The sequence below is a fragment of the Petromyzon marinus genome, chromosome 79 (genome assembly GCF_048934315.1).
Source record: "Petromyzon marinus isolate PM22_M1 ecotype Great Lakes invasive population chromosome 79, UKy_Petmar_22M1.pri1.0, whole genome shotgun sequence".
Lineage (NCBI taxonomy): Eukaryota > Metazoa > Chordata > Hyperoartia > Petromyzontiformes > Petromyzontidae > Petromyzon > Petromyzon marinus.
The window spans coordinates 3,486,961-3,559,049 of NC_133745.1; positions in this window are offsets into that span (position 1 = coordinate 3,486,961).

Consider the following 72,089-nt stretch of genomic DNA (forward strand, 5'->3'; position numbering starts at 1 on the left):
AGACGGGGAGAATTCAATCACATTTATTCGATGCGACGTTTCTTATGGGATTTAATGAGCGACAACATTTTGACCCCAAACCGAGAGGATTCTGGGATGTTTGTGGTTTTTTTGTAATAACTCTGGAAGCAAACGTCGCAGACCCATCAAGGTGGTACTCCTACTGCTCGCCTTATCGAGAGGAATCCAAAGATATGAGTGGTTAAGCTATGGGATATGAAATGGACGAGCGATCAATTAAACAACATGTATTATTGGGTTGAATGCTTTTTGCTATTCACAAAATAAAACAAAAGCAGTCATGCAAATATCTTATTTAACACAGCACAGCAAAATCAGTTGCACCATTCAATCCCGCTCGTCCAGACGGGGAGAATTCAATCACATTTATTCGATGAGACGTTTCTTATGGGATTTAATGAGCGACAACATTTTGACCCCAAACCGAGAGGATTTTGTGATGTTTGTGTTTTTTTTGTAATAACTCTGGAAGGAAACGTCGCAGACCCATCAAGGTGGTACTCGTACTGCTCGCCTCATCGAGAGGAATCCAAAGATATGAGTGGTTAAGCTATGGGATATAAAATGGACTCTCGACCAATAAAACAACATGTATTATGGGGTTGAATGCTTTTTGCTATTCACACAATTAAAAAAAAAGCAGTAAAGCAAATATCTTATTTAACACAGCACAGCAAAATCAGTTGCACCATTCAATCCCGCTCGTCCAGACGGAGAGAATTCAATCACATTTATTCGATGCGAAGTTTCTTATGGGATTTAATGAGCGACAACATTTTGACCCCAAACCGAGAGGATTCTGGGATGTTTGTGGTTTTTTTGTAATAACTCTGGAAGGAAACGTCGCAGACCCATCAAGGTGGTACTCGTACTGCTCGCCTCATCGAGAGGAATCCAAAGGTATGAGTGTTTAAGCTATGGGATATGAAATAGACGAGCGACCAATAAAACAACATGTATTATTGGGTTGAATGCTTTTTGCTATTCACAAACTAGAACAAAAGCAGTAAAGCAAATATCTCAATTAACACAGCACAGCAAAATCAGTTCCACCATTCAATCCCGCTCGTCCAGACGGGGATAATTCAATCACATTTATTCGATGAGACGTTTCTTATGGGATTTAATGAGCGACAACACTTTGACCCCAAACCGAGAGGATTCTGGGATGTTTGTGGTTTTTTTGTAATAACTCTGGAAGGAAACGTCTCAGACCCATCAAGGTGGTACTCGTACTGCTCGACTCATCGAGAGGAATCCAAAGATATGAGTAGTTAAGCTATGGGATATAAAATGGACGCTCGACCAATAAAACAACATGTATTATGGGGTATTTAACACAGCACAGCAAAATCAGTTGCACCATTCAATCCCGCTCGTCCAGACGGGGAGAATTCAATCACATTTATTCGATGCGACGTTTCTTATGGGATTTAATGAGCGACAACATTTTGACCCCAAACCGAGAGGATTCTGGGATGTTTGTGGTTTTTTTGTAATAACTCTGGAAGCAAACGTCGCAGACCCATCAAGGTGGTACTCGTACTGCTCGCCTCATCGAGAGGAATCCAAAGGTATGAGTGTTCAAGCTATGGGATATGAAATAGACGAGCGACCAATAAAACAACATGTATTATTGGGTTGAATGCTTTTTGCTATTCACAAACTAGAACAAAAGCAGTAAAGCAAATATCTCAATTAACACAGCACAGCAAAATCAGTTCCACCATTCAATCCCGCTCGTCCAGACGGGGATAATTCAATCACATTTATTCGATGAGACGTTTCTTATGGGATTTAATGAGCGACAACACTTTGACCCCAAACCGAGAGGATTCTGGGATGTTTGTGGTTTTTTTGTAATAACTCTGGAAGGAAACGTCTCAGACCCATCAAGGTGGTACTCGTACTGCTCGACTCATCGAGAGGAATCCAAAGATATGAGTAGTTAAGTTATGGGATATAAAATGGACGCTCGACCAATAAAACAACATGTATTATGGGGTATTTAACACAGCACAGCAAAATCAGTTGCACCATTCAATCCCGCTCGTCCAGACGGGGAGAATTCAATCACATTTATTCGATGCGACGTTTCTTATGGGATTTAATGAGCGACAACATTTTGACCCCAAACCGAGAGGATTCTGGGATGTTTGTGGTTTTTTTGTAATAACTCTGGAAGCAAACGTCGCAGACCCATCAAGGTGGTACTTCTACTGCTCGCCTTATCGAGAGGAATCCAAAGATATGAGTGGTTAAGCTATGGGATATGAAATGGACGAGCGACCAATTAAACAACATGTATTATTGGGTTGAATGCTTTTTGCTATTCACAAAATAAAACAAAAGCAGTCATGCAAATATCTTATTTAACACAGCACAGCAAAATCAGTTGCACCATTCAATCCCGCTCGTCCAGACGGGGAGAATTCAATCACGTTTGTTGGATGCGACGTTTCTTATGGGATTTATTGAGCGACAACATTTTGACCCCAAACCGAGAGGATTCTGGGATGTTTGTGTTTTTTTTTGTAATAACTCTGGAAGGAAACGTCGCAGACCCATCAAGGTGGTACTCGTACTGCTCGCCTCATCGAGAGGAATCCAAAGATATGAGTGGTTAAGCTATGGGATATGAAATGGACGAGCGACCAATAAAACAACATGTATTATGGGGTTGAATGCTTTTTGCTATTCACAAAATAAAACAAAAGCAGTCATGCAAATATCTTATTTAACACAGCACAGCAAAATCAGTTGCACCATTCAATCCCGCTCGTCCAGACGGGGAGAATTCAATCACGTTTGTTGGATGCGACGTTTCTTATGGGATTTATTGAGCGACAACATTTTGACCCCAAACCGAGAGGATTCTGGGATGTTTGTGTTTTTTTTTGTAATAACTCTGGAAGGAAACGTCGGAGACCCATCAAGGTGGTTCTCCTACTGCTTGCCTCATCGAGAGGAATCCAAAGATATGAGTGGTTAAGCTATGGGATAAGAAATGGACGAGCGACCAATAAAACAACATGCATTATGGGGATGAATGCTTTTTGCTATTCACAAAATAAAACAAAAGCAGTCATGCAAATATCTTATTTAACACAGCACAGCAAAATCAGTTGCACCATTCAATTCCTCTCGTCCAGACGGGGAGAATTCAATCACAATTATTCTATGCGACGTTTCTTATGGGATTTATTGAGCGACAACATTTTGACCCCAAATCGAGAGGATTCTGGGATGTTTGTGGTTTTTTTGTAATAACTCTGGAAGGAAACGTCGCAGACCCATCAAGATGGTACTCGTACTTCTCGCCTCATCGAGAGGAATCCAAAGATATGAGTAGTTAAGCTATGGGATATGAAATGGACGAGCGACCAATAAAACAACATGTATTATGGGGTTGAATGCTTTTTGCTATTCACAAAATAAAACAAAAGCAGTAAAGCAAATATCTTATTTAACACAGCACAGCAAAATCAGTTGCACCATTCAATTCCTCTCGTCCAGACGGGGAGAATTCAATCACATTTATTCTATGCGAGGTTTCTTATGGGATTTATTGAGCGACAACATTTTGACCCCAAATCGAGAGGATTCTGGGATGTTTGTGGGTTTTTTTGTAATAACTCTGGAAGGAAACGTCGCAGACCCATCAAGGTGGTACTCGTACTGCTCGCCTCATCGAGAGGAATCCAAAAATTTGAGTAGTTAAGCTATGGGATATGAAATGGACGAGCGACCAATAAAAAACATGTATTATTGGGTTGAATGCTTTTTGCTATTCACAAAATAAAACAAAAGCAGTCATGCAAATATCTTATTTAACACAGCACAGCAAAATCAGTTGCACCATTCAATCCCGCTCGTCCAGACGGGGAGAATTCAATCATATTTATTCGATGAGACGTTTCTTATGGGATTTAATGAGCGACAACATTTTGACCCCAAACCGAGAGGATTCTGGGATGTTTGTGGTTTTTTTGTAATAACTCTGGAAGGAAACGTCGCAGACCCATCAAGGTGGTACTCGTACTGCTCGCCTCATCGAGAGGAATCCAAAGATATGAGTGGTTAAGCTATGGGATATGAAATGGACGAGCGACCAATAAAACAACATGTATTATGGGGTTGAATGTTTTTTGCTATTCACAAAATAAATAAAAAAGCAGTCATGCAAATATCTTATTTAACACAGCACAGCAAAATCAGTTGCACCATTCAATTCCTCTCGTCCAGACGGGGAGAATTCAATCACATTCATTCGATGCGACGTTTCTTATGGGATTTATTGAGCGACAACAATTTGACCCCAAACCGAGAGGATTATGGGATGTTTGTGGTTTTTTTGTAATAACTCTGGAAGGAAACGTCGCAGACCCATCAAGGTAGTACTCGTACTGCTCGACTCATCGAGAGGAATCCAAAGATATGAGTAGTTAAGCTATGGGATATAAAATGGACGCTCGACCAATAAAACAATATGTATTATGGGGTATTTAACACAGCACAGCAAAATCAGTTGCACCATTCAATCCCGCTCGTCCAGACGGGGAGAATTCAATCGCATTTATTCGATGCGACGTTTCTTATGGGATTTAATGAGCGACAACATTTTGACCCCAAACCGAAAGGATTCTGGGATGTTTGTGGTTTTTTTGTAATAACTCTGGAAAGAAACGTCGCAGACCCATCAAGGTGGTACTCGTACTGCTCGCCTCATCGAGAGGAATCCAAAGGTATGAGTGGTTAAGCTATGGGATATGAAATGGACGAGCGACCAATAAAACAACATGTATTATTGGGTTGAATGCTTTTTGCTATTCACAAACTAGAACAAAAGCAGTAAAGCAAATATCTCAATTAACACAGCACAGCAAAATCAGTTCCACCATTCAATCCCGCTCGTCCAGACGGGGATAATTCAATCACATTTATTCGATGAGACGTTTCTTATGGGATTTAATGAGCGACAACACTTTGACCCCAAACCGAGAGGATTCTGGAATGTTTGTGGTTTTTTTGTAATAACTCTGGAAGGAAACGTCTCAGACCCATCAAGGTGGTACTCGTACTGCTCGACTCATCGAGAGGAATCCAAAGATATGAGTAGTTAAGCTATGGGATATAAAATGGACGCTCGACCAATAAAACAACATGTATTATGGGGTATTTAACACAGCACAGCAAAATCAGTTGCACCATTCAATCGCGCTCGTCCGGACGGGGAGAATTCAATCACATTTATTCGATGCGACGTTTCTTATGGGATTTAATGAGCGACAACATTTTGACCCCAAACCGAGAGGATTCTGGGATGTTTGTGGTTTTTTTGTAACAACTCTGGAAGCAAACGTCGCAGACCCATCAAGGTGGTACTCCTACTGCTCGCCTTATCGAGAGGAATCCAAAGATATGAGTGGTTAAGCTATGGGATATGAAATGGACGAGCGACCAATTAAACAACATGTATTATTGGGTTGAATGCTTTTTGCTATTCACAAAATAAAACAAAAGCAGTCATGCAAATATCTTATTTAACACAGCACAGCAAAATCAGTTGCATCATTCAATCCCGCTCGTCCAGACGGGGAGAATTCAATCACATTTATTCGATGAGACGTTTCTTATGGGATTTAATGAGCGACAACATTTTGACCCCAAACCGAGAGGATTCTGGGATGTTTGTGGTTTTTTTGTAATAACTCTGGAAGGAAACGTCGCAGACCCATCAAGGTGGTACTCGTACTGCTCGCCTCATCGAGAGGAATCCAAAGATATGAGTGGTTAAGCTATGGGATATGAAATGGACGAGCGACCAATAAAACAACATGTATTATGGGGTTGAATGCTTTTTGCTATTCACAAAATAAAACAAAAGCAGTCATGCAAATATCTTATTTAACACAGCACAGCAAAATCAGTTGCACCATTCAATCCCGCTCGTCCAGACGGGGAGAATTCAATCACGTTTATTGGATGCGACGTTTCTTATGGGATTTATTGAGCGACAACATTTTGACCCCAAACTGAGAGGATTCTGGGATGTTTGTGTTTTTTTTTGTAATAACTCTGGAAGGAAACGTCGCAGACCCATCAAGGTGGTTCTCCTACTGCTTGCCTCATCGAGAGGAATCCAAAGATATGAGTGGTTAAGCTATGGGATAAGAAATGGACGAGCGACCAATAAAACAACATGCATTATGGGGATGAATGCTTTTTGCTATTCACAAAATAAAACAAAAGCAGTCATGCAAATATCTTATTTAACACAGCACAGCAAAATCAGTTGCACCATTAAATTCCTCTCGTCCAGACGGGGAGAATTCAATCACACTTATTCTATGCGACGTTTCTTATGGGATTTATTGAGCGACACCATTTTGACCCCAAATCGAGAGGATTCTGGGATGTTTGTGGTTTTTTTGTAATAACTCTGGAAGGAAACGTCGCAGACCCATCAAGATGGTACTCGTACTGCTCGCCTCATCGAGAGGAATCCAACGATATGAGTAGTTAAGCTATGGGATATGAAATGGACGAGCGACCAATAAAACAACATGTATTATGGGGTTGAATGCTTTTTGCTATTCACAAAATAAAACAAAAGCAGTAAAGCAAATATCTTATTTAACACAGCACAGCAAAATCAGTTGCACCATTCAATCCCGCTCGTCCAGACGGGGAGAATTCAATCACATTCATTCGATGCGACGTTTCTTATGGGATTTAATGAGCGACAACATTTAGACCCCAAACCTAGAGGATTCTGGGATGTTTGTGGTTTTTTTGTAATAACTCTGGAAGAAAACGTCGCAGACCCATCAAGGTGGTACTCGTACTGCTCGCCTCATCGAGAGGAATCCAAAGATATGAGTGGTTAAGCTATGGGATATGAAATGGACGAGCGACCAATAAAACAACATGCATTATGGGGATGAATGCTTTTTGCTATTCACAAAATAAAACAAAAGCAGTCATGCAAATATCTTATTTAACACAGCACAGCAAAATCAGTTGCACCATTCAATTCCTCTCGTCCAGACGGGGAGAATTCAATCACATTCATTCGATGCGACGTTTCTTATGGGATTTATTGAGCGACAACATTTTGACCCCAAACCGAGAGGATTATGGGATGTTCGTGGTTTTTTTGTAATAACTCTGGAAGCAAACGTCGCAGACCCATCAAGGTGGTACTCCTACTGCTCGCCTCATCGAGAGGAATCCAAAGATATGAGTGGTTAAGCTATGGGATATGAAATGGACGAGCGACCAATTAAACAACATGTATTATGGGGTTGAATGCTTTTTGCTATTCACAAAATAAATAAAAAAGCAGTAAAGCAAATATCATATTTAACACAGCACAGCAAAATAAGTTGCACCATTCAATCCCGCTCGTCCAGACGGGGAGAATTCAATCACGTTTATTGGATGCGACGTTTCTTATGGGATTTAATGAGCGACAACATTTAGACCCCAAACCTAGAGGATTCTGGGATGTTTGTGGTTTTTTTGTAATAACTCTGGAAGAAAACGTCGCAGACCCATCAAGGTGGTACTCGTACTGCTCGCCTCATCGAGAGGAATCCAAAGATATGAGTGGTTAAGCTATGGGATATGAAATGGACGAGCGACCAATAAAACAACATGCATTATGGGGATGAATGCTTTTTGCTATTCACAAAATAAAACAAAAGCAGTCATGCAAATATCTTATTTAACACAGCACAGCAAAATCAGTTGCACCATTCAATTCCTCTCGTCCAGACGGGGAGAATTCAATCACATTCATTCGATGCGACGTTTCTTATGGGATTTATTGAGCGACAACATTTTGACCCCAAACCGAGAGGATTATGGGATGTTCGTGGTTTTTTTGTAATAACTCTGGAAGCAAACGTCGCAGACCCATCAAGGTGGTACTCCTACTGCTCGCCTCATCGAGAGGAATCCAAAGATATGAGTGGTTAAGCTATGGGATATGAAATGGACGAGCGACCAATTAAACAACATGTATTATGGGGTTGAATGCTTTTTGCTATTCACAAAATAAATAAAAAAGCAGTAAAGCAAATATCATATTTAACACAGCACAGCAAAATAAGTTGCACCATTCAATCCCGCTCGTCCAGACGGGGAGAATTCAATCACGTTTATTGGATGCGACGTTTCTTATGGGATTTATTGAGCGACAACATTTTGACCCCAAACCGAGAGGATTCTGGGATGTTTGTGTTTTTTTTGTAATAACTCTGGAAGGAAACGTCGCAGACCCATCAAGGTGGTTCTCCTACTGCTTGCCTCATCGAGAGGAATCCAAAGATATGAGTGGTTAAGCTATGGGATAAGAAATGGACGAGCGACCAATAAAACAACATGCAATATGGGGATGAATGCTTTTTGCTATTCACAAAATAAAACAAAAGCAGTCATGCAAATATCTTATTTAACACAGCACAGCAAAATCAGTTGCACCATTCAATTCCTCTCGTCCAGACGGGGATAATTCAATCACATTCATTCGATGCGACGTTTCTTATGGGATTTATTGAGCGACAACAATTTGACCCCAAACCGAGAGGATTCTGGGATGTTTGTGGTTTTTTTGTAATAACTCTGGAAGGAAACGTCGCAGACCCATCAAGGTGGTTCTCCTACTGCTTGCCTCATCGAGAGGAATCCAAAGATATGAGTGGTTAAGCTATGGGATAAGAAATGGACGAGCGACCAATAAAACAACATGCAATATGGGGATGAATGCTTTTTGCTATTCACAAAATAAAACAAAAGCAGTCATGCAAATATCTTATTTAACACAGCACAGCAAAATCAGTTGCACCATTCAATTCCTCTCGTCCAGACGGGGATAATTCAATCACATTCATTCGATGCGACGTTTCTTATGGGATTTATTGAGCGACAACAATTTGACCCCAAACCGAGAGGATTCTGGGATGTTTGTGGTTTTTTTGTAATAACTCTGGAAGGAAACGTCGCAGACCCATCAAGGTGGTACTCGTACTGCTCGACTCATCGAGAGGAATCCAAAGATATGAGTAGTTAAGCTATGGGATATAAAAGGGACGCTCGACCAATAAAACAACATGTATTATGGGGTATTTAACACAGCACAGCAAAATCAGTTGCACCATTCAATCCTGCTCGTCCAGACGGGGAGAATTCAATCACATTTATTCGATGCGACGTTTCTTATGGGATTTAATAAGCGACAACGTTTTGACCCCAAACCGAGAGGATTCTGGGATGTTTGTGGTTTTTTTGTAATAACTCTGGAAGCAAACGTCGCAGACCCATCAAGGTGGTACTCCTACTGCTCGCCTCATCGAGAGGAATCCAAAGATATGAGTGGTTAAGCTATGGGATATGAAATGGACGAGCGACCAATAAAACAACATGTATTATGGGGTTGAATGCTTTTTGCTATTCACAAAATAAAACAAAAGCAGTCATGCAAATATCTTATTTAACACAGCACAGCAAAATCAGTTGCACCATTCAATCCCGCTCGTCCAGACGGGGAGAATTCAATCACGTTTATTGGATGCGACGTTTCTTATGGGATTTATTGAGCGACAATATTTTGACCCCAAACCGAGAGGATTCTGGGATGTTTGTGTTTTTTTTGTAATAACTCTGGAAGGAAACGTCGCAGACCCATCAAGGTGGTTCTCCTACTGCTTGCCTCATCGAGAGGAATCCAAAGATATGAGTGGTTAAGCTATGGGATAAGAAATGGACGAGCGACCAATAAAACAACATGCAATATGGGGATGAATGCTTTTTGCTATTCACAAAATAAAACAAAAGCAGTCATGCAAATATCTTATTTAACACAGCACAGCAAAATCAGTTGCACCATTCAATTCCTCTCGTCCAGACGGGGATAATTCAATCACATTCATTCGATGCGACGTTTCTTATGGGATTTATTGAGCGACAACAATTTGACCCCAAACCGAGAGGATTCTGGGATGTTTGTGGTTTTTTTGTAATAACTCTGGAAGGAAACGTCGCAGACCCATCAAGGTGGTACTCGTACTGCTCGACTCATCGAGCGGAATCCAAAGATATGAGTAGTTAAGCTATGGGATATAAAAGGGACGCTCGACCAATAAAACAACATGTATTATGGGGTATTTAACACAGCACAGCAAAATCAGTTGCACCATTCAATCCTGCTCGTCCAGACGGGGAGAATTCAATCACATTTATTCGATGCGACGTTTCTTATGGGATTTAATAAGCGACAACGTTTTGACCCCAAACCGAGAGGATTCTGGGATGTTTGTGGTTTTTTTGTAATAACTCTGGAAGCAAACGTCGCAGACCCATCAAGGTGGTACTCCTACTGCTCGCCTCATCGAGAGGAATCCAAAGATATGAGTGGTTAAGCTATGGGATATGAAATGGACGAGCGACCAATTAAACAACATGTATTATTGGGTTGAATGCTTTTTGCTATTCACAAAATAAAACAAAAGCAGTCATGCAAATATCTTATTTAACACAGCACAGCAAAATCAGTTGCACCATTCAATCCCGCTCGTACAGACGGGGAGAATTCAATCACATTTATTCGATGAGACGTTTCTTATGGGATTTAATGAGCGACAACATTTTGACCCCAAACCGAGAGGATTCTGGGATGTTTGTGGTTTTTTTTTGTAATAACTCTGGAAAGAAACGTCGCAGACCAATCAAGGTGGTACTCGTACTGCTCGCCTCATCGAGAGGAATCCAAAAATATGAGTGGTTAAGCTATGGGATATGAAATGGACGAGCGACTAATGAAACAACATGTATTATTTGGTTAAAGGCTTTTTGCTATTCACAAAATAAAACAAAAGCAGTCATGCAAATATCTTATTTAACACAGCACAGCAAAATCAGTTGCACCATTCAATCCCGCTCGTCCAGACGGGGAGAATTCAATCACATTTATTCGATGAGACGTTTCTTATGGGATTTAATGAGCGACAACATTTTGACCCCAAACCGAGAGGATTTTGTGATGTTTGTGTTTTTTTTTTGTAATAACTCTGGAAGGAAACGTCGCAGACCCATCAAGGTGGTACTCGTACTGCTCGCCTCATCGAGAGGAATCCAAAGATATGAGTGGTTAAGCTATGGGATATAAAATGGACGCTCGACCAATAAAACAACATGTATTATGGGGTTGAATGCTTTTTGCTATTCACACAATTAAAAAAAAGCAGTAAAGCAAATATCTTATTTAACACAGCACAGCAAAATCAGTTGCACCATTCAATCCCGCTCGTCCAGACGGGGAGAATTCAATCACATTTATTCGATGCGAAGTTTCTTATGGGATTTAATGAGCGACAACATTTTGACCCCAAACCGAGAGGATTCTGGGATGTTTGTGGTTTTTTTGTAATAACTCTGGAAGGAAACGTCGCAGACCCATCAAGGTGGTACTCGTACTGCTCGCCTCATCGAGAGGAATCCAAAGGTATGAGTGGTTAAGCTATGGGATATGAAATGGACGAGCGACCAATAAAACAACATGTATTATTGGGTTGAATGCTTTTTGCTATTCACAAACTAGAACAAAAGCAGTAAAGCAAATATCTTAATTAACACAGCACAGCAAAATCAGTTCCACCATTCAATCCCGCTCGTCCAGACGGGGATAATTCAATCACATTTATTCGATGAGACGTTTCTTATGGGATTTAATGAGCGACAACACTTTGACCCCAAACCGAGAGGATTCTGGGATGTTTGTGGTTTTTTTGTAATAACTCTGGAAGGAAACGTCGCAGACCCATCAAGGTGGTACTCGTACTGCTCGCCTCATCGAGAGGAATCAAAAGGTATGAGTCGTTAAGCTATGGGATATGAAATGGACGAGCAACCAATAAAACAACATGTATTATTGGGTTGAATGCTTTTTGCTATTCACAAACTAGAACAAAAGCAGTAAAGCAAATATCTTATTTAACACAGCACAGCAAAATCAGTTCCACCATCCAAACCTGCTCGTCCAGACGGGGATAATTCAATCACATTTATTCGATGAGACGTTTCTTATGGGATTTAATGAGCGACAACACTTTGACCCCAAACCGAGAGGATTCTGGGATGTTTGTGGTTTTTTTGTAATAACTCTGGAAGGAAACGTCGCAGACCCATCAAGGTGGTACTCGTACTGCTCGCCTCATCGAGAGGAATCAAAAGGTATGAGTCGTTAAGCTATGGGATATGAAATGGACGAGCGACCAATAAAACAACATGTATTATTGGATTGAATGCTTTTTGCTATTCACAAACTAGAACAAAAGCAGTAAAGCAAATATCTTATTTAACACAGCACAGCAAAATAAGTTCCACCATCCAAACCTGCTCGTCCAGACGGGGATAATTCAATCACATTTATTCGATGAGACGTTTCTTATGGGATTTAATGAGCGACAACACTTTGACCCCAAACCGAGAGGATTCTGGGATGTTTGTGGTTTTTTTGTAATAACTCTGGAAGGAAACGTCTCAGACCCATCAAGGTGGTACTCGTACTGCTCGACTCATCGAGAGGAATCCAAAGATATGAGTAGTTAAGCTATGGGATATAAAATGGACGCTCGACCAATAAAACAACATGTATTATGGGGTATTTAACACAGCACAGCAAAATCAGTTGCACCATTCAATCCCGCTCGTCCAGACGGGGAGAATTCAATCACATTTATTCGATGCGACGTTTCTTATGGGATTTAATGAGCGACAACATTTTGACCCCAAACCGAGAGGATTCTGGGATGTTTGTGGTTTTTTTGTAATAACTCTGGAAGCAAACGTCGCAGACCCATCAAGGTGGTACTCCTACTGCTCGCCTCATCGAGAGGAATCCAAAGATATGAGTGGTTAAGCTATGGGATATGAAATGGACGAGCGACCAATTAAACAACATGTATTATTGGGTTGAATGCTTTTTGCTATTCACAAAATAAAACAAAAGCAGTCATGCAAATATCTTATTTAACACAGCACAGCAAAATCAGTTGCACCATTCAATCCCGCTCGTCCAGACGGGGAGAATTCAATCACATTTATTCGATGAGACGTTTCTTATGGGATTTAATGAGCGACAACATTTTGACCCCAAACCGAGAGGATTTTGTGATGTTTGTGTTTTTTTTGTAATAACTCTGGAAGGAAACGTCGCAGACCCATCAAGGTGGTACTCGTACTGCTCGCCTCATCGAGAGGAATCCAAAGATATGAGTGGTTAAGCTATGGGATATAAAATGGACGCTCGACCAATAAAACAACATGTATTATGGGGTTGAATGCTTTTTGCTATTCACACAATTAAAAAAAAAGCAGTAAAGCAAATATCTCAATTAACACAGCACAGCAAAATCAGTTCCACCATTCAATCCCGGTCGTCCAGACGGGGATAATTCAATCACATTTATTCGATGCGAAGTTTCTTATGGGATTTAATGAGCGACAACATTTTGACCCCAAACCGAGAGGATTCTGGGATGTTTGTGGTTTTTTTGTAATAACTCTGGAAGGAAACGTCGCAGACCCATCAAGGTGGTACTCGTACTGCTCGCCTCATCGAGAGGAATCCAAAGGTATGAGTGGTTAAGCTATGGGATATGAAATAGACGAGCGACCAATAAAACAACATGTATTATTGGGTTGAATGCTTTTTGCTATTCACAAACTAGAACAAAAGCAGTAAAGCAAATATCTCAATTAACACAGCACAGCAAAATCAGTTCCACCATTCAATCCCGCTCGTCCAGACGGGGATAATTTAATCACATTTATTCGATGAGACGTTTCTTATGGGATTTAATGAGCGACAACACTTTGACCCCAAACCGAGAGGATTCTGGGATGTTTGTGGTTTTTTTGTTATAACTCTGGAAGGAAACGTCTCAGACCCATCAAGGTGGTACTCGTACTGCTCGACTCATCGAGAGGAATCCAAAGATATGAGTAGTTAAGCTATGCGATATAAAATGGACGCTCGACCAATAAAACAACATGTATTATGGGGTATTTAACACAGCACAGCAAAATCAGTTGCACCATTCAATCCCGCTCGTCCAGACGGGGAGAATTCAATCACATTTATTCGATGCGACGTTTCTTATGGGATTTAATGAGCGACAACATTTTGACCCCAAACCGAGAGGATTCTGGGATGTTTGTGGTTTTTTTGTAATAACTCTGGAAGCAAACGTCGCAGACCAATCAAGGTGGTACTCCTACTGCTCGCCTTATCGAGAGGAATCCAAAGATATGAGTGGTTAAGCTATGGGATATGAAATGGACGAGCGACCAATTAAACAACATGTATTATTGGGTTGAATGCTTTTTGCTATTCACAAAATAAAACAAAAGCAGTCATGCAAATATCTTATTTAACACAGCACAGGAAAATCAGTTGCACCATTCAATCCCGCTCGTCCAGACGGGGAGAATTCAATCACATTTATTCGATGAGACGTTTCTTATGGGATTTAATGAGCGACAACATTTTGACCCCAAACCGAGAGGATTCTGGGATGTTTGTGGTTTTTTTGTAATAACTCTGGAAGGAAACGTCGCAGACCCATCAAGGTGGTACTCGTACTGCTCGCCTCATCGAGAGGAATCCAAAGATATGAGTGGTTAAGCTATGGGATATGAAATGGACGAGCGACCAATAAAACAACATGTATTATGGGGTTGAATGCTTTTTGCTATTCACAAAATAAAACAAAAGCAGTCATGCAAATATCTTATTTAACACAGCACAGCAAAATCAGTTGCACCATTCAATCCCGCTCGTCCAGACGGGGAGAATTCAATCACGTTTATTGGATGCGACGTTTCTTATGGGATTTATTGAGCGACAACATTTTGACCCCAAACCGAGAGGATTCTGGGATGTTTGTGGTTTTTTTTGTAATAACTCTGGAAGGAAACGTCGCAGACCCATCAAGGTGGTTCTCCTACTGCTTGCCTCATCGAGAGGAATCCAAAGATATGAGTGGTTAAGCTATGGGATAAGAAATGGACGAGCGACCAATAAAACAACATGCATTATGGGGATGAATGCTTTTTGCTATTCACAAAATAAAACAAAAGCAGTCATGCAAATATCTTATTTAACACAGCACAGCAAAATCAGTTGCACCATTCAATTCCTCTCGTCCAGACGGGGAGAATTCAATCACACTTATTCTATGCGACGTTTCTTATGGGATTTATTGAGCGACAACATTTTGACCCCAAATCGAGAGGATTCTGGGATGTTTGTGGTTTTTTTGTAATAACTCTGGAAGGAAACGTCGCAGACCCATCAAGATGGTACTCGTACTTCTCGCCTCATCGAGAGGAATCCAAAGATATGAGTAGTTAAGCTATGGGATATGAAATGGACGAGCGACCAATAAAACAACATGTATTATGGGGTTGAATGCTTTTTGCTATTCACAAAATAAAACAAAAGCAGTAAAGCAAATATCTTATTTAACACAGCACAGCAAAATCAGTTGCACCATTCAATCCCGCTCGTCCAGACGGGGAGAATTCAATCACATTTATTCGATGAGACGTTTCTTATGGGATTTAATGAGCGACAACATTTTGACCCCAAACCGAGAGGATTCTGGGATGTTTGTGGTTTTTTTGTAATAACTCTGGAAGGAAACGTCGCAGACCCATCAAGGTGGTACTCGTACTGCTCGCCTCATCGAGAGGAATCCAAAGATATGAGTGGTTAAGCGATGGGATATGAAATGGACGAGCGACCAATAAAACAACATGTATTATTGGGTTGAATGCTTTTTGCTATTCACAAACTAGAACAAAAGCAGTAAAGCAAATATCTCAATTAACACAGCACAGCAAAATCAGTTCCACCATTCAATCCCGCTCGTCCAGACGGGGATAATTCAATCACATTTATTCTATGAGACGTTTCTTATGGGATTTAATGAGCGACAACACTTTGACTCCAAACCGAGAGGATTCTGGGATGTTTGTGGTTTTTTTGTAATAACTCTGGAAGGAAACGTCTCAGACCCATCAAGGTGGTACTCGTACTGCTCGACTCATCGAGAGGAATCCAAAGATATGAGTAGTTAAGCTATGGGATATAAAATGGACGCTCGACCAATAAAACAACATGTATTATGGGGTATTTAACACAGCACAGCAAAATCAGTTGCACCATTCAATCCCGCTCGTCCAGACGGGGAGAATTCAATCACGTTTATTGGATGCGACGTTTCTTATGGGATTTATTGAGCGACAACATTTTGACCCCAAACCGAGAGGATTCTGGGATGTTTGTGGTTTTTTTTGTAATAACTCTGGAAGGAAACGTCGCAGACCCATCAAGGTGGTTCTCCTACTGCTTGCCTCATCGAGAGGAATCCAAAGATATGAGTGGTTAAGCTATGGGATAAGAAATGGACGAGCGACCAATAAAACAACATGCATTATGGGGATGAATGCTTTTTGCTATTCACAAAATAAAACAAAAGCAGTCATGCAAATATCTTATTTAACACAGCACAGCAAAATCAGTTGCACCATTCAATTCCTCTCGTCCAGACGGGGAGAATTCAATCACACTTATTCTATGCGACGTTTCTTATGGGATTTATTGAGCGACAACATTTTGACCCCAAATCGAGAGGATTCTGGGATGTTTGTGGTTTTTTTGTAATAACTCTGGAAGGAAACGTCGCAGACCCATCAAGATGGTACTCGTACTTCTCGCCTCATCGAGAGGAATCCAAAGATATGAGTAGTTAAGCTATGGGATATGAAATGGACGAGCGACCAATAAAACAACATGTATTATGTGGTTGAATGCTTTTTGCTATTCACAAAATAAAACAAAAGCAGTAAAGCAAATATCTTATTTAACACAGCACAGCAAAATCAGTTGCACCATTCAATCCCGCTCGTCCAGACGGGGAGAATTCAATCACATTTATTCGATGAGACGTTTCTTATGGGATTTAATGAGCGACAACATTTTGACCCCAAACCGAGAGGATTCTGGGATGTTTGTGGTTTTTTTGTAATAACTCTGGAAGGAAACGTCGCAGACCCATCAAGGTGGTACTCGTACTGCTCGCCTCATCGAGAGGAATCCAAAGATATGAGTGGTTAAGCGATGGGATATGAAATGGACGAGCGACCAATAAAACAACATGTATTATTGGGTTGAATGCTTTTTGCTATTCACAAACTAGAACAAAAGCAGTAAAGCAAATATCTCAATTAACACAGCACAGCAAAATCAGTTCCACCATTCAATCCCGCTCGTCCAGACGGGGATAATTCAATCACATTTATTCTATGAGACGTTTCTTATGGGATTTAATGAGCGACAACACTTTGACCCCAAACCGAGAGGATTCTGGGATGTTTGTGGTTTTTTTGTAATAACTCTGGAAGGAAACGTCTCAGACCCATCAAGGTGGTACTCGTACTGCTCGACTCATCGAGAGGAATCAAAAGATATGAGTAGTTAAGCTATGGGATATAAAATGGACGCTCGACCAATAAAACAACATGTATTATGGGGTATTTAACACAGCACAGCAAAATCAGTTGCACCATTCAATCCCGCTCGTCCAGACGGGGAGAATTCAATCACATTTATTCGATGCGACGTTTCTTATGGGATTTAATGAGCGACAACATTTTGACCCCAAACCGAGAGGATTCTGGGATGTTTGTGGTTTTTTTGTAACAACTCTGGAAGCAAACGTCGCAGACCCATCAAGGTGGTACTCCTACTGCTCGCCTTATCGAGAGGAATCCAAAGATATGAGTGGTTAAGCTATGGGATATGAAATGGACGAGCGACCAATAAAACAACATGTATTATGGGGTTGAATTCTTTTTGCTATTCACAAAATAAAACAAAAGCAGTCATGCAAATATCTTATTTAACACAGCACAGCAAAATCAGTTGCACCATTCAATCCCGCTCGTCCAGACGGGGAGAATTCAATCACGTTTATTGGATGCGACGTTTCTTATGGGATTTATTGAGCGACAACATTTTGACCCCAAACCGAGAGGATTCTGGGATGTTTGTGTTTTTTTTTGTAATAACTCTGGAAGGAAACGTCGCAGACCCATCAAGGTGGTTCTCCTACTGCTTGCCTCATCGAGAGGAATCCAAAGATATGAGTGGTTAAGCTATGGGATAAGAAATGGACGAGCGACCAATAAAACAACATGCATTATGGGGATGAATGCTTTTTGCTATTCACAAAATAAAACAAAAGCAGTCATGCAAATATCTTATTTAACACAGCACAGCAAAATCAGTTGCACCATTCAATTCCTCTCGTCCAGACGGGGAGAATTCAATCACACTTATTCTATGCGACGTTTCTTATGGGATTTATTGAGCGACAACATTTTGACCCCAAATCGAGAGGATTCTGGGATGTTTGTGGTTTTTTTGTAATAACTCTGGAAGGAAACGTCGCAGACCCATCAAGATGGTACTCGTACTGCTCGCCTCATCGAGAGGAATCCAAAGATATGAGTAGTTAAGCTATGGGATATGAAATGGACGAGCGACCAATAAAACAACATGTATTATGGGGTTGAATGCTTTTTGCTATTCACAAAATAAAACAAAAGCAGTAAAGCAAATATCTTATTTAACACAGCACAGCAAAATCAGTTGCACCATTCAATTCCTCTCGTCCAGACGGGGAGAATTCAATCACATTTATTCTATGCGAGGTTTCTTATGGGATTTATTGAGCGACAACATTTTGACCCCAAATCGAGAGGATTCTGGGATGTTTGTGTTTTTTTTTGTAATAACTCTGGAAGGAAACGTCGCAGACCCATCAAGGTGGTACTCGTACTGCTCGCCTCATCGAGAGGAATCCAAAAATTTGAGTAGTTAAGCTATGGGATATGAAATGGACGAGCGACCAATAAAAAACATGTATTATTGGGTTGAATGCTTTTTGCTATTCACAAAATAAAACAAAAGCAGTCATGCAAATATCTTATTTAACACAGCACAGCAAAATCAGTTGCACCATTCAATCCCGCTCGTCCAGACGGGGAGAATTCAATCACATTTATTCGATGAGACGTTTCTTATGGGATTTAATGAGCGACAACATTTTGACCCCAAACCGAGAGGATTCTGGGATGTTTGTGTTTTTTTTTGTAATAACTCTGGAAGGAAACGTCGCAGACCCATCAAGGTGGTACTCGTACTGCTCGCCTCATCGAGAGGAATCCAAAGATATGAGTGGTTAAGCTATGGGATATGAAATGGACGAGCGACCAATAAAACAACATGTATTATGGGGTTGAATGCTTTTTGCTATTCACAAAATAAATAAAAAAGCAGTAAAGCAAATATCTTATTTAACACAGCACAGCAAAATAAGTTGCACCATTCAATCCCGCTCGTCCAGACGGGGAGAATTCAATCACATTCATTCGATGCGACGTTTCTTATGGGATTTAATGAGCGACAACATTTAGACCCCAAACCTAGAGGATTCTGGGATGTTTGTGGTTTTTTTGTAATAACTCTGGAAGAAAACGTCGCAGACCCATCAAGGTGGTACTCGTACTGCTCGCCTCATCGAGAGGAATCCAAAGATATGAGTGGTTAAGCTATGGGATATGAAATGGACGAGCGACCAATAAAACAACATGCATTATGGGGATGAATGCTTTTTGCTATTCACAAAATAAAACAAAAGCAGTCATGCAAATATCTTATTTAACACAGCACAGCAAAATCAGTTGCACCATTCAATTCCTCTCGTCCAGACGGGGAGAATTCAATCACATTCATTCGATGCGACGTTTCTTATGGGATTTATTGAGCGACAACAATTTGACCCCAAACCGAGAGGATTCTGGGATGTTTGTGGTTTTTTTGTAATAACTCTGGAAGGAAACGTCGCAGACCCATCAAGGTAGTACTCGTACTGCTCGACTCATCGAGAGGAATCCAAAGATATGAGTAGTTAAGCTATGGGATATAAAATGGACGCTCGACCAATAAAACAATATGTATTATGGGGTATTTAACACAGCACAGCAAAATCAGTTGCACCATTCAATCCCGCTCGTCCAGACGGGGAGAATTCAATCACATTTATTCGATGCGACGTTTCTTATGGGATTTAATGAGCGACAACATTTTGACCCCAAACCGAGAGGATTCTGGGATGTTTGTGGTTTTTTTGTAATAACTCTGGAAGCAAACGTCGCAGACCCATCACGGTGGTACTCGTACTGCTCGCCTCATCGAGAGGAATCCAAAGATATGAGTGGTTAAGCTATGGGATATGAAATGGACGAGCGACCAATAAAACAACATGTATTATGGGGTTGAATGCTTTTTGCTATTCACAAAATAAAACAAAAGCAGTCATGCAAATATCTTATTTAACACAGCACAGCAAAATCAGTTGCACCATTCAATCCCGCTCGTCCAGACGGGGAGAATTCAATCACGTTTATTGGATGCGACGTTTCTTATGGGATTTATTGAGCGACAACATTTTGACCCCAAACCGAGAGGATTCTGGGATGTTTGTGTTTTTTTTTTGTAATAACTCTGGAAGGAAACGTCGCAGACCCATCAAGGTGGTTCTCCTACTGCTTGCCTCATCGAGAGGAATCCAAAGATATGAGTGGTTAAGCTATGGGATAAGGAATGGACGAGCGACCAATAAAACAACATGCAATATGGGGATGAATGCTTTTTGCTATTCACAAAATAAAACAAAAGCAGTCATGCAAATATCTTATTTAACACAGCACAGCAAAATCAGTTGCACCATTCAATTCCTCTCGTCCAGACGGGGATAATTCAATCACATTCATTCGATGCGACGTTTCTTATGGGATTTATTGAGCGACAACAATTTGACCCCAAACCGAGAGGATTCTGGGATGTTTGTGTTTTTTTTTGTAATAACTCTGGAAGGAAACGTCGCAGACCCATCAAGGTGGTTCTCCTACTGCTTGCCTCATCGAGAGGAATCCAAAGATATGAGTGGTTAAGCTATGGGATAAGAAATGGACGAGCGACCAATAAAACAACATGCATTATGGGGATGAATGCTTTTTGCTATTCACAAAATAAAACAAAAGCAGTCATGCAAATATCTTATTTAACACAGCACAGCAAAATCAGTTGCACCATTCAATTCCTCTCGTCCAGACGGGGAGAATTCAATCACACTTATTCTATGCGACGTTTCTTATGGGATTTATTGAGCGACAACATTTTGACCGCAAATCGAGAGGATTCTGGGATGTTTGTGGTTTTTTTGTAATAACTCTGGAAGGCAACGTCGCAGACCCATCAAGATGGTACTCGTACTGCTCGCCTCATCGAGAGGAATCCAAAGATATGAGTAGTTAAGCTATGGGATATGAAATGGACGAGCGACCAATAAAACAACATGTATTATGGGGTTGAATGCTTTTTGCTATTCACAAAATAAAACAAAAGCAGTAAAGCAAATATCTTATTTAACACAGCACAGCAAAATCAGTTGCACCATTCAATTCATCTCGTCCAGACGGGGAGAATTCAATCACATTTATTCTATGCGAGGTTTCTTATGGGATTTATTGAGCGACAACATTTTGACCCCAAATCGAGAGGATTCTGGGATGTTTGTGTTTTTTTTTGTAATAACTCTGGAAGGAAACGTCGCAGACCCATCAAGGTGGTACTCGTACTGCTCGCCTCATCGAGAGGAATCCAAAAATTTGAGTAGTTAAGCTATGGGATATGAAATGGACGAGCGACCAATAAAAAACATGTATTATTGGGTTGAATGCTTTTTGCTATTCACAAAATAAAACAAAAGCAGTCATGCAAATATCTTATTTAACACAGCACAGCAAAATCAGTTGCACCATTCAATCCCGCTCGTCCAGACGGGGAGAATTCAATCACATTTATTCGATGAGACGTTTCTTATGGGATTTAATGAGCGACAACATTTTGACCCCAAACCGAGAGGATTCTGGGATGTTTGTGGTTTTTTTTGTAATAACTCTGGAAGGAAACGTCGCAGACCCATCAAGGTGGTACTCGTACTGCTCGCCTCATCGAGAGGAATCCAAAGATATGAGGGGTTAAGCTATGGGATATGAAATGGACGAGCGACCAATAAAACAACATGTATTATGGGGTTGAATGCTTTTTGCTATTCACAAAATAAATAAAAAAGCAGTAAAGCAAATATCTTATTTAACACAGCACAGCAAAATAAGTTGCACCATTCAATCCCGCTCGTCCAGACGGGGAGAATTCAATCACATTCATTCGATGCGACGTTTCTTATGGGATTTAATGAGCGACAACATTTAGACCCCAAACCTAGAGGATTCTGGGATGTTTGTGGTTTTTTTGTAATAACTCTGGAAGAAAACGTCGCAGACCCATCAAGGTGGTACTCGTACTGCTCGCCTCATCGAGAGGAATCCAAAGATATGAGTGGTTAAGCTATGGGATATGAAATGGACGAGCGACCAATAAAACAACATGCATTATGGGGATGAATGCTTTTTGCTATTCACAAAATAAAACAAAAGCAGTCATGCAAATATCTTATTTAACACAGCACAGCAAAATCAGTTGCACCATTCAATTCCTCTCGTCCAGACGGGGAGAATTCAATCACATTCATTCGATGCGACGTTTCTTATGGGATTTATTGAGCGACAACAATTTGACCCCAAACCGAGAGGATTCTGGGATGTTTGTGGTTTTTTTGTAATAACTCTGGAAGGAAACGTCGCAGACCCATCAAGGTAGTACTCGTACTGCTCGACTCATCGAGAGGAATCCAAAGATATGAGTAGTTAAGCTATGGGATATAAAATGGACGCTCGACCAATAAAACAATATGTATTATGGGGTATTTAACACAGCACAGCAAAATCAGTTGCACCATTCAATCCCGCTCGTCCAGACGGGGAGAATTCAATCACATTTATTCGATGCGACGTTTCTTATGGGATTTAATGAGCGACAACATTTTGACCCCAAACCGAGAGGATTCTGGGATGTTTGTGGTTTTTTTGTAATAACTCTGGAAGCAAACGTCGCAGACCCATCACGGTGGTACTCGTACTGCTCGCCTCATCGAGAGGAATCCAAAGATATGAGTGGTTAAGCTATGGGATATGAAATGGACGAGCGACCAATAAAACAACATGTATTATGGGGTTGAATGCTTTTTGCTATTCACAAAATAAAACAAAAGCAGTCATGCAAATATCTTATTTAACACAGCACAGCAAAATCAGTTGCACCATTCAATCCCGCTCGTCCAGACGGGGAGAATTCAATCACGTTTATTGGATGCGACGTTTCTTATGGGATTTATTGAGCGACAACATTTTGACCCCAAACCGAGAGGATTCTGGGATGTTTGTGTTTTTTTTTGTAATAACTCTGGAAGGAAACGTCGCAGACCCATCAAGGTGGTTCTCCTACTGCTTGCCTCATCGAGAGGAATCCAAAGATATGAGTGGTTAAGCTATGGGATAAGGAATGGACGAGCGACCAATAAAACAACATGCAATATGGGGATGAATGCTTTTTGCTATTCACAAAATAAAACAAAAGCAGTCATGCAAATATCTTATTTAACACAGCACAGCAAAATCAGTTGCACCATTCAATTCCTCTCGTCCAGACGGGGATAATTCAATCACATTCATTCGATGCGACGTTTCTTATGGGATTTATTGAGCGACAACAATTTGACCCCAAACCGAGAGGATTCTGGGATGTTTGTGGTTTTTTTGTAATAACTCTGGAAGGAAACGTCGCAGACCCATCAAGGTGGTACTCGTACTGCTCGACTCATCCAGAGGAATCCAAAGATATGAGTAGTTAAGCTATGGGATATAAAAGGGACGCTCGACCAATAAAACAACATGTATTATGGGGTATTTAACACAGCACAGCAAAATCAGTTGCACTATTCAATCCCGCTCGTCCAGACGGGGAGAATTCAATCACATTTATTCGATGCGACGTTTCTTATGGGATTTAATAAGCGACAACGTTTTGACCCCAAACCGAGAGGATTCTGGGATGTTTGTGGTTTTTTTGTAATAACTCTGGAAGCAAACGTCGCAGACCCATCAAGGTGGTACTCCTACTGCTCGCCTCATCGAGAGGAATCCAAAGATATGAGTGGTTAAGCTATGGGATATGAAATGGACGAGCGACCAATTAAACAACATGTATTATTGGGTTGAATGCTTTTTGCTATTCACAAAATAAAACAAAAGCAGTCATGCAAATATCTTATTTAACACAGCACAGCAAAATCAGTTGCACCATTCAATCCCGCTCGTCCAGACGGGGAGAATTCAATCACATTTATTCGATGAGACGTTTCTTATGGGATTTAATGAGCGACAACATTTTGACCCCAAACCGAGAGGATTCTGGGATGTTTGTGGTTTTTTTTTGTAATAACTCTGGAAAGAAACGTCGCAGACCAATCAAGGTGGTACTCGTACTGCTCGCCTCATCGAGAGGAATCCAAAGATATGAGTGGTTAAGCTATGGGATATGAAATGGACGAGCGACTAATGAAACAACATGTATTATGGGGTTGAATGCTTTTTGCTATTCACACAATAAAAAAAAAGCAGTAAAGCAAATATCTTATTTAACACAGCACAGCAAAATCAGTTGCACCATTCAATCCCGCTCGTCCAGACGGGGAGAATTCAATCACATTTATTCGATGCGAAGTTTCTTATGGGATTTAATGAGCGACAACATTTTGACCCCAAACCGAGAGGATTCTGGGATGTTTGTGGTTTTTTTGTAATAACTCTGGAAGAAAACGTCGCAGACCCATCAAGGTGGTACTCGTACTGCTCGCCTCATCGAGAGGAATCCAAAGGTATGAGTGGTTAAGCTATGGGATATGAAATGGACGAGCGACCAATAAAACAACATGTATTATTGGGTTGAATGCTTTTTGCTATTCACAAACTAGAACAAAAGCAGTAAAGCAAATATCTTATTTAACACAGCACAGCAAAATCAGTTCCACCATTCAATCCCGCTCGTCCAGACGGGGATAATTCAATCACATTTATTCGATGAGACGTTTCTTATGGGATTTAATGAGCGACAACACTTTGACCCCAAACCGAGAGGATTCTGGGATGTTTGTGGTTTTTTTGTAATAACTCTGGAAGGAAACGTCTCAGACCCATCAAGGTGGTACTCGTACTGCTCGACTCATCGAGAGGAATTCAAAGATATGAGTGGTTAAGCTATGGGATATGAAATGGACGAGCGACCAATAAAACAACATGTATTATTGGGTTGAATGCTTTTTGCTATTCACAAACTAGAACAAAAGCAGTAAAGCAAATATCTTATTTAACACAGCACAGCAAAATCAGTTCCACCATTCAATCCCGCTCGTCCAGACGGGGATAATTCAATCACATTTATTCGATGAGACGTTTCTTATGGGATTTAATGAGCGACAACACTTTGACCCCAAATCGAGAGGATTCTGGGATGTTTGTGGTTTTTTTGTAATAACTCTGGAAGGAAACGTCTCAGACCCATCAAGGTGGTACTCGTACTGCTCGACTCATCGAGAGGAATCCAAAGATATGAGTAGTTAAGCTATGGGATATAAAATGGACGCTCGACCAATAAAACAACATGTATTATGGGGTATTTAACACAGCACAGCAAAATCAGTTGCACCATTCAATCCCGCTCGTCCAGACGGGGAGAATTCAATCACATTTATTCGATGCGACGTTTCTTATGGGATTTAATGAGCGACAACATTTTGACCCCAAACCGAGAGGATTCTGGGATGTTTGTGGTTTTTTTGTAATAACTCTGGAAGCAAACGTCGCAGACCCATCAAGGTGGTACTCCTACTTCTCGCCTCATCGAGAGGAATCCAAAGATATGAGTGGTTAAGCTATGGGATATGAAATGGACGAGCGACCAATTAAACAACATGTATTATTGGGTTGAATGCTTTTTGCTATTCACAAAATAAAACAAAAGCAGTCATGCAAATATCTTATTTAACACAGCACAGCAAAATCAGTTGCACCATTCAATCCCGCTCGTCCAGACGGGGAGAATTCAATCACATTTATTCGATGAGACGTTTCTTATGGGATTTAATGAGCGACAACACTTTGACCCCAAACCGAGAGGATTCTGGAATGTTTGTGGTTTTTTTGTAATAACTCTGGAAGGAAACGTCTCAGACCCATCAAGGTGGTACTCGTACTGCTCGACTCATCGAGAGGAATCCAAAGATATGAGTAGTTAAGCTATGGGATATAAAATGGATGCTCGACCAATAAAACAACATGTATTATGGGGTATTTAACACAGCACAGCAAAATCAGTTGCACCATTCAATCCCGCTCGTCCAGACGGGGAGAATTCAATCACATTTATTCGATGCGACGTTTCTTATGGGATTTAATGAGCGACAACATTTTGACCCCAAACCGAGAGGATTCTCGGATGTTTGTGGTTTTTTTGTAATAACTCTGGAAGCAAACGTCGCAGACCCATCAAGGTGGTACTCCTACTGCTCGCCTCATCGAGAGGAATCCAAAGATATGAGTGGTTAAGCTATGGGATATGAAATGGACGAGCGACCAATTAAACAACATGTATTATTGGGTTGAATGCTTTTTGCTATTCACAAAATAAAACAAAAGCAGTCATGCAAATATCTTATTTAACACAGCACAGCAAAATCAGTTGCACCATTCAATCCCGCTCGTCCAGACGGGGAGAATTCAATCACATTTATTCGATGAGACGTTTCTTATGGGATTTAATGAGCGACAACATTTTGACCCCAAACCGAGAGGATTCTGGGATGTTTGTGGTTTTTTTGTAATAACTCTGGAAAGAAACGTCGCAGACCAATCAAGGTGGTACTCGTACTGCTCGACTCATCGAGAGGAATCCAAAGATATGAGTGGTTAAGCTATGGGATATGAAATGGACGAGCGACCAATAAAACAACATGTATTATTGGGTTGAATGCTTTTTGCTATTCACAAACTAGAACAAAAGCAGTAAAGCAAATATCTTATTTAACACAGCACAGCAAAATCAGTTCCACCATTCAATCCCGCTCGTCCAGACGGGGATAATTCAATCACATTTATTCGATGAGACGTTTCTTATGGGATTTAATGAGCGACAACACTTTGACCCCAAATCGAGAGGATTCTGGGATGTTTGTGGTTTTTTTGTAATAACTCTGGAAGGAAACGTCTCAGACCCATCAAGGTGGTACTCGTACTGCTCGACTCATCGAGAGGAATCCAAAGATATGAGTAGTTAAGCTATGGGATATAAAATGGACGCTCGACCAATAAAACAACATGTATTATGGGGTATTTAACACAGCACAGCAAAATCAGTTGCACCATTCAATCCCGCTCGTCCAGACGGGGAGAATTCAATCACATTTATTCGATGCGACGTTTCTTATGGGATTTAATGAGCGACAACATTTTGACCCCAAACCGAGAGGATTCTGGGATGTTTGTGGTTTTTTTGTAATAACTCTGGAAGCAAACGTCGCAGACCCATCAAGGTGGTACTCCTACTTCTCGCCTCATCGAGAGGAATCCAAAGATATGAGTGGTTAAGCTATGGGATATGAAATGGACGAGCGACCAATTAAACAACATGTATTATTGGGTTGAATGCTTTTTGCTATTCACAAAATAAAACAAAAGCAGTCATGCAAATATCTTATTTAACACAGCACAGCAAAATCAGTTGCACCATTCAATCCCGCTCGTCCAGACGGGGAGAATTCAATCACATTTATTCGATGAGACGTTTCTTATGGGATTTAATGAGCGACAACACTTTGACCCCAAACCGAGAGGATTCTGGGATGTTTGTGGTTTTTTTGTAATAACTCTGGAAGGAAACGTCTCAGACCCATCAAGGTGGTACTCGTACTGCTCGACTCATCGAGAGGAATCCAAAGATATGAGTAGTTAAGCTATGGGATATAAAATGGACGCTCGACCAATAAAACAACATGTATTATGGGGTATTTAACACAGCACAGCAAAATCAGTTGCACCATTCAATCCCGCTTGTCCAGACGGGGAGAATTCAATCACATTTATTCGATGCGACGTTTCTTATGGGATTTAATGAGCGACAACACTTTGACCCCAAACCGAGAGGATTCTGGGATGTTTGTGGTTTTTTTGTAATAACTCTGGAAGGAAACGTCTCAGACCCATCAAGGTGGTACTCGTACTGCTCGACTCATCGAGAGGAATCCAAAGATATGAGTAGTTAAGCTATGGGATATAAAATGGACGCTCGACCAATAAAACAACATGTATTATGGGGTTGAATGCTTTTTGCTATTCACACAATTAAAAAAAAGCAGTAAAGCAAATATCTTATTTAACACAGCACAGCAAAATCAGTTGCACCATTCAATCCCGCTCGTCCAGACGGGGAGAATTCAATCACATTTATTTGATGCGAAGTTTCTTATGGGATTTAATGAGCGACAACATTTTGACCCCAAACCGAGAGGATTCTGGGATGTTTGTGGTTTTTTTGTAATAACTCTGGAAGGAAACGTCGCAGACCCATCAAGGTGGTACTCGTACTGCTCGCCTCATCGAGAGGATTCCAAAGGTATGAGTGGTTAAGCTATGGGATATGAAATGGACGAGCGACCAATAAAACAACATGTATTATTGGGTTGAATGCTTTTTGCTATTCACAAACTAGAACAAAAGCAGCAAAGCAAATATCTTATTTAACACAGCACAGCAAAATCAGTTCCACCATTCAATCTCGCTCGTCCAGACGGGGATAATTCAATCACATTTATTCGATGAGACGTTTCTTATGGGATTTAATGAGCGACAACACTTTGACCCCAAACCGAGAGGATTCTGGGATGTTTGTGGTTTTTTTGTAATAACTCTGGAAGGAAACGTCTCAGACCCATCAAGGTGGTACTCGTACTGCTCGACTCATCGACAGGAATCCAAAGATATGAGTAGTTAAGCTATGGGATATAAAATGGACGCTCGACCAATAAAACAACATGTATTATGGGGTATTTAACACAGCACAGCAAAATCAGTTGCACCATTCAATCCCACTCGTCCAGACGGGGAGAATTCAATCACATTTATTCGATGCGACGTTTCTTATGGGATTTAATGAGCGACAACATTTTGACCCCAAACCGAGAGGATTCTGGGATGTTTGTGGTTTTTTTGTAATAACTCTGGAAGCAAACGTCGCAGATCCATCAAGGTGGTACTCCTACTGCTCGCCTCATCGAGAGGAATCCAAAGATATGAGTGGTTAAGCTATGGGATATGAAATGGACGAGCGACCAATAAAACAACATGTATTATTGGGTTGAATGCTTTTTGCTATTCACAAACTAGAACAAAAGCAGTAAAGCAAATATCTTATTTAACACAGCACAGCAAAATCAGTTGCACCATTCAATCCCGCTCGTCCAGACGGGGAGAATTCAATCACATTTATTCGATGAGACGTTTCTTATGGGATTTAATGAGCGACAACATTTTGACCCCAAACCGAGAGGATTCTGGGATGTTTGTGGTTTTTTTTGTAATAACTCTGGAAAGAAACGTCGCAGACCAAACAAGGTGGTACTCGTACTGCTCGCCTCATCGAGAGGAATCCAAAGATATGAGTGGTTAAGCTATGGGATATGAAATGGACGAGCGACTAATGAAACAACATGTATTATTGGGTTAAAGGCTTTTTGCTATTCACAAAATAAAACAAAAGCAGTCATGCAAATATCTTATTTAACACAGCACTGCAAAATCAGTTGCACCATTCAATCCCGCTCGTCCAGACGGGGAGAATTCAATCACATTTATTCGATGAGACGTTTCTTATGGGATTTAATGAGCGACATCACTTTGATCCCAAACCGAGAGGATTCTGGGATGTTTGTGGTTTTTTTGTAATAACTCTGGAAGGAAACGTCTCAGACCCATCAAGGTGGTACTCGTACTGCTCGACTCATCGAGAGGAATCCAAAGATATGAGTAGTTAAGCTATGGGATATAAAATGGACGCTCGACCAATAAAACAACATGTATTATGGGGTATTTAACAAAGCACAGCAAAATCAGTTGCACCATTCAATCCCGCTTGTCCAGACGGGGAGAATTCAATCACATTTATTCGATGCGACGTTTCTTATGGGATTTAATGAGCGACAACATTTTGACCCCAAACCGAGAGGATTCTGGGATGTTTGTGGTTTTTTTGTAATAACTCTGGAAGCAAACGTCGCAGACCCATCAAGGTGGTACTCCTACTGCTCGCCTCATCGAGAGGAATCCAAAGATATGAGTGGTTAAACTATGGGATATGAAATGGACGAGCGACCAATTAAACAACATGTATTATTGGGTTGAATGCTTTTTGCTATTCACAAAATAAAACAAAAGCAGTCATGCAAATATCTTATTTAACACACCACAGCAAAATCAGTTGCACCATTCAATCCCGCTCGTCCAGACGGGGAGAATTCAATCACATTTATTCGATGAGACGTTTCTTATGGGATTTAATGAGCGACAACATTTTGACCCCAAACCGAGAGGATTCAGGGATGTTTGTGGTTTTTTTGTAATAACTCTGGAAAGAAACGTCGCAGACCAATCAAGGTGGTACTCGTACTGCTCGCCTCATCGAGAGGAATCCAAAGATATGAGTGGTTAATCTATGGGATATGAAATGGACGAGCGACTAATGAAACAACATGTATTATTGGGTTAAAGGCTTTTTGCTATTCACAAAATAAAACAAAAGCAGTCATGCAAATATCTTATTTAACACAGCACAGCAAAATCAGTTGCACCATTCAATCCCGCTCGTCCAAACGGGGAGAATTCAATCACATTTATTCGATGAGACGTTTCTTATGGGATTTAATGAGCGACAACATTTTGACCCCAAACCGAGAGGATTTTGTGATGTTTGTGGTTTTTTTTGTAATAACTCTGGAAGGAAACGTCGCAGACCCATCAAGGTGGTACTCGTACTGCTCGCCTCATCGAGAGGAATCCAAAGATATGAGTGGTTAAGCTATGGGATATAAAATGGACGCTCGACCAATAAAACAACATGTATTATGGGGTTGAATGCTTTTTGCTATTCACACAATTAAAAAAAAGCAGTAAAGCAAATATCTTATTTAACACAGCACAGCAAAATCAGTTGCACCATTCAATCCCGCTCGTCCAGACGGGGAGAATTCAATCACATTTATTCGATGAGACGTTTCTTATGGGATTTAATGAGCGACAACACTTTGACCCCAAACCGAGAGGATTCTGGGATGTTTGTGGTTTTTTTGTAATAACTCTGGAAGGAAACGTCTCAGACCCATCAAGGTGGTACTCGTACTGCTCGACTCATCGACAGGAATCCAAAGATATGAGTAGTTAAGCTATCGGATATAAAATGGACGCTCGACCAATAAAACAACATGTATTATGGGGTATTTAACACAGCACAGCAAAATCAGTTGCACCATTCAATCCCGCTCGTCCAGACGGGGAGAATTCAATCACATTTATTCGATGCGACGTTTCTTATGGGATTTAATGAGCGACAACATTTTGACCCCAAACCGAGAGGATTCTGGGATGTTTGTGGTTTTTTTGTAATAACTCTGGAAGCAAACGTCGCAGATCCATCAAGGTGGTACTCCTACTGCTCGCCTCATCGAGAGGAATCCAAAGATATGAGTGGTTAAGCTATGGGATATGAAATGGACGAGCGACCAATTAAACAACATGTATTATTGGGTTGAATGCTTTTTGCTATTCACAAAATAAAACAAAAGCAGTCATGCAAATAACTTATTTAACACAGCACAGCAAAATCAGTTGCACCATTCAATCCCGCTCGTCCAGACGGGGAGAATTCAATCACATTTATTCGATGAGACGTTTCTTATGGGATTTAATGAGCGACAACATTTTGACCCCAAACCGAGAGGATTCTGGGATGTTTGTGTTTTTTTTGTAATAACTCTGGAAAGAAACGTCGCAGACCAATCAAGGTGGTACTCGTACTGCTCGCCTCATCGAGAGGAATCCAAAGATATGAGTGGTTAAGCTATGGGATATGAAATGGACGAGCGACCAATAAAACAACATGTATTATGGGGTTGAATGCTTTTTGCTATTCACACAATTAAAAAAAAAAGCAGTAAAGCAAATATCTTATTTAACACAGCACAGCAAAATCAGTTGCACCATTCAATCCCGCTCGTCCAGACGGGGAGAATTCAATCACATTTATTCGATGCGAAGTTTCTTATGGGATTTAATGAGCGACAACATTTTGACCACAAACCGAGAGGATTCTGGGATGTTTGTGGTTTTTTTGTAATAACTCTGGAACGAAACGTCTCAGACCCATCAAGGTGGTACTCGTACTGCTCGACTCATCGAGAGGAATCCAAAGATATGAGTGGTTAAGCTATGGGATATGAAATGGACGAGCGACCAATAAAACAACATGTATTATTGGGTTGAATGCTTTTTGCTATTCACAAACTAGAACAAAAGCAGTAAAGCAAATATCTTATTTAACACAGCACAGCAAAATCAGTTGCACCATTCAATCCCGCTCGTCCAGACGGGGAGAATTCAATCACATTTATTCGATGAGACGTTTCTTATGGGATTTAATGAGCGACAACATTTTGACCCCAAACCGAGAGGATTCTGGGATGTTTGTGTTTTTTTTTGTAATAACTCTGGAAAGAAACGTCGCAGACCAAACAAGGTGGTACTCGTACTGCTCGCCTCATCGAGAGGAATCCAAAGATATGAGTGGTTAAGCTATGGGATATGAAATGGACGAGCGACTAATGAAACAACATGTATTATTGGGTTAAAGGCTTTTTGCTATTCACAAAATAAAACAAAAGCAGTCATGCAAATATCTTATTTAACACAGCACAGCAAAATCAGTTGCACCATTCAATCCCGCTCGTCCAGACGGGGAGAATTCAATCACATTTATTCGATGAGACGTTTCTTATGGGATTTAATGAGCGACAACACTTTGACCCCAAACCGAGAGGATTCTGGGATGTTTGTGGTTTTTTTGTAATAACTCTGGAAGGAAACGTCTCAGACCCATCAAGGTGGTACTCGTACTGCTCGACTCATCGAGAGGAATCCAAAGATATGAGTAGTTAAGCTATGGGATATAAAATGGACGCTCGACCAATAAAACAACATGTATTATGGGGTATTTAACAAAGCACAGCAAAATCAGTTGCACCATTCAATCCCGCTTGTCCAGACGGGGAGAATTCAATCACATTTATTCGATGCGACGTTTCTTATGGGATTTAATGAGCGACAACATTTTGACCCCAAACCGAGAGGATTCTGGGATGTTTGTGGTTTTTTTGTAATAACTCTGGAAGCAAACGTCGCAGACCCATCAAGGTGGTACTCCTACTGCTCGCCTCATCGAGAGGAATCCAAAGATATGAGTGGTTAAGCTATGGGATATGAAATGGACGAGCGACCAATTAAACAACATGTATTATTGGGTTGAATGCTTTTTGCTATTCACAAAATAAAACAAAAGCAGTCATGCAAATATCTTATTTAACACAGCACAGCAAAATCAGTTGCACCATTCAATCCCGCTCGTCCAAACGGGGAGAATTCAATCACATTTATTCGATGAGACGTTTCTTATGGGATTTAATGAGCGACAACATTTTGACCCCAAACCGAGAGGATTTTGTGATGTTTGTGGTTTTTTTTGTAATAACTCTGGAAGAAAACGTCACAGACCCATCAAGGTGGTACTCGTACTGCTCGCCTCATCGAGAGGAATCCAAAGATATGAGTGGTTAAGCTATGGGATATAAAATGGACGCTCGACCAATAAAACAACATGTATTATGGGGTTGAATGCTTTTTGCTATTCACACAATTAAAAAAAAAGCAGTAAAGCAAATATCTTATTTAACACAGCACAGCAAAATCAGTTGCACCATTCAATCCCGCTCGTCCAGACGGGGAGAATTCAATCACATTTATTCGATGCGACGTTTCTTATGGGATTTAATGAGCGACAACATTTTGACCCCAAACCGAGAGGATTCTGGGATGTTTGTGGTTTTTTTGTAATAACTCTGGAAGGAAACGTCGCAGACCCATCAAGGTGGTACTCGTACTGCTCGACTCATCGAGAGGAATCCAAAGGTATGAGTGATTAAGCTATGGGATATGAAATGGACGAGCGACCAATAAAACAACATGTATTATTGGGTTGAATGCTTTTTGCTATTCACAAACTAGAACAAAAGCAGTAAAGCAAATATCTTATTTAACACAGCACAGCAAAATCAGTTGCACCATTCAATTCCTCTCGTCCAGACGGGGAGAATTCAATCACATTTATTCTATGCGAGGTTTCTTATGGGATTTATTGAGCGACAACATTTTGACTCCAAATCGAGAGGATTCTGGGATGTTTGTGGTTTTTTTGTAATAACTCTGGAAGGAAACGTCTCAGACCCATCAAGGTGGTACTCGTACTGCTCGACTCATCGACAGGAATCCAAAGATATGAGTAGTTAAGCTATGGGATATAAAATGGACGCTCGACCAATAAAACAACATGTATTATGGGGTATTTAACACAGCACAGCAAAATCAGTTGCACCATTCAATCCCGCTCGTCCAGACGGGGAGAATTCAATCACATTTATTCGATGCGACGTTTCTTATGGGATTTAATGAGCGACAACATTTTGACCCCAAACCGAGAGGATTCTGGGATGTTTGTGTTTTTTTTGTAATAACTCTGGAAAGAAACGTCGCAGACCAATCAAGGTGGTACTCGTACTGCTCGCCTCATCGAGAGGAATCCAAAGATATGAGTGGTTAAGCTATGGGATATGAAATGGACGAGCGACCAATAAAACAACATGTATTATGGGGTTGAATGCTTTTTGCTATTCACACAATTAAAAAAAAAGCAGTAAAGCAAATATCTTATTTAACACAGCACAGCAAAATCAGTTGCACCATTCAATCCCGCTCGTCCAGACGGGGAGAATTCAATCACATTTATTCGATGCGAAGTTTCTTATGGGATTTAATGAGCGACAACATTTTGACCCCAAACCGAGAGGATTCTGGGATGTTTGTGGTTTTTTTGTAATAACTCTGGAAGGAAACGTCTCAGACCCATCAAGGTGGTACTCGTACTGCTCGACTCATCGAGAGGAATCCAAAGATATGAGTGGTTAAGCTATGGGATATGAAATGGACGAGCGACCAATAAAACAACATGTATTATTGGGTTGAATGCTTTTTGCTATTCACAAACTAGAACAAAAGCAGTAAAGCAAATATCTTATTTAACACAGCACAGCAAAATCAGTTGCACCATTCAATCCCGCTCGTCCAGACGGGGAGAATTCAATCACATTTATTCGATGAGACGTTTCTTATGGGATTTAATGAGCGACAACATTTTGACCCCAAACCGAGAGGATTCTGGGATGTTTGTGGTTTTTTTGTAATAACTCTGGAAAGAAACGTCGCAGACCAAACAAGGTGGTACTCGTACTGCTCGCCTCATCGAGAGGAATCCAAAGATATGAGTGGTTAAGCTATGGGATATGAAATGGACGAGCGACTAATGAAACAACATGTATTATTGGGTTAAAGGCTTTTTGCTATTCACAAAATAAAACAAAAGCAGTCATGCAAATATCTTATTTAACACAGCACAGCAAAATCAGTTGCACCATTCAATCCCGCTCGTCCAGACGGGGAGAATTCAATCACATTTATTCGATGAGACGTTTCTTATGGGATTTAATGAGCGACAACACTTTGACCCCAAACCGAGAGGATTCTGGGATGTTTGTGGTTTTTTTGTAATAACTCTGGAAGGAAACGTCTCAGACCCATCAAGGTGGTACTCGTACTGCTCGACTCATCGAGAGGAATCCAAAGATATGAGTAGTTAAGCTATGGGATATAAAATGGACGCTCGACCAATAAAACAACATGTATTATGGGGTATTTAACAAAGCACAGCAAAATCAGTTGCACCATTCAATCCCGCTTGTCCAGACGGGGAGAATTCAATCACATTTATTCGATGCGACGTTTCTTATGGGATTTAATGAGCGACAACATTTTGACCCCAAACCGAGAGGATTCTGGGATGTTTGTGGTTTTTTTGTAATAACTCTGGAAGCAAACGTCGCAGACCCATCAAGGTGGTACTCCTACTGCTCGCCTCATCGAGAGGAATCCAAAGATATGAGTGGTTAAGCTATGGGATATGAAATGGACGAGCGACCAATTAAACAACATGTATTATTGGGTTGAATGCTTTTTGCTATTCACAAAATAAAACAAAAGCAGTCATGCAAATATCTTATTTAACACAGCACAGCAAAATCAGTTGCACCATTCAATCCCGCTCGTCCAGACGGGGAGAATTCAATCACATTTATTCGATGAGACGTTTCTTATGGGATTTAATGAGCGACAACATTTTGACCCCAAACCGAGAGGATTCAGGGATGTTTGTGGTTTTTTTGTAATAACTCTGGAAAGAAACGTCGCAGACCAATCAAGGTGGTACTCGTACTGCTCGCCTCATCGAGAGGAATCCAAAGATATGAGTGGTTAATCTATGGGATATGAAATGGACGAGCGACTAATGAAACAACATGTATTATTGGGTTAAAGGCTTTTTGCTATTCACAAAATAAAACAAAAGCAGTCATGCAAATATCTTATTTAACACAGCACAGCAAAATCAGTTGCACCATTCAATCCCGCTCGTCCAAACGGGGAGAATTCAATCACATTTATTCGATGAGACGTTTCTTATGGGATTTAATGAGCGACAACATTTTGACCCCAAACCGAGAGGATTTTGTGATGTTTGTGGTTTTTTTTGTAATAACTCTGGAAGGAAACGTCGCAGACCCATCAAGGTGGTACTCGTACTGCTCGCCTCATCGAGAGGAATCCAAAGATATGAGTGGTTAAGCTATGGGATATAAAATGGACGCTCGACCAATAAAACAACATGTATTATGGGGTTGAATGCTTTTTGCTATTCACACAATTAAAAAAAAAGCAGTAAAGCAAATATCTTATTTAACACAGCACAGCAAAATCAGTTGCACCATTCAATCCCGCTCGTCCAGACGGGGAGAATTCAATCACATTTATTCGATGCGACGTTTCTTATGGGATTTAATGAGCGACAACATTTTGACCCCAAACCGAGAGGATTCTGGGATGTTTGTGGTTTTTTTGTAATAACTCTGGAAGGAAACGTCGCAGACCCATCAAGGTGGTACTCGTACTGCTCGCCTCATCGAGAGGAATCCAAAGGTATGAGTGATTAAGCTATGGGATATGAAATGGACGAGCGACCAATAAAAAACATGTATTATTGGGTTGAATGCTTTTTGCTATTCACAAACTAGAACAAAAGCAGTAAAGCAAATATCTTATTTAACACAGCACAGCAAAATCAGTTCAACCATTCAATCCCGCTCGTCCAGACGGGGATAATTCAATCACATTTATTCGATGAGACGTTTCTTATGGGATTTAATGAGCGACAACACTTTGACCCCAAACCGAGAGGATTCTGGGATGTTTGTGTTTTTTTTTGTAATAACTCTGGAAGGAAACGTCTCAGACCCATCAAGGTGGTACTCGTACTGCTCGCCTCATCGAGAGGAATCCAAAGATATGAGTGGTTAAGCTATGGGACATGAAATGGACGAGCGACCAATAAAACAACATGTATTATGGGGTTGAATGCTTTTTGCTATTCACAAACTAGAACAAAAGCAGTCATGCAAATATCTGATTTAACACAGCACAGCAAAATCAGTTGCACCATTCAATTCCTCTCGTCCAGACGGGGAGAATTCAATCACATTTATTCTATGCGACGTTTCTTATGGGATTTATTGAGCGACAACATTTTGACCCCAAATCGAGAGGATTCTGGGATGTTTGTGTTTTTTTTTGTAATAACTCTGGAAGAAAACGTCGCAGACCCATCAAGATGGTACTCGTACTGCTCGCCTCATCGAGAGGAATCCAAAGATATGAGTAGTTAAGCTATGGGATATGAAATGGACGAGCGACCAATAAAACAACATGTATTATGGGGTTGAATGCTTTTTGCTATTCACAAAATAAAACAAAAGCAGTAAAGCAAATATCTTATTTAACACAGCACAGCAAAATCAGTTGCACCATTCAATTCCTCTCGTCCAGACGGGGAGAATTCAATCACATTTATTCTATGCGAGGTTTCTTATGGGATTTATTGAGCGACAACATTTTGACCCCAAATCGAGAGGATTCTGGGATGTTTGTGGTTTTTTTTGTAATAACTCTGGAAGGAAACGTCGCAGACCCATCAAGGTGGTACTCGTACTGCTCGCCTCATCGAGAGGAATCCAAAAATATGAGTAGTTAAGCTATGGGATATGAAATGGACGAGCGACCAATAAAAAACATGTATTATTGGGTTGAATGCTTTTTGCTATTCACAAAATAAAACAAAAGCAGTCATGCAAATATCTTATTTAACACACCACAGCAAAATCAGTTGCACCATTCAATCCCGCTCGTCCAGACGGGGAGAATTCAATCACATTTATTCGATGAAACGTTTCTTATGGGATTTAATGAGCGACAACATTTTGACCCCAAACCGAGAGGATTCAGGGATGTTTGTGGTTTTTTTGTAATAACTCTGGAAAGAAACGTCGCAGACCAATCAAGGTGGTACTCGTACTGCTCGCCTCATCGAGAGGAATCCAAAGATATGAGTGGTTAATCTATGGGATATGAAATGGACGAGCGACTAATGAAACAACATGTATTATTGGGTTAAAGGCTTTTTGCTATTCACAAAATAAAACAAAAGCAGTCATGCAAATATCTTATTTAACACAGCACAGCAAAATCAGTTGCACCATTCAATCCCGCTCGTCCAAACGGGGAGAATTCAATCACATTTATTCGATGAGACGTTTCTTATGGGATTTAATGAGCGACAACATTTTGACCCCAAACCGAGAGGATTTTGTGATGTTTGTGGTTTTTTTTGTAATAACTCTGGAAGGAAACGTCGCAGACCCATCAAGGTGGTACTCGTACTGCTCGCCTCATCGAGAGGAATCCAAAGATATGAGTGGTTAAGCTATGGGATATAAAATGGACGCTCGACCAATAAAACAACATGTATTATGGGGTTGAATGCTTTTTGCTATTCACACAATTAAAAAAAAAGCAGTAAAGCAAATATCTTATTTAACACAGCACAGCAAAATCAGTTGCACCATTCAATCCCGCTCGTCCAGACGGGGAGAATTCAATCACATTTATTCGATGCGACGTTTCTTATGGGATTTAATGAGCGACAACATTTTGACCCCAAACCGAGAGGATTCTGGGATGTTTGTGGTTTTTTTGTAATAACTCTGGAAGGAAACGTCGCAGACCCATCAAGGTGGTACTCGTACTGCTCGCCTCATCGAGAGGAATCCAAAGGTATGAGTGATTAAGCTATGGGATATGAAATGGACGAGCGACCAATAAAAAACATGTATTATTGGGTTGAATGCTTTTTGCTATTCACAAACTAGAACAAAAGCAGTAAAGCAAATATCTTATTTAACACAGCACAGCAAAATCAGTTCAACCATTCAATCCCGCTCGTCCAGACGGGGATAATTCAATCACATTTATTCGATGAGACGTTTCTTATGGGATTTAATGAGCGACAACACTTTGACCCCAAACCGAGAGGATTCTGGGATGTTTGTGTTTTTTTTTGTAATAACTCTGGAAGGAAACGTCTCAGACCCATCAAGGTGGTACTCGTACTGCTCGCCTCATCGAGAGGAATCCAAAGATATGAGTGGTTAAGCTATGGGACATGAAATGGACGAGCGACCAATAAAACAACATGTATTATGGGGTTGAATGCTTTTTGCTATTCACAAACTAGAACAAAAGCAGTCATGCAAATATCTGATTTAACACAGCACAGCAAAATCAGTTGCACCATTCAATTCCTCTCGTCCAGACGGGGAGAATTCAATCACATTTATTCTATGCGACGTTTCTTATGGGATTTATTGAGCGACAACATTTTGACCCCAAATCGAGAGGATTCTGGGATGTTTGTGTTTTTTTTTGTAATAACTCTGGAAGAAAACGTCGCAGACCCATCAAGATGGTACTCGTACTGCTCGCCTCATCGAGAGGAATCCAAAGATATGAGTAGTTAAGCTATGGGATATGAAATGGACGAGCGACCAATAAAACAACATGTATTATGGGGTTGAATGCTTTTTGCTATTCACAAAATAAAACAAAAGCAGTAAAGCAAATATCTTATTTAACACAGCACAGCAAAATCAGTTGCACCATTCAATTCCTCTCGTCCAGACGGGGAGAATTCAATCACATTTATTCTATGCGAGGTTTCTTATGGGATTTATTGAGCGACAACATTTTGACCCCAAATCGAGAGGATTCTGGGATGTTTGTGGTTTTTTTTGTAATAACTCTGGAAGGAAACGTCGCAGACCCATCAAGGTGGTACTCGTACTGCTCGCCTCATCGAGAGGAATCCAAAAATATGAGTAGTTAAGCTATGGGATATGAAATGGACGAGCGACCAATAAAAAACATGTATTATTGGGTTGAATGCTTTTTGCTATTCACAAAATAAAACAAAAGCAGTCATGCAAATATCTTATTTAACACACCACAGCAAAATCAGTTGCACCATTCAATCCCGCTCGTCCAGACGGGGAGAATTCAATCACATTTATTCGATGAAACGTTTCTTATGGGATTTAATGAGCGACAACATTTTGACCCCAAACCGAGAGGATTCAGGGATGTTTGTGGTTTTTTTGTAATAACTCTGGAAAGAAACGTCGCAGACCAATCAAGGTGGTACTCGTACTGCTCGCCTCATCGAGAGGAATCCAAAGATATGAGTGGTTAATCTATGGGATATGAAATGGACGAGCGACTAATGAAACAACATGTATTATTGGGTTAAAGGCTTTTTGCTATTCACAAAATAAAACAAAAGCAGTCATGCAAATATCTTATTTAACACAGCACAGCAAAATCAGTTGCACCATTCAATCCCGCTCGTCCAAACGGGGAGAATTCAATCACATTTATTCGATGAGACGTTTCTTATGGGATTTAATGAGCGACAACATTTTGACCCCAAACCGAGAGGATTTTGTGATGTTTGTGGTTTTTTTTGTAATAACTCTGGAAGGAAACGTCGCAGACCCATCAAGGTGGTACTCGTACTGCTCGCCTCATCGAGAGGAATCCAAAGATATGAGTGGTTAAGCTATGGGATATAAAATGGACGCTCGACCAATAAAACAACATGTATTATGGGGTTGAATGCTTTTTGCTATTCACACAATTAAAAAAAAAGCAGTAAAGCAAATATCTTATTTAACACAGCACAGCAAAATCAGTTGCACCATTCAATCCCGCTCGTCCAGACGGGGAGAATTCAATCACATTTATTCGATGCGACGTTTCTTATGGGATTTAATGAGCGACAACATTTTGACCCCAAACCGAGAGGATTCTGGGATGTTTGTGGTTTTTTTGTAATAACTCTGGAAGGAAACGTCGCAGACCCATCAAGGTGGTACTCGTACTGCTCGACTCATCGAGAGGAATCCAAAGGTATGAGTGATTAAGCTATGGGATATGAAATGGACGAGCGACCAATAAAACAACATGTATTATTGGGTTGAATGCTTTTTGCTATTCACAAACTAGAACAAAAGCAGTAAAGCAAATATCTTATTTAACACAGCACAGCAAAATCAGTTGCACCATTCAATTCCTCTCGTCCAGACGGGGAGAATTCAATCACATTTATTCTATGCGAGGTTTCTTATGGGATTTATTGAGCGACAACATTTTGACCCCAAATCGAGAGGATTCTGGGATGTTTGTGGTTTTTTTGTAATAACTCTGGAAGGAAACGTCTCAGACCCATCAAGGTGGTACTCGTACTGCTCGACTCATCGACAGGAATCCAAAGATATGAGTAGTTAAGCTATGGGATATAAAATGGACGCTCGACCAATAAAACAACATGTATTATGGGGTATTTAACACAGCACAGCAAAATCAGTTGCACCATTCAATCCCGCTCGTCCAGACGGGGAGAATTCAATCACATTTATTCGATGCGACGTTTCTTATGGGATTTAATGAGCGACAACATTTTGACCCAAAACCGAGAGGATTCTGGGATGTTTGTGTTTTTTTTGTAATAACTCTGGAAAGAAACGTCGCAGACCAATCAAGGTGGTACTCGTACTGCTCGCCTCATCGAGAGGAATCCAAAGATATGAGTGGTTAAGCTATGGGATATGAAATGGACGAGCGACCAATAAAACAACATGTATTATGGGGTTGAATGCTTTTTGCTATTCACACAATTAAAAAAAAAAGCAGTAAAGCAAATATCTTATTTAACACAGCACAGCAAAATCAGTTGCACCATTCAATCCCGCTCGTCCAGACGGGGAGAATTCAATCACATTTATTCGATGCGAAGTTTCTTATGGGATTTAATGAGCGACAACATTTTGACCCCAAACCGAGAGGATTCTGGGATGTTTGTGGTTTTTTTGTAATAACTCTGGAAGGAAACGTCTCAGACCCATCAAGGTGGTACTCGTACTGCTCGACTCATCGAGAGGAATCCAAAGATATGAGTGGTTAAGCTATGGGATATGAAATGGACGAGCGACCAATAAAACAACATGTATTATTGGGTTGAATGCTTTTTGCTATTCACAAACTAGAACAAAAGCAGTAAAGCAAATATCTTATTTAACACAGCACAGCAAAATCAGTTGCACCATTCAATCCCGCTCGTCCAGACGGGGAGAATTCAATCACATTTATTCGATGAAACGTTTCTTATGGGATTTAATGAGCGACAACATTTTGACCCCAAACCGAGAGGATTCAGGGATGTTTGTGGTTTTTTTGTAATAACTCTGGAAAGAAACGTCGCAGACCAATCAAGGTGGTACTCGTACTGCTCGCCTCATCGAGAGGAATCCAAAGATATGAGTGGTTAATCTATGGGATATGAAATGGACGAGCGACTAATGAAACAACATGTATTATTGGGTTAAAGGCTTTTTGCTATTCACAAAATAAAACAAAAGCAGTCATGCAAATATCTTATTTAACACAGCACAGCAAAATCAGTTGCACCATTCAATCCCGCTCGTCCAAACGGGGAGAATTCAATCACATTTATTCGATGAGACGTTTCTTATGGGATTTAATGAGCGACAACATTTTGACCCCAAACCGAGAGGATTTTGTGATGTTTGTGGTTTTTTTTGTAATAACTCTGGAAGGAAACGTCGCAGACCCATCAAGGTGGTACTCGTACTGCTCGCCTCATCGAGAGGAATCCAAAGATATGAGTGGTTAAGCTATGGGATATAAAATGGACGCTCGACCAATAAAACAACATGTATTATGGGGTTGAATGCTTTTTGCTATTCACACAATTAAAAAAAAAGCAGTAAAGCAAATATCTTATTTAACACAGCACAGCAAAATCAGTTGCACCATTCAATCCCGCTCGTCCAGACGGGGAGAATTCAATCACATTTATTCGATGCGACGTTTCTTATGGGATTTAATGAGCGACAACATTTTGACCCCAAACCGAGAGGATTCTGGGATGTTTGTGGTTTTTTTGTAATAACTCTGGAAGGAAACGTCGCAGACCCATCAAGGTGGTACTCGTACTGCTCAACTCATCGAGAGGAATCCAAAGGTATGAGTGATTAAGCTATGGGATATGAAATGGACGAGCGACCAATAAAACAACATGTATTATTGGGTTGAATGCTTTTTGCTATTCACAAACTAGAACAAAAGCAGTAAAGCAAATATCTTATTTAACACAGCACAGCAAAATCAGTTGCACCATTCAATTCCTCTCGTCCAGACGGGGAGAATTCAATCACATTTATTCTATGCGAGGTTTCTTATGGGATTTATTGAGCGACAACATTTTGACCCCAAATCGAGAGGATTCTGGGATGTTTGTGGTTTTTTTGTAATAACTCTGGAAGGAAACGTCTCAGACCCATCAAGGTGGTACTCGTACTGCTCGACTCATCGACAGGAATCCAAAGATATGAGTAGTTAAGCTATGGGATATAAAATGGACGCTCGACCAATAAAACAACATGTATTATGGGGTATTTAACACAGCACAGCAAAATCAGTTGCACCATTCAATTCCTCTCGTCCAGACGGGGAGAATTCAATCACATTTATTCTATGCGACGTTTCTTATGGGATTTATTGAGCGACAACATTTTGACCCCAAATCGAGAGGATTCTGGGATGTTTGTGTTTTTTTTTGTAATAACTCTGGAAGAAAACGTCGCAGACCCATCAAGATGGTACTCGTACTGCTCGCCTCATCGAGAGGAATCCAAAGATATGAGTAGTTAAGCTATGGGATATGAAATGGACGAGCGACCAATAAAACAACATGTATTATGGGGTTGAATGCTTTTTGCTATTCACAAAATAAAACAAAAGCAGTAAAGCAAATATCTTATTTAACACAGCACAGCAAAATCAGTTGCACCATTCAATTCCTCTCGTCCAGACGGGGAGAATTCAATCACATTTATTCTATGCGAGGTTTCTTATGGGATTTATTGAGCGACAACATTTTGACCCCAAATCGAGAGGATTCTGGGATGTTTGTGGTTTTTTTTGTAATAACTCTGGAAGGAAACGTCGCAGACCCATCAAGGTGGTACTCGTACTGCTCGCCTCATCGAGAGGAATCCAAAAATATGAGTAGTTAAGCTATGGGATATGAAATGGACGAGCGACCAATAAAAAACATGTATTATTGGGTTGAATGCTTTTTGCTATTCACAAAATAAAACAAAAGCAGTCATGCAAATATCTTATTTAACACACCACAGCAAAATCAGTTGCACCATTCAATCCCGCTCGTCCAGACGGGGAGAATTCAATCACATTTATTCGATGAAACGTTTCTTATGGGATTTAATGAGCGACAACATTTTGACCCCAAACCGAGAGGATTCAGGGATGTTTGTGGTTTTTTTGTAATAACTCTGGAAAGAAACGTCGCAGACCAATCAAGGTGGTACTCGTACTGCTCGCCTCATCGAGAGGAATCCAAAGATATGAGTGGTTAATCTATGGGATATGAAATGGACGAGCGACTAATGAAACAACATGTATTATTGGGTTAAAGGCTTTTTGCTATTCACAAAATAAAACAAAAGCAGTCATGCAAATATCTTATTTAACACAGCACAGCAAAATCAGTTGCACCATTCAATCCCGCTCGTCCAAACGGGGAGAATTCAATCACATTTATTCGATGAGACGTTTCTTATGGGATTTAATGAGCGACAACATTTTGACCCCAAACCGAGAGGATTTTGTGATGTTTGTGGTTTTTTTTGTAATAACTCTGGAAGGAAACGTCGCAGACCCATCAAGGTGGTACTCGTACTGCTCGCCTCATCGAGAGGAATCCAAAGATATGAGTGGTTAAGCTATGGGATATAAAATGGACGCTCGACCAATAAAACAACATGTATTATGGGGTTGAATGCTTTTTGCTATTCACACAATTAAAAAAAAAGCAGTAAAGCAAATATCTTATTTAACACAGCACAGCAAAATCAGTTGCACCATTCAATCCCGCTCGTCCAGACGGGGAGAATTCAATCACATTTATTCGATGCGACGTTTCTTATGGGATTTAATGAGCGACAACATTTTGACCCCAAACCGAGAGGATTCTGGGATGTTTGTGGTTTTTTTGTAATAACTCTGGAAGGAAACGTCGCAGACCCATCAAGGTGGTACTCGTACTGCTCGACTCATCGAGAGGAATCCAAAGGTATGAGTGATTAAGCTATGGGATATGAAATGGACGAGCGACCAATAAAACAACATGTATTATTGGGTTGAATGCTTTTTGCTATTCACAAACTAGAACAAAAGCAGTAAAGCAAATATCTTATTTAACACAGCACAGCAAAATCAGTTGCACCATTCAATTCCTCTCGTCCAGACGGGGAGAATTCAATCACATTTATTCTATGCGAGGTTTCTTATGGGATTTATTGAGCGACAACATTTTGACCCCAAATCGAGAGGATTCTGGGATGTTTGTGGTTTTTTTGTAATAACTCTGGAAGGAAACGTCTCAGACCCATCAAGGTGGTACTCGTACTGCTCGACTCATCGACAGGAATCCAAAGATATGAGTAGTTAAGCTATGGGATATAAAATGGACGCTCGACCAATAAAACAACATGTATTATGGGGTATTTAACACAGCACAGCAAAATCAGTTGCACCATTCAATCCCGCTCGTCCAGACGGGGAGAATTCAATCACATTTATTCGATGCGACGTTTCTTATGGGATTTAATGAGCGACAACATTTTGACCCAAAACCGAGAGGATTCTGGGATGTTTGTGTTTTTTTTGTAATAACTCTGGAAAGAAACGTCGCAGACCAATCAAGGTGGTACTCGTACTGCTCGCCTCATCGAGAGGAATCCAAAGATATGAGTGGTTAAGCTATGGGATATGAAATGGACGAGCGACCAATAAAACAACATGTATTATGGGGTTGAATGCTTTTTGCTATTCACACAATTAAAAAAAAAGCAGTAAAGCAAATATCTTATTTAACACAGCACAGCAAAATCAGTTGCACCATTCAATCCCGCTCGTCCAGACGGGGAGAATTCAATCACATTTATTCGATGCGAAGTTTCTTATGGGATTTAATGAGCGACAACATTTTGACCCCAAACCGAGAGGATTCTGGGATGTTTGTGGTTTTTTTGTAATAACTCTGGAAGGAAACGTCTCAGACCCATCAAGGTGGTACTCGTACTGCTCGACTCATCGACAGGAATCCAAAGATATGAGTAGTTAAGCTATGGGATATAAAATGGACGCTCGACCAATAAAACAACATGTATTATGGGGTATTTAACACAGCACAGCAAAATCAGTTGCACCATTCAATTCCTCTCGTCCAGACGGGGAGAATTCAATCACATTTATTCTATGCGACGTTTCTTATGGGATTTATTGAGCGACAACATTTTGACCCCAAATCGAGAGGATTCTGGGATGTTTGTGTTTTTTTTTGTAATAACTCTGGAAGAAAACGTCGCAGACCCATCAAGATGGTACTCGTACTGCTCGCCTCATCGAGAGGAATCCAAAGATATGAGTAGTTAAGCTATGGGATATGAAATGGACGAGCGACCAATAAAACAACATGTATTATGGGGTTGAATGCTTTTTGCTATTCACAAAATAAAACAAAAGCAGTAAAGCAAATATCTTATTTAACACAGCACAGCAAAATCAGTTGCACCATTCAATTCCTCTCGTCCAGACGGGGAGAATTCAATCACATTTATTCTATGCGAGGTTTCTTATGGGATTTATTGAGCGACAACATTTTGACCCCAAATCGAGAGGATTCTGGGATGTTTGTGGTTTTTTTTGTAATAACTCTGGAAGGAAACGTCGCAGACCCATCAAGGTGGTACTCGTACTGCTCGCCTCATCGAGAGGAATCCAAAAATATGAGTAGTTAAGCTATGGGATATGAAATGGACGAGCGACCAATAAAAAACATGTATTATTGGGTTGAATGCTTTTTGCTATTCACAAAATAAAACAAAAGCAGTCATGCAAATATCTTATTTAACACACCACAGCAAAATCAGTTGCACCATTCAATCCCGCTCGTCCAGACGGGGAGAATTCAATCACATTTATTCGATGAAACGTTTCTTATGGGATTTAATGAGCGACAACATTTTGACCCCAAACCGAGAGGATTCAGGGATGTTTGTGGTTTTTTTGTAATAACTCTGGAAAGAAACGTCGCAGACCAATCAAGGTGGTACTCGTACTGCTCGCCTCATCGAGAGGAATCCAAAGATATGAGTGGTTAATCTATGGGATATGAAATGGACGAGCGACTAATGAAACAACATGTATTATTGGGTTAAAGGCTTTTTGCTATTCACAAAATAAAACAAAAGCAGTCATGCAAATATCTTATTTAACACAGCACAGCAAAATCAGTTGCACCATTCAATCCCGCTCGTCCAAACGGGGAGAATTCAATCACATTTATTCGATGAGACGTTTCTTATGGGATTTAATGAGCGACAACATTTTGACCCCAAACCGAGAGGATTTTGTGATGTTTGTGGTTTTTTTTGTAATAACTCTGGAAGGAAACGTCGCAGACCCATCAAGGTGGTACTCGTACTGCTCGCCTCATCGAGAGGAATCCAAAGATATGAGTGGTTAAGCTATGGGATATAAAATGGACGCTCGACCAATAAAACAACATGTATTATGGGGTTGAATGCTTTTTGCTATTCACACAATTAAAAAAAAAGCAGTAAAGCAAATATCTTATTTAACACAGCACAGCAAAATCAGTTGCACCATTCAATCCCGCTCGTCCAGACGGGGAGAATTCAATCACATTTATTCGATGCGACGTTTCTTATGGGATTTAATGAGCGACAACATTTTGACCCCAAACCGAGAGGATTCTGGGATGTTTGTGGTTTTTTTGTAATAACTCTGGAAGGAAACGTCGCAGACCCATCAAGGTGGTACTCGTACTGCTCGACTCATCGAGAGGAATCCAAAGGTATGAGTGATTAAGCTATGGGATATGAAATGGACGAGCGACCAATAAAACAACATGTATTATTGGGTTGAATGCTTTTTGCTATTCACAAACTAGAACAAAAGCAGTAAAGCAAATATCTTATTTAACACAGCACAGCAAAATCAGTTGCACCATTCAATTCCTCTCGTCCAGACGGGGAGAATTCAATCACATTTATTCTATGCGAGGTTTCTTATGGGATTTATTGAGCGACAACATTTTGACCCCAAATCGAGAGGATTCTGGGATGTTTGTGGTTTTTTTGTAATAACTCTGGAAGGAAACGTCTCAGACCCATCAAGGTGGTACTCGTACTGCTCGACTCATCGACAGGAATCCAAAGATATGAGTAGTTAAGCTATGGGATATAAAATGGACGCTCGACCAATAAAACAACATGTATTATGGGGTATTTAACACAGCACAGCAAAATCAGTTGCACCATTCAATCCCGCTCGTCCAGACGGGGAGAATTCAATCACATTTATTCGATGCGACGTTTCTTATGGGATTTAATGAGCGACAACATTTTGACCCCAAACCGAGAGGATTCTGGGATGTTTGTGTTTTTTTTGTAATAACTCTGGAAAGAAACGTCGCAGACCAATCAAGGTGGTACTCGTACTGCTCGCCTCATCGAGAGGAATCCAAAGATATGAGTGGTTAAGCTATGGGATATGAAATGGACGAGCGACCAATAAAACAACATGTATTATGGGGTTGAATGCTTTTTGCTATTCACACAATTAAAAAAAAAGCAGTAAAGCAAATATCTTATTTAACACAGCACAGCAAAATCAGTTGCACCATTCAATCCCGCTCGTCCAGACGGGGAGAATTCAATCACATTTATTCGATGCGAAGTTTCTTATGGGATTTAATGAGCGACAACATTTTGACCCCAAACCGAGAGGATTCTGGGATGTTTGTGGTTTTTTTGTAATAACTCTGGAAGGAAACGTCTCAGACCCATCAAGGTGGTACTCGTACTGCTCGACTCATCGAGAGGAATCCAAAGATATGAGTGGTTAAGCTATGGGATATGAAATGGACGAGCGACCAATAAAACAACATGTATTATTGGGTTGAATGCTTTTTGCTATTCACAAACTAGAACAAAAGCAGTAAAGCAAATATCTTATTTAACACAGCACAGCAAAATCAGTTGCACCATTCAATCCCGCTCGTCCAGACGGGGAGAATTCAATCACATTTATTCGATGAAACGTTTCTTATGGGATTTAATGAGCGACAACATTTTGACCCCAAACCGAGAGGATTCAGGGATGTTTGTGGTTTTTTTGTAATAACTCTGGAAAGAAACGTCGCAGACCAATCAAGGTGGTACTCGTACTGCTCGCCTCATCGAGAGGAATCCAAAGATATGAGTGGTTAATCTATGGGATATGAAATGGACGAGCGACTAATGAAACAACATGTATTATTGGGTTAAAGGCTTTTTGCTATTCACAAAATAAAACAAAAGCAGTCATGCAAATATCTTATTTAACACAGCACAGCAAAATCAGTTGCACCATTCAATCCCGCTCGTCCAAACGGGGAGAATTCAATCACATTTATTCGATGAGACGTTTCTTATGGGATTTAATGAGCGACAACATTTTGACCCCAAACCGAGAGGATTTTGTGATGTTTGTGGTTTTTTTTGTAATAACTCTGGAAGGAAACGTCGCAGACCCATCAAGGTGGTACTCGTACTGCTCGCCTCATCGAGAGGAATCCAAAGATATGAGTGGTTAAGCTATGGGATATAAAATGGACGCTCGACCAATAAAACAACATGTATTATGGGGTTGAATGCTTTTTGCTATTCACACAATTAAAAAAAAAGCAGTAAAGCAAATATCTTATTTAACACAGCACAGCAAAATCAGTTGCACCATTCAATCCCGCTCGTCCAGACGGGGAGAATTCAATCACATTTATTCGATGCGACGTTTCTTATGGGATTTAATGAGCGACAACATTTTGACCCCAAACCGAGAGGATTCTGGGATGTTTGTGGTTTTTTTGTAATAACTCTGGAAGGAAACGTCGCAGACCCATCAAGGTGGTACTCGTACTGCTCGACTCATCGAGAGGAATCCAAAGGTATGAGTGATTAAGCTATGGGATATGAAATGGACGAGCGACCAATAAAACAACATGTATTATTGGGTTGAATGCTTTTTGCTATTCACAAACTAGAACAAAAGCAGTAAAGCAAATATCTTATTTAACACAGCACAGCAAAATCAGTTGCACCATTCAATTCCTCTCGTCCAGACGGGGAGAATTCAATCACATTTATTCTATGCGAGGTTTCTTATGGGATTTATTGAGCGACAACATTTTGACCCCAAATCGAGAGGATTCTGGGATGTTTGTGGTTTTTTTGTAATAACTCTGGAAGGAAACGTCTCAGATCCATCAAGGTGGTACTCGTACTGCTCGACTCATCGACAGGAATCCAAAGATATGAGTAGTTAAGCTATGGGATATAAAATGGACGCTCGACCAATAAAACAACATGTATTATGGGGTATTTAACACAGCACAGCAAAATCAGTTGCACCATTCAATCCCGCTCGTCCAGACGGGGAGAATTCAATCACATTTATTCGATGCGACGTTTCTTATGGGATTTAATGAGCGACAACATTTTGACCCCAAACCGAGAGGATTCTGGGATGTTTGTGTTTTTTTTGTAATAACTCTGGAAAGAAACGTCGCAGACCAATCAAGGTGGTACTCGTACTGCTCGCCTCATCGAGAGGAATCCAAAGATATGAGTGGTTAAGCTATGGGATATGAAATGGACGAGCGACCAATAAAACAACATGTATTATGGGGTTGAATGCTTTTTGCTATTCACACAATTAAAAAAAAAGCAGTAAAGCAAATATCTTATTTAACACAGCACAGCAAAATCAGTTGCACCATTCAATCCCGCTCGTCCAGACGGGGAGAATTCAATCACATTTATTCGATGCGAAGTTTCTTATGGGATTTAATGAGCGACAACATTTTGACCCCAAACCGAGAGGATTCTGGGATGTTTGTGGTTTTTTTGTAATAACTCTGGAAGGAAACGTCTCAGACCCATCAAGGTGGTACTCGTACTGCTCGACTCATCGAGAGGAATCCAAAGATATGAGTGGTTAAGCTATGGGATATGAAATGGACGAGCGACCAATAAAACAACATGTATTATTGGGTTGAATGCTTTTTGCTATTCACAAACTAGAACAAAAGCAGTAAAGCAAATATCTTATTTAACACAGCACAGCAAAATCAGTTGCACCATTCAATCCCGCTCGTCCAGACGGGGAGAATTCAATCACATTTATTCGATGAGACGTTTCTTATGGGATTTAATGAGCGACAACATTTTGACCCCAAACCGAGAGGATTCTGGGATGTTTGTGGTTTTTTTGTAATAACTCTGGAAAGAAACGTCGCAGACCAAACAAGGTGGTACTCGTACTGCTCGCCTCATCGAGAGGAATCCAAAGATATGAGTGGTTCAGCTATGGGATATGAAATGGACGAGCGACTAATGAAACAACATGTATTATTGGGTTAAAGGCTTTTTGCTATTCACAAAATAAAACAAAAGCAGTCATGCAAATATCTTATTTAACACAGCACAGCAAAATCAGTTGCACCATTCAATCCCGCTCGTCCAGACGGGGAGAATTCAATCACATTTATTCGATGAGACGTTTCTTATGGGATTTAATGAGCGACAACACTTTGACCCCAAACCGAGAGGATTCTGGGATGTTTGTGGTTTTTTTGTAATAACTCTGGAAGGAAACGTCTCAGACCCATCAAGGTGGTAATCGTACTGCTCGACTCATCGAGAGGAATCCAAAGATATGAGTAGTTAAGCTATGGGATATAAAATGGACGCTCGACCAATAAAACAACATGTATTATGGGGTATTTAACAAAGCACAGCAAAATCAGTTGCACCATTCAATCCCGCTTGTCCAGACGGGGAGAATTCAATCACATTTATTCGATGCGACGTTTCTTATGGGATTTAATGAGCGACAACATTTTGACCCCAAACCGAGAGGATTCTGGGATGTTTGTGGTTTTTTTGTAATAACTCTGGAAGCAAACGTCGCAGACCCATCAAGGTGGTACTCCTACTGCTCGCCTCATCGAGAGGAATCCAAAGATATGAGTGGTTAAGCTATGGGATATGAAATGGACGAGCGACCAATTAAACAACATGTATTATTGGGTTGAATGCTTTTTGCTATTCACAAAATAAAACAAAAGCAGTCATGCAAATATCTTATTTAACACAGCACAGCAAAATCAGTTGCACCATTCAATCCCGCTCGTCCAGACGGGGAGAATTCAATCACATTTATTCGATGAGACGTTTCTTATGGGATTTAATGAGCGACAACATTTTGACCCCAAACCGAGAGGATTCAGGGATGTTTGTGGTTTTTTTGTAATAACTCTGGAAAGAAACGTCGCAGACCAATCAAGGTGGTACTCGTACTGCTCGCCTCATCGAGAGGAATCCAAAGATATGAGTGGTTAATCTATGGGATATGAAATGGACGAGCGACTAATGAAACAACATGTATTATTGGGTTAAAGGCTTTTTGCTATTCACAAAATAAAACAAAAGCAGTCATGCAAATATCTTATTTAACACAGCACAGCAAAATCAGTTGCACCATTCAATCCCGCTCGTCCAAACGGGGAGAATTCAATCACATTTATTCGATGAGACGTTTCTTATGGGATTTAATGAGCGACAACATTTTGACCCCAAACCGAGAGGATTTTGTGATGTTTGTGGTTTTTTTTGTAATAACTCTGGAAGGAAACGTCGCAGACCCATCAAGGTGGTACTCGTACTGCTCGCCTCATCGAGAGGAATCCAAAGATATGAGTGGTTAAGCTATGGGATATAAAATGGACGCTCGACCAATAAAACAACATGTATTATGGGGTTGAATGCTTTTTGCTATTCACACAATTAAAAAAAAAGCAGTAAAGCAAATATCTTATTTAACACAGCACAGCAAAATCAGTTGCACCATTCAATCCCGCTCGTCCAGACGGGGAGAATTCAATCACATTTATTCGATGCGACGTTTCTTATGGGATTTAATGAGCGACAACATTTTGACCCCAAACCGAGAGGATTCTGGGATGTTTGTGGTTTTTTTGTAATAACTCTGGAAGGAAACGTCGCAGACCCATCAAGGTGGTACTCGTACTGCTCGCCTCATCGAGAGGAATCCAAAGATATGAGTGGTTAAGCTATGGGACATGAAATGGACGAGCGACCAATAAAACAACATGTATTATGGGGTTGAATGCTTTTTGCTATTCACAAACTAGAACAAAAGCAGTCATGCAAATATCTGATTTAACACAGCACAGCAAAATCAGTTGCACCATTCAATTCCTCTCGTCCAGACGGGGAGAATTCAATCACATTTATTCTATGCGACGTTTCTTATGGGATTTATTGAGCGACAACATTTTGACCCCAAATCGAGAGGATTCTGGGATGTTTGTGTTTTTTTTTTGTAATAACTCTGGAAGAAAACGTCGCAGACCCATCAAGATGGTACTCGTACTGCTCGCCTCATCGAGAGGAATCCAAAGATATGAGTAGTTAAGCTATGGGATATGAAATGGACGAGCGACCAATAAAACAACATGTATTATGGGGTTGAATGCTTTTTGCTATTCACAAAATAAAACAAAAGCAGTAAAGCAAATATCTTATTTAACACAGCACAGCAAAATCAGTTGCACCATTCAATTCCTCTCGTCCAGACGGGGAGAATTCAATCACATTTATTCTATGCGAGGTTTCTTATGGGATTTATTGAGCGACAACATTTTGACCCCAAATCGAGAGGATTCTGGGATGTTTGTGTTTTTTTTTGTAATAACTCTGGAAGGAAACGTCGCAGACCCATCAAGGTGGTACTCGTACTGCTCGCCTCATCGAGAGGAATCCAAAAATATGAGTAGTTAAGCTATGGGATATGAAATGGACGAGCGACCAATAAAAAACATGTATTATTGGGTTGAATGCTTTTTGCTATTCACAAAATAAAACAAAAGCAGTCATGCAAATATCTTATTTAACACAGCACAGCAAAATCAGTTGCACCATTCAATCCCGCTCGTCCAGACGGACATAATTCAATCACATTTATTCGATGAGACGTTTCTTATGGGATTTAATGAGCGACAACATTTTGACCCCAAACCGAGAGGATTCTGGGATGTTTGTGGTTTTTTTGTAATAACTCTGGAAGGAAACGTCACAGACCCATTAAGGTGGTAGTCGTACTGCTCGCCTCATCGAGAGGAATCCAAAGATATGAGTGGTTAAGCTATGGGATATGAAATGGACGAGCGACCAATAAAACAACATGTATTATGGGGTTGAATGCTTTTTGCTATTCACAAAATAAATAAAACAGCAGTAAAGCAAATATCTTATTTAACACAGCACAGCAAAATAAGTTGCACCATTCAATCCCGCTCGTTCAGACGGGGAGAATTCAATCACATTTATTCGATGCGACGTTTCTTATGGGATTTAATGAGCGACAACATTTTGACCCCAAACCGAGAGGATTCTGGGATGTTTGTGGTTTTTTTGTAATAACTCTGGAAGGAAACGTCGCAGACCCATCAAGGTGGTACTCGTACTGCTCGCCTCATCGAGAGGAATCCAAAGATATGAGTGGTTAAGCTATGGGATATGAAAAGGACGAGCGACCAATAAAACAACATGTATTATGGGGTTGAATGCTTTTTGCTATTCACAAAATAAAACAAAAGCAGTCATGCAAATATCTTATTTAACACAGCACAGCAAAATCAGTTGCACCATTCAATCCCGCTCGTCCAGACGGGGAGAATTCAATCACGTTTATTGGATGCGACGTTTCTTATGGGATTTATTGAGCGACAACATTTTGACCCCAAACCGAGAGGATTCTGGGATGTTTGTGTTTTTTTTGTAATAACTCTGGAAGGAAACGTCGCAGACCCATCAAGGTGGTTCTCCTACTGCATGCCTCATCGAGAGGAATCCAAAGATATGAGTGGTTAAGCTATGGGATATGAAATGGACGAGCGACCAATAAAACAACATGTATTATTGGGTTGAATGCTTTTTGCTATTCACAAACTAGAACAAAAGCAGTAAAGCAAATATCTTATTTAACACAGCACAGCAAAATCAGTTCCACCATTCAATCCCGCTCGTCCAGACGGGGATAATTCAATCACATTTATTCGATGAGACGTTTCTTATGGGATTCAATGAGCGACAACACTTTGACCCCAAACCGAGAGGATTCTGGGATGTTTGTGTTTTTTTTGTAATAACTCTGGAAGGAAACGTCGCAGACCCATCAAGGTGGTACTCGTACTGCTCGCCTCATCGAGAGGAATCCAAAGGTATGAGTGGTTAAGCTATGGGATATGAAATGGACGAGCGACCAATAAAACAACATGTATTATTGGGTTGAATGCTTTTTGCTATTCACAAACTAGAACAAAAGCAGTAAAGCAAATATCTTATTTAACACAGCACAGCAAAATCAGTTCAACCATTCAATCCCGCTCGTCCAGACGGGGATAATTCAATCACATTTATTCGATGAGACGTTTCTTATGGGATTTAATGAGCGACAACACTTTGACCCCAAACCGAGAGGATTCTGGGATGTTTGTGTTTTTTTTGTAATAACTCTGGAAGGAAACGTCTCAGACCCATCAAGGTGGTACTCGTACTGCTCGCCTCATCGAGAGGAATCCAAAGATATGAGTGGTTAAGCTATGGGACATGAAATGGACGAGCGACCAATAAAACAACATGTATTATTGGGTTGAATGCTTTTTGCTATTCACAAACTAGAACAAAAGCAGTAAAGCAAATATCTTATTTAACACAGCACAGCAAAATCAGTTCCACCATTCAATCCCGCTCGTCCAGACGGGGATAATTCAATCACATTTATTCGATGAGACGTTTCTTATGGGATTTAATGAGCGACAACACTTTGACCCCAAACCGAGAGGATTCTGGGATGTTTGTGTTTTTTTTGTAATAACTCTGGAAGCAAACGTCTCAGACCCATCAAGGTGGTACTCGTACTGCTCGCCTCATCGAGAGGAATCCAAAGATATGAGTGGTTAAGCTATGGGACATGAATTGGACGAGCGACCAATAAAACAACATGTATTATGGGGTTGAATGCATTTTGCTATTCACAAACTAGAACAAAAGCAGTCATGCAAATATCTGATTTAACACAGCACAGCAAAATCAGTTGCACCATTCAATTCCTCTCGTCCAGACGGGGAGAATTCAATCACATTTATTCTATGCGACGTTTCTTATGGGATTTATTGAGCGACAACATTTTGACCCCAAATCGAGAGGATTCTGGGATGTTTGTGGTTTTTTTGTAATAACTCTGGAAGGAAACGTCGCAGACCCATCAAGGTGGTACTCGTACTGCTCGCCTCATCGAGAGGAATCCAAAGGTATGAGTGGTTAAGCTATGGGATATGAAATGGACGAGCGACCAATAAAACAACATGTATTATTGGGTTGAATGCTTTTTGCTATTCACAAACTAGAACAAAAGCAGTAAAGCAAATATCTTATTTAACACAGCACAGCAAAATCAGTTCAACCATTCAATCCCGCTCGTCCAGACGGGGATAATTCAATCACATTTATTCGATGAGACGTTTCTTATGGGATTTAATGAGCGACAACACTTTGACCCCAAACCGAGAGGATTCTGGGATGTTTGTGTTTTTTTTGTAATAACTCTGGAAGGTAACGTCTCAGACCCATCAAGGTGGTACTCGTACTGCTCGCCTCATCGAGAGGAATCCAAAGATATGAGTGGTTAAGCTATGGGACATGAAATGGACGAGCGACCAATAAAACAACATGTATTATGGGGTTGAATGCATTTTGCTATTCACAAACTAGAACAAAAGCAGTCATGCAAATATCTGATTTAACACAGCACAGCAAAATCAGTTGCACCATTCAATTCCTCTCGTCCAGACGGGGAGAATTCAATCACATTTATTCTATGCGACGTTTCTTATGGGATTTATTGAGCGACAACATTTTGACCCCAAATCGAGAGGATTCTGGGATGTTTGTGGTTTTTTTGTAATAACTCTGGAAGAAAACGTCGCAGACCCATCAAGATGGTACTCGTACTGCTCGCCTCATCGAGAGGAATCCAAAGATATGAGTAGTTAAGCTATGGGATATGAAATGGACGAGCGACCAATAAAACAACATGTATTATGGGGTTGAATGCTTTTTGCTATTCACAAAATAAAACAAAAGCAGTAAAGCAAATATCTTATTTAACACAGCACAGCAAAATCAGTTGCACCATTCAATCCCGCTCGTCCAGACGGGGAGAATTCAATCACATTTATTCGATGAGACGTTTCTTATGGGATTTAATGAGCGACAACATTTTGACCCCAAACCGAGAGGATTCAGGGATGTTTGTGGTTTTTTTGTAATAACTCTGGAAAGAAACGTCGCAGACCAATCAAGGTGGTACTCGTACTGCTCGCCTCATCGAGAGGAATCCAAAGATATGAGTGGTTAATCTATGGGATATGAAATGGACGAGCGACTAATGAAACAACATGTATTATTGGGTTAAAGGCTTTTTGCTATTCACAAAATAAAACAAAAGCAGTCATGCAAATATCTTATTTAACACAGCACAGCAAAATCAGTTGCACCATTCAATCCCGCTCGTCCAAACGGGGAGAATTCAATCACATTTATTCGATGAGACGTTTCTTATGGGATTTAATGAGCGACAACATTTTGACCCCAAACCGAGAGGATTTTGTGATGTTTGTGGTTTTTTTTGTAATAACTCTGGAAGGAAACGTCGCAGACCCATCAAGGTGGTACTCGTACTGCTCGCCTCATCGAGAGGAATCCAAAGATATGAGTGGTTAAGCTATGGGATATAAAATGGACGCTCGACCAATAAAACAACATGTATTATGGGGTTGAATGCTTTTTGCTATTCACACAATTAAAAAAAAAGCAGTAAAGCAAATATCTTATTTAACACAGCACAGCAAAATCAGTTGCACCATTCAATCCCGCTCGTCCAGACGGGGAGAATTCAATCACATTTATTCGATGCGACGTTTCTTATGGGATTTAATGAGCGACAACATTTTGACCCCAAACCGAGAGGATTCTGGGATGTTTGTGGTTTTTTTGTAATAACTCTGGAAGGAAACGTCGCAGACCCATCAAGGTGGTACTCGTACTGCTCGCCTCATCGAGAGGAATCCAAAGGTATGAGTGATTAAGCTATGGGATATGAAATGGACGAGCGACCAATAAAAAACATGTATTATTGGGTTGAATGCTTTTTGCTATTCACAAACTAGAACAAAAGCAGTAAAGCAAATATCTTATTTAACACAGCACAGCAAAATCAGTTCAACCATTCAATCCCGCTCGTCCAGACGGGGATAATTCAATCACATTTATTCGATGAGACGTTTCTTATGGGATTTAATGAGCGACAACACTTTGACCCCAAACCGAGAGGATTCTGGGATGTTTGTGTTTTTTTTTTGTAATAACTCTGGAAGGAAACGTCTCAGACCCATCAAGGTGGTACTCGTACTGCTCGCCTCATCGAGAGGAATCCAAAGATATGAGTGGTTAAGCTATGGGACATGAAATGGACGAGCGACCAATAAAACAACATGTATTATGGGGTTGAATGCTTTTTGCTATTCACAAACTAGAACAAAAGCAGTCATGCAAATATCTGATTTAACACAGCACAGCAAAATCAGTTGCACCATTCAATTCCTCTCGTCCAGACGGGGAGAATTCAATCACATTTATTCTATGCGACGTTTCTTATGGGATTTATTGAGCGACAACATTTTGACCCCAAATCGAGAGGATTCTGGGATGTTTGTGTTTTTTTTTGTAATAACTCTGGAAGAAAACGTCGCAGACCCATCAAGATGGTACTCGTACTGCTCGCCTCATCGAGAGGAATCCAAAGATATGAGTAGTTAAGCTATGGGATATGAAATGGACGAGCGACCAATAAAACAACATGTATTATGGGGTTGAATGCTTTTTGCTATTCACAAAATAAAACAAAAGCAGTAAAGCAAATATCTTATTTAACACAGCACAGCAAAATCAGTTGCACCATTCAATTCCTCTCGTCCAGACGGGGAGAATTCAATCACATTTATTCTATGCGAGGTTTCTTATGGGATTTATTGAGCGACAACATTTTGACCCCAAATCGAGAGGATTCTGGGATGTTTGTGGTTTTTTTTGTAATAACTCTGGAAGGAAACGTCGCAGACCCATCAAGGTGGTACTCGTACTGCTCGCCTCATCGAGAGGAATCCAAAAATATGAGTAGTTAAGCTATGGGATTTGAAATGGACGAGCGACCAATAAAAAACATGTATTATTGGGTTGAATGCTTTTTGCTATTCACAAAATAAAACAAAAGCAGTCATGCAAATATCTTATTTAACACAGCACAGCAAAATCAGTTGCACCATTCAATCCCGCTCGTCCAGACGGGCATAATTCAATCACATTTATTCGATGAGACGTTTCTTATGGGATTTAATGAGCGACAACATTTTGACCCCAAACCGAGAGGATTCTGGGATGTTTGTGGTTTTTTTGTAATAACTCTGGAAGGAAACGTCACAGACCCATTAAGGTGGTAGTCGTACTGCTCGCCTCATCGAGAGGAATCCAAAGATATGAGTGGTTAAGCTATGGGATATGAAATGGACGAGCGACCAATAAAACAACATGTATTATGGGGTTGAATGCTTTTTGCTATTCACAAAATAAATAAAACAGCAGTAAAGCAAATATCTTATTTAACACAGCACAGCAAAATAAGTTGCACCATTCAATCCCGCTCGTTCAGACGGGGAGAATTCAATCACATTTATTCGATGCGACGTTTCTTATGGGATTTAATGAGCGACAACATTTTGACCCCAAACCGAGAGGATTCTGGGATGTTTGTGGTTTTTTTGTAATAACTCTGGAAGGAAACGTCGCAGACCCATCAAGGTGGTACTCGTACTGCTCGCCTCATCGAGAGGAATCCAAAGATATGAGTGGTTAAGCTATGGGATATGAAAAGGACGAGCGACCAATAAAACAACATGTATTATGGGGTTGAATGCTTTTTGCTATTCACAAAATAAAACAAAAGCAGTCATGCAAATATCTTATTTAACACAGCACAGCAAAATCAGTTGCACCATTCAATCCCGCTCGTCCAGACGGGGAGAATTCAATCACGTTTATTGGATGCGACGTTTCTTATGGGATTTATTGAGCGACAACATTTTGACCCCAAACCGAGAGGATTCTGGGATGTTTGTGTTTTTTTTGTAATAACTCTGGAAGGAAACGTCGCAGACCCATCAAGGTGGTTCTCCTACTGCATGCCTCATCGAGAGGAATCCAAAGATATGAGTGGTTAAGCTATGGGATATGAAATGGACGAGCGACCAATAAAACAACATGTATTATTGGGTTGAATGCTTTTTGCTATTCACAAACTAGAACAAAAGCAGTAAAGCAAATATCTTATTTAACACAGCACAGCAAAATCAGTTCCACCATTCAATCCCGCTCGTCCAGACGGGGATAATTCAATCACATTTATTCGATGAGACGTTTCTTATGGGATTCAATGAGCGACAACACTTTGACCCCAAACCGAGAGGATTCTGGGATGTTTGTGTTTTTTTTTGTAATAACTCTGGAAGGAAACGTCGCAGACCCATCAAGGTGGTACTCGTACTGCTCGCCTCATCGAGAGGAATCCAAAGGTATGAGTGGTTAAGCTATGGGATATGAAATGGACGAGCGACCAATAAAACAACATGTATTATTGGGTTGAATGCTTTTTGCTATTCACAAACTAGAACAAAAGCAGTAAAGCAAATATCTTATTTAACACAGCACAGCAAAATCAGTTCAACCATTCAATCCCGCTCGTCCAGACGGGGATAATTCAATCACATTTATTCGATGAGACGTTTCTTATGGGATTTAATGAGCGACAACACTTTGACCCCAAACCGAGAGGATTCTGGGATGTTTGTGTTTTTTTTGTAATAACTCTGGAAGGAAACGTCTCAGACCCATCAAGGTGGTACTCGTACTGCTCGCCTCATCGAGAGGAATCCAAAGATATGAGTGGTTAAGCTATGGGACATGAAATGGACGAGCGACCAATAAAACAACATGTATTATTGGGTTGAATGCTTTTTGCTATTCACAAACTAGAACAAAAGCAGTAAAGCAAATATCTTATTTAACACAGCACAGCAAAATCAGTTCCACCATTCAATCCCGCTCGTCCAGACGGGGATAATTCAATCACATTTATTCGATGAGACGTTTCTTATGGGATTTAATGAGCGACAACACTTTGACCCCAAACCGAGAGGATTCTGGGATGTTTGTGTTTTTTTTGTAATAACTCTGGAAGCAAACGTCTCAGACCCATCAAGGTGGTACTCGTACTGCTCGCCTCATCGAGAGGAATCCAAAGATATGAGTGGTTAAGCTATGGGACATGAATTGGACGAGCGACCAATAAAACAACATGTATTATGGGGTTGAATGCATTTTGCTATTCACAAACTAGAACAAAAGCAGTCATGCAAATATCTGATTTAACACAGCACAGCAAAATCAGTTGCACCATTCAATTCCTCTCGTCCAGACGGGGAGAATTCAATCACATTTATTCTATGCGACGTTTCTTATGGGATTTTTTGAGCGGCAACATTTTGACCCCAAATCGAGAGGATTCTGGGATGTTTGTGGTTTTTTTGTAATAACTCTGGAAGGAAACGTCGCAGACCCATCAAGGTGGTACTCGTACTGCTCGCCTCATCGAGAGGAATCCAAAGGTATGAGTGGTTAAGCTATGGGATATGAAATGGACGAGCGACCAATAAAACAACATGTATTATTGGGTTGAATGCTTTTTGCTATTCACAAACTAGAACAAAAGCAGTAAAGCAAATATCTTATTTAACACAGCACAGCAAAATCAGTTCAACCATTCAATCCCGCTCGTCCAGACGGGGATAATTCAATCACATTTATTCGATGAGACGTTTCTTATGGGATTTAATGAGCGACAACACTTTGACCCCAAACCGAGAGGATTCTGGGATGTTTGTGTTTTTTTTGTAATAACTCTGGAAGGTAACGTCTCAGACCCATCAAGGTGGTACTCGTACTGCTCGCCTCATCGAGAGGAATCCAAAGATATGAGTGGTTAAGCTATGGGACATGAAATGGACGAGCGACCAATAAAACAACATGTATTATGGGGTTGAATGCATTTTGCTATTCACAAACTAGAACAAAAGCAGTCATGCAAATATCTGATTTAACACAGCACAGCAAAATCAGTTGCACCATTCAATTCCTCTCGTCCAGACGGGGAGAATTCAATCACATTTATTCTATGCGACGTTTCTTATGGGATTTATTGAGCGACAACATTTTGACCCCAAATCGAGAGGATTCTGGGATGTTTGTGGTTTTTTTGTAATAACTCTGGAAGAAAACGTCGCAGACCCATCAAGATGGTACTCGTACTGCTCGCCTCATCGAGAGGAATCCAAAGATATGAGTAGTTAAGCTATGGGATATGAAATGGACGAGCGACCAATAAAACAACATGTATTATGGGGTTGAATGCTTTTTGCTATTCACAAAATAAAACAAAAGCAGTAAAGCAAATATCTTATTTAACACAGCACAGCAAAATCAGTTGCACCATTCAATTCCTCTCGTCCAGACGGGGAGAATTCAATCACATTTATTCTATGCGAGGTTTCTTATGGGATTTATTGAGCGACAACATTTTGACCCCAAATCGAGAGGATTCTGGGATGTTTGTGGGTTTTTTTGTAATAACTCTGGAAGGAAACGTCGCAGACCCATCAAGATGGTACTCGTACTGCTCGCCTCATCGAGAGGAATCCAAAGATATGAGAAGTTAAGCTATGGGATATGAAATGGACGAGCGACCAATAAAACAACATGTATTATGGGGTTGAATGCTTTTTGCTATTCACAAAATAAAACAAAAGCAGTAAAGCAAATATCTTATTTAACACAGCACAGCAAAATCAGTTGCACCATTCAATTCCTCTCGTCCAGACGGGGAGAATTCAATCACATTTATTCTATGCGAGGTTTCTTATGGGATTTATTGAGCGACAACATTTTGACCCCAAATCGAGAGGATTCTGGGATGTTTGTTGGTTTTTTTGTAATAACTCTGGAAGGAAACGTCGCAGACCCATCAAGGTGGTACTCGTACTGCTCGCCTCATCGAGAGGAATCCAAAAATATGAGTAGTTAAGCTATGGGATATGAAATGGACGAGCGACCAATAAAAAACCTGTATTATTGGGTTGAATGCTTTTTGCTATTCACAAAATAAAACAAAAGCAGTCATGCAAATATCTTATTTAACACAGCACAGCAAAATCAGTTGCACCATTCAATCCCGCTCGTCCAGACGGGGATAATTCAATCACATTTATTCGATGAGACGTTTCTTATGGGATTTAATGAGCGACAACACTTTGACCCCAAACCGAGAGGATTCTGGGATGTTTTTGTTTTTTTTGTAATAACTCTGGAAGGAAACGTCTCAGACCCATCAAGGTGGTACTCGTACTGCTCGCCTCATCGAGAGGAATCCAAAGATATGAGTGGTTAAGCTATGGGACATGAAATGGACGAGCGACCAATAAAACAACATGTATTATGGGGTTGAATGCATTTTGCTATTCACAAATTAGAACAAAAGCAGTCATGCAAATATCTGATTTAACACAGCACAGCAAAATCAGTTGCACCATTCAATTCCTCTCGTCCAGACGGGGAGAATTCAATCACATTTATTCTATGCGACGTTTCTTATGGGATTTATTGAGCGACAACATTTTGACCCCAAATCGAGAGGATTCTGGGATGTTTGTGGTTTTTTTGTAATAACTCTGGAAGAAAACGTCGCAGACCCATCAAGATGGTACTCGTACTGCTCGCCTCATCGAGAGGAATCCAAAGATATGAGTAGTTAAGCTATGGGATATGAAATGGACGAGCGACCAATAAAACAACATGTATTATTGGGTTGAATGCTTTTTGCTATTCACAAACTAGAACAAAAGCAGTAAAGCAAATATCTTATTTAACACAGCACAGCAAAATCAGTTCAACCATTCAATCCCGCTCGTCCAGACGGGGATAATTCAATCACATTTATTCGATGAGACGTTTCTTATGGGATTTAATGAGCGACAACACTTTGACCCCAAACCGAGAGGATTCTGGGATGTTTGTGTTTTTTTTGTAATAACTCTGGAAGGAAACGTCTCAGACCCATCAAGGTGGTACTCGTACTGCTCGCCTCATCGAGAGGAATCCAAAGATATGAGTGGTTAAGCTATGGGACATGAAATGGACGAGCGACCAATAAAACAACATGTATTATTGGGTTGAATGCTTTTTGCTATTCACAAACTAGAACAAAAGCAGTAAAGCAAATATCTTATTTAACACAGCACAGCAAAATCAGTTCCACCATTCAATCCCGCTCGTCCAGACGGGGATAATTCAATCACATTCATTCGATGAGACGTTTCTTATGGGATTTAATGAGCGACAACACTTTGACCCCAAACCGAGAGGATTCTGGGATGTTTGTGTTTTTTTGTAATAACTCTGGAAGCAAACGTCTCAGACCCATCAAGGTGGTACTCGTACTGCTCGCCTCATCGAGAGGAATCCAAAGATATGAGTGGTTAAGCTATGGGACATGAATTGGACGAGCGACCAATAAAACAACATGTATTATGGGGTTGAATGCATTTTGCTATTCACAAACTAGAACAAAAGCAGTCATGCAAATATCTGATTTAACACAGCACAGCAAAATCAGTTGCACCATTCAATTCCTCTCGTCCAGACGGGGAGAATTCAATCACATTTATTCTATGCGACGTTTCTTATGGGATTTATTGAGCGACAACATTTTGACCCCAAATCGAGAGGATTCTGGGATGTTTGTGGTTTTTTTGTAATAACTCTGGAAGGAAACGTCGCAGACCCATCAAGATGGTACTCGTACTGCTCGCCTCATCGAGAGGAATCCAAAGGTATGAGTGGTTAAGCTATGGGATATGAAATGGACGAGCGACCAATAAAACAACATGTATTATTGGGTTGAATGCTTTTTGCTATTCACAAACTAGAACAAAAGCAGTAAAGCAAATATCTTATTTAACACAGCACAGCAAAATCAGTTCAACCATTCAATCCCGCTCGTCCAGACGGGGATAATTCAATCACATTTATTCGATGAGACGTTTCTTATGGGATTTAATGAGCGACAACACTTTGACCCCAAACCGAGAGGATTCTGGGATGTTTGTGTTTTTTTTGTAATAACTCTGGAAGGTAACGTCTCAGACCCATCAAGGTGGTACTCGTACTGCTCGCCTCATCGAGAGGAATCCAAAGATATGAGTGGTTAAGCTATGGGACATGAAATGGACGAGCGACCAATAAAACAACATGTATTATGGGGTTGAATGCATTTTGCTATTCACAAACTAGAACAAAAGCAGTCATGCAAATATCTGATTTAACACAGCACAGCAAAATCAGTTGCACCATTCAATTCCTCTCGTCCAGACGGGGAGAATTCAATCACATTTATTCTATGCGACGTTTCTTATGGGATTTATTGAGCGACAACATTTTGACCCCAAATCGAGAGGATTCTGGGATGTTTGTGGTTTTTTTGTAATAACTCTGGAAGAAAACGTCGCAGACCCATCAAGATGGTACTCGTACTGCTCGCCTCATCGAGAGGAATCCAAAGATATGAGTAGTTAAGCTATGGGATATGAAATGGACGAGCGACCAATAAAACAACATGTATTATGGGGTTGAATGCTTTTTGCTATTCACAAAATAAAACAAAAGCAGTAAAGCAAATATCTTATTTAACACAGCACAGCAAAATCAGTTGCACCATTCAATTCCTCTCGTCCAGACGGGGAGAATTCAATAACATTTATTCTATGCGAGGTTTCTTATGGGATTTATTGAGCGACAACATTTTGACCCCAAATCGAGAGGATTCTGGGATGTTTGTGGGTTTTTTTGTAATAACTCTGGAAGGAAACGTCGCAGACCCATCAAGATGGTACTCGTACTGCTCGCCTCATCGAGAGGAATCCAAAGATATGAGTAGTTAAGCTATGGGATATGAAATGGACGAGCGACCAATAAAACAACATGTATTATGGGGTTGAATGCTTTTTGCTATTCACAAAATAAAACAAAAGCAGTAAAGCAAATATCTTATTTAACACAGCACAGCAAAATCAGTTGCACCATTCAATTCCTCTCGTCCAGACGGGGAGAATTCAATCACATTTATTCTATGCGAGGTTTCTTATGGGATTTATTGAGCGACAACATTTTGACCCCAAATCGAGAGGATTCTGGGATGTTTGTTGGTTTTTTTGTAATAACTCTGGAAGGAAACGTCGCAGACCCATCAAGGTGGTACTCGTACTGCTCGCCTCATCGAGAGGAATCCAAAAATATGAGTAGTTAAGCTATGGGATATGAAATGGACGAGCGACCAATAAAAAACATGTATTATTGGGTTGAATGCTTTTTGCTATTCACAAAATAAAACAAAAGCAGTCATGCAAATATCTTATTTAACACAGCACAGCAAAATCAGTTGCACCATTCAATCCCGCTCGTCCAGACGGGGATAATTCAATCACATTTATTCGATGAGACGTTTCTTATGGGATTTAATGAGCGACAACACTTTGACCCCAAACCGAGAGGATTCTGGGATGTTTTTGTTTTTTTTTGTAATAACTCTGGAAGGAAACGTCTCAGACCCATCAAGGTGGTACTCGTACTGCTCGCCTCATCGAGAGGAATCCAAAGATATGAGTGGTTAAGCTATGGGACATGAAATGGACGAGCGACCAATAAAACAACATGTATTATGGGGTTGAATGCATTTTGCTATTCACAAACTAGAACAAAAGCAGTCATGCAAATATCTGATTTAACACAGCACAGCAAAATCAGTTGCACCATTCAATTCCTCTCGTCCAGACGGGGAGAATTCAATCACATTTATTCTATGCGACGTTTCTTATGGGATTTATTGAGCGACAACATTTTGACCCCAAATCGAGAGGATTCTGGGATGTTTGTGGTTTTTTTGTAATAACTCTGGAAGAAAACGTCGCAGACCCATCAAGATGGTACTCGTACTGCTCGCCTCATCGAGAGGAATCCAAAGATATGAGTAGTTAAGCTATGGGATATGAAATGGACGAGCGACCAATAAAACAACATGTATTATGGGGTTGAATGCTTTTTGCTATTCACAAAATAAAACAAAAGCAGTAAAGCAAATATCTTATTTAACACAGCACAGCAAAATCAGTTGCACCATTCAATTCCTCTCGTCCAGACGGGGAGAATTCAATCACATTTATTCTATGCGAGGTTTCTTATGGGATTTATTGAGCGACAACATTTTGACCCCAAATCGAGAGGATTCTGGGATGTTTGTGGGTTTTTTTGTAATAACTCTGGAAGGAAACGTCGCAGACCCATCAAGATGGTACTCGTACTGCTCGCCTCATCGAGAGGAATCCAAAGATATGAGTAGTTAAGCTATGGGATATGAAATGGACGAGCGACCAATAAAACAACATGTATTATGGGGTTGAATGCTTTTTGCTATTCACAAAATAAAACAAAAGCAGTAAAGCAAATATCTTATTTAACACAGCACAGCAAAATCAGTTGCACCATTCAATTCCTCTCGTCCAGACGGGGAGAATTCAATCACATTTATTCTATGCGAGGTTTCTTATGGGATTTATTGAGCGACAACATTTTGACCCCAAATCGAGAGGATTCTGGGATGTTTGTGGGTTTTTTTGTAATAACTCTGGAAGGAAACGTCGCAGACCCATCAAGGTGGTACTCGTACTGCTCGCCTCATCGAGAGGAATCCAAAAATATGAGTAGTTAAGCTATGGGATATGAAATGGACGAGCGACCAATAAAAAACATGTATTATTGGGTTGAATGCTTTTTGCTATTCACAAAATAAAACAAAAGCAGTCATGCAAATATCTTATTTAACACAGCACAGCAAAATCAGTTGCACCATTCAATCCCGCTCGTCCAGACGGGGATAATTCAATCACATTTATTCGATGAGACGTTTCTTATGGGATTTAATGAGCGACAACACTTTGACCCCAAACCGAGAGGATTCTGGGATGTTTGTGTTTTTTTTGTAATAACTCTGGAAGGAAACGTCTCAGACCCATCAATGTGGTACTCGTACTGCTCGCCTCATCGAGAGGAATCCAAAGATATGAGTGGTTAAGCTATGGGACATGAAATGGACGAGCGACCAATAAAACAACATGTATTATTGGGTTGAATGCTTTTTGCTATTCACAAACTAGAACAAAAGCAGTAAAGCAAATATCTTATTTAACACAGCACAGCAAAATCAGTTCCACCATTCAATCCCGCTCGTCCAGACGGGGATAATTCAATCACATTTATTCGATGAGACGTTTCTTATGGGATTTAATGAGCGACAACACTTTGACCCCAAACCGAGAGGATTCTGGGATGTTTGTGTTTTTTTTGTAATAACTCTGGAAGCAAACGTCTCAGACCCATCAAGGTGGTACTGGTACTGCTCGCCTCATCGAGAGGAATCCAAAGATATGAGTGGTTAAGCTATGGGACATGAATTGGACGAGCGACCAATAAAACAACATGTATTATGGGGTTGAATGCATTTTGCTATTCACAAACTAGAACAAAAGCAGTCATGCAAATATCTGATTTAACACAGCACAGCAAAATCAGTTGCACCATTCAATTCCTCTCGTCCAGACGGGGAGAATTCAATCACATTTATTCTATGCGACGTTTCTTATGGGATTTATTGAGCGACAACATTTTGACCCCAAATCGAGAGGATTCTGGGATGTTTGTGGTTTTTTTGTAATAACTCTGGAAGGAAACGTCGCAGACCCATCAAGGTGGTACTCGTACTGCTCGCCTCATCGAGAGGAATCCAAAGGTATGAGTGGTTAAGCTATGGGATATGAAATGGACGAGCGACCAATAAAACAACATGTATTATTGGGTTGAATGCTTTTTGCTATTCACAAACTAGAACAAAAGCAGTAAAGCAAATATCTTATTTAACACAGCACAGCAAAATCAGTTCAACCATTCAATCCCGCTCGTCCAGACGGGGATAATTCAATCACATTTATTCGATGAGACGTTTCTTATGGGATTTAATGAGCGACAACACTTTGACCCCAAACCGAGAGGATTCTGGGATGTTTGTGTTTTTTTTGTAATAACTCTGGAAGGAAACGTCTCAGACCCATCAAGGTGGTACTCGTACTGCTCGCCTCATCGAGAGGAATCCAAAGATATGAGTGGTTAAGCTATGGGACATGAAATGGACGAGCGACCAATAAAACAACATGTATTATGGGGTTGAATGCATTTTGCTATTCACAAACTAGAACAAAAGCAGTCATGCAAATATCTGATTTAACACAGCACAGCAAAATCAGTTGCACCATTCAATTCCTCTCGTCCAGTCGGGGAGAATTCAATCACATTTATTCTATGCGACGTTTCTTATGGGATTTATTGAGCGACAACATTTTGACCCCAAATCGAGAGGATTCTGGGATGTTTGTGGTTTTTTTGTAATAACTCTGGAAGAAAACGTCGCAGACCCATCAAGATGGTAATCGTACTGCTCGCCTCATCGAGAGGAATCCAAAGATATGAGTAGTTAAGCTATGGGATATGAAATGGACGAGCGACCAATAAAACAACATGTATTATGGGGTTGAATGCTTTTTGCTATTCACAAAATAAAACAAAAGCAGTAAAGCAAATATCTTATTTAACACAGCACAGCAAAATCAGTTGCACCATTCAATTCCTCTCGTCCAGACGGGGAGAATTCAATCACATTTATTCTATGCGAGGTTTCTTATGGGATTTATTGAGCGACAACATTTTGACCCCAAATCGAGAGGATTCTGGGATGTTTGTGGGTTTTTTTGTAATAACTCTGGAAGGAAACGTCGCAGACCCATCAAGATGGTACTCGTACTGCTCGCCTCATCGAGAGGAATCCAAAGATATGAGTAGTTAAGCTATGGGATATGAAATGGACGAGCGACCAATAAAACAACATGTATTATGGGGTTGAATGCTTTTTGCTATTCACAAAATAAAACAAAAGCAGTAAAGCAAATATCTTATTTAACACAGCACAGCAAAATCAGTTGCACCATTCAATTCCTCTCGTCCAGACGGGGAGAATTCAATCACATTTATTCTATGCGAGGTTTCTTATGGGATTTATTGAGCGACAACATTTTGACCCCAAATCGAGAGGATTCTGGGATGTTTGTTGGTTTTTTTGTAATAACTCTGGAAGGAAACGTCGCAGACCCATCAAGGTGGTACTCGTACTGCTCGCCTCATCGAGAGGAATCCAAAAATATGAGTAGTTAAGCTATGGGATATGAAATGGACGAGCGACCAATAAAAAACATGTATTATTGGGTTGAATGCTTTTTGCTATTCACAAAATAAAACAAAAGCAGTCATGCAAATATCTTATTTAACACAGCACAGCAAAATCAGTTGCACCATTCAATCCCGCTCGTCCAGACGGGGATAATTCAATCACATTTATTCGATGAGACGTTTCTTATGGGATTTAATGAGCGACAACACTTTGACCCCAAACCGAGAGGATTCTGGGATGTTTTTGTTTTT